Genomic DNA, 72,089 nt, shown 5'->3' with positions numbered 1-72,089 from the left:
AGGGATCAATAAATGTTTGTTGACTATAAAGCAGTTAGAGCAATATCTGATGTGTATATTAAATATCCCATTCAGTCAAGATTATCTAGGGTGATATATTCAAGAAATACAATGCTAATGCATTTATGTGGTGATGGAGATCAGAGTTTAATGATATTGATCATCAAATAGCCTGGATAAAGAGTATGTTCCCACAAGAAAGAGATTTCTGAGACTGCTTTTATGTTATCCTTTACATTTCTATTTTTTGACTTTTTTTTTTTTGGCTTTTGACTTTTGGGTCTCACTGTCACCCAGACTGGAGTGTGGTGGTGTGATCATGGCTCATTTTGGCTTCAAACTCTTGGGCTCAAGAGATCCTGCCATTTCAGTCTTTCCAGTCACTGGGATTACTGGTGTGTGCCACAAAACTTGGCTCTGTTTGATTTTTTTTTTGGTGGACCATTATTTTACCAAAGTATCTGAAATATTGTAAATGATATTTATTGAAATATCAGAAAATATTTTTGGCATACTTTGGGGAAAAAAGCAAACACAAAACCAAAGCAATTTACCTATTTACCTTCTCATTAACTTATGAAATCAAATATTTTAAGCCTTATTTTCCCCAAACTGTATGATTCTCTCAATAGTTGCAGAAAAATCTTTTGATAAACTCCAACACATTTTCATGTTAAAAACCCTCAATAAATTATGTATCCAAGGAACATACTTCAAAATAATAAAAGCCATTTATTTCAGTCCCACAGCCAACATCATACCAAATAGGTAAAAGCTGGAAGCATTCCCTTTAAGAACTGGAATAAGACAAGATTCTGACACTACTCTTATTCAACATAGTACTGGAAGTCCTAGCCAGATAAATCAGGCAAGAGAGAGAAATAAAAAGCATTCAGATAGGAAAAGAGGAAGTCAAATTATGCTATGATTCTATGACTAGAAAACCCCAAAGACTCTTCCAAAAGGCTTCTAGACCTGATAAAACAACTTCAGTAAAGTTTGAAGATACAAAATCAATGTACAACAATCAATAGCATTTCTATACATCAATAACATTCAAGCTGAGAGCCAAATCAAGAATGTAATTCCCTTTAAAACACACACACACACACACACACACACACACACACACACACACACACACACACACACAATCTAGGAATACTTCTAACCAAGGAAGTGAAAGATCTCCACAAAAAGAACTACAAAGCACTGCTGAAAGAAATCATAGATGACACAAACAAATGGAAAAACCTTCCATGCTCATGGATTGGAAGAATCGACAACATAATTAAAATGTTTAAATTTTACCACCTACACCAATCTACAGATTCAACACTATTCCTAATAAATTACCAATGTCATTTTACACAGAACTAGAAAAAACGATTCTAAAATTATATGAAACCAAAAAAAGAGCCCAAATAGCTATAACAATCCTAAGCAAAAAGAACAAAGCTGGAGGCATCACATTACTGGACTTCAAACTATACTACAAGTCTACAGTAATCAAAATAGCAAGGTACTGTACAAAAATAGGCACTTAGACCAATGGAACAGAATAAAGAATCCAGAAATAAAGCAGCATACCTACAACCAACTGATCTTGAACAAAGTCGACAAAAATAAGTAATGCAGAAAGGACTCCCTATTCCATAAATGGTGCTAGGAAAACTGGCTAACTATATTCAGAAGGATGAAACTTAACCCTTACCAAGCACCATATGCAAAAATTAATTCAAGAAAGATTAAAGACTTAAATGTAAAGCCTCAAACTATAAAAATCCTGGGAGAAAACTCAGAAATACCCTTCTGGACATTGGCCTTGGCAAAGAACTTATGACCAAGTCCTCAAAAGCAATTGCAACACATAAAAAATTGTCAAATGGAACCTAATTAAACCAAAGAGCTTCTGCACAGCAAAAGGACCCATCAACAGAATAAACAGACAACTTACAGAATGGGAGAAAATATTTGCAAACTATGCATCTGACAAAGGAGTAATATCCAGAATCTATAAGGAACCTAAACAAATCAACAAAAGAAAAACAAATAACCCCATTAAAGAACAGGCAAAGAACATGAACAGACAATTCTTAAAAGAAGACATAAAAGCAGCTAACAAATGTATAAAAAAATGCTCAAACACTAATCATTAGAGAAATGCCACTCAAAACCACAATGAGATACCATCTTGCACCAGTCAGAATGGCTATTACTAAAAGGTAAAAAAATGACAGATATTGATGAGGCTGCAGAGAAAATGAACACTTACATACTGCTGGTAGAAATGTAAATTAGTTCAGCCACTATGGAAAGTAGTTTGGGAATTTCTCAAAGACCTGAAAATAGAATTATCATTCAACCCAGCAATTCCATCACTGGGTATGTGACCCCCGCCCCCAGATATATTGTTCTACCCAAAATATACATGCACTCGCATGTTCATTGCAGCACTATTCACAATTGCAAAGACATGGAATCAAGCTAGGTGCCCATTAATGGTGGATTGGATAAATAAAATGTGGTACATATACATCATGGAATGCTACACAGCCATAAAAGAGAACAAAATAATGTCCTTTGAAGCAACATGGGTGCAGCTGGAGGCCATTATCCTTAGCAAATTAATGCAGAAATAGAAAACCAAATATCACAGCTTCTCACTCGATTTAAAGTTTAAGGAGCTAAATTTTGGGTACATACGGACATAAAGATGGAAACAAAGAACACTAGGGATTTCAAAAGGAAGGAGAGGAGGAGAGGAGCAAGGACTGAAAAACTTCCTATCATGTACTATATTCACTGTCTGGGTGACAGGATTAATATAAGCCCAAACCTCAGCATCACACAATATACCCTTGTAATAAACCTGCCCATATACCCCCCTGAATCTAAACTAAAAATAGAAATTAAAAAAACCCCTTTTTCATAGTAATCATAAAATATACACTTAGGCAATTTATGAAAATAACATAGTTTTACATTTGTTCTTTTCACCCCAGCTTTATGAAGATATAATTAATAAAAATTGAATACACTTACTGTGTACATGATGTTTTGACATATGTATATATTGTGAAATGATTACCACAAACCAGCTAATTAATCTATCCATCAGCTGAGATATTTTTTCTTGTTTTGTGGTGGGAATATTTAAAATCTACACTCTTAACAAATTTCAAATATTAAATACTGTATTGTTAACTATATTCACCATGCTGCATATTAAATCCCCAGAACTTGTTTGCCTTAAAGCTGAAAGCTTGTATCTGCTGACCAACATCTCCCTATTTTTCCCTCCCCTAGTTTTTGGAAACCACCATTCTAATTCTATTCTGTTTCTGTGAATTCAACTTTTTAAGATTTCATGAATAAGTGAGTTCATATGCTATTTGTCTTTCTCTGATTCATTTATTTTACTAAGCATAATGCCCACAAGGTTGATCCATGTTATTGCAGCACAGAATTTCCTTCTTTTTGATGGATGCTTGGTTTGTTTCCAAGTGTTGGTTAATGTGAATGATGCTACATTGAACATAAGAGTGCATATATCTCTTTGACATACTAATTTCATTTCTTTTGGGTATATACCCAGAAGTGGGATTGCTGGATAAGATGGTAGCTCTAGTTTTGATTTTTGAGGAACCTCCATACTGTTTTCTAAAATGGCTGTTCCAATTTACATTCCCACCAGTAGTGCATAAGGATTCCCTTTCTTTCTGAATCCTTCCCAATGCTTGTTATCTCTTGTCTTGATAATAGCCATCCTAACATATGTTAGCTGATCTCACTGTGGTTTTAATTTTCATTTCCGTCATGAATAGTGCTGTTGAGCATTATTTCACATATCTGTTGGCCATATGTATGTCTTCTATTGAGAAATGTCTGCTCAGGTCTTTGGCCATTTAAAAATCAATTTATTGTATTATTTTTGCTATAGAGTTGTTTGAATTCCTTGTGGTTTTTTGGATATTAACTCCTTATCAGATTTGTGAGTTATGTAAGATAATGGTTCCATTTTATTCTTTTGCGTATAGAGACTAAGTTTTCCCAGCACAATTTATTGAATAAACTATCCTTTCTCCTGTGTATTCTTGACACATTTGTCAAATATTAGTTAGTTGACCATATATGTGTAGATTTATTTCTGGGGTCTTGATTCTGTTCCATTAGTCTATATGTCTACTTTTATGCCAGTATCATACTGTTTTGATTCCTATGGTTCTGTAATATGGTTTCAAGTCAGGAAATGTGATGCCTCAGCTTTTATGTTGTTCAAGTTGTTTTGGCTATTTTTTTTTTTTTTTTTTTGTGGTTCCATACATATTTTAGAATTGTTTCTCTAATGCTGTGAAAAATGTCATTAGAGTTTTGATAAGAATTGCATTGAATCTGTCAATTACTTTGGGTATTATGGACATTTTAGTAGTATTAATTCTTCTATTCCATGAGCATGAAATATTTTAAACATTTATTTGTATTTTCTTCAATATATTTCATCAATATTATAGTTTTAAGTGTAAAGATTAATCAACTCCAGGGTTAAATTTATTTCTAAATATTTTATTCATTTTGTTTTTGTTTTTTGTTTTTATTTTTTTTGAGAGGGAGTCTTGCTCTGTTACCCAGGCTGGAGTGCTGTGGCCAGATCTCAGCTCACTGCAAGCTCAGCCTCCCAGGTTTACGCCATTCTCCTGCCTCAGCCTCTCGAGTAGCTGGGACTACATGCGCCCGCCACCTCGCCCGGCTAGTTTTTTGTATTTTTTTAGTAGAGACAGGGTTTCACCGTGTTAGCCAGGATGGTCTCGATCTCCTGACTTCGTGATCCGCCCGTCTTGGCCTCCCAAAGTGCTGGGACTACAGGCTTGAGCCACCGCACCCGGCCAATATTTTATTCATTTTGATGCTATTGTAAACGGCATTTGTTTTTCCCGATAATTCAGTGTTACTGTACAGAAACACAACTAAATTGTTTATTTTTTCAATTGACAAATAAAAATTGTATTTCTTTACAGTGTACAATCATGATGTTTTGATATATGAATACATTGTGGAATGGCTAAGTTAAGCTATTTAATATATTTATTACCTCCTTTTTTGTGATGGGAACATATAAAATATAATAGTTTGGCAATTTTTAAGAATACAATATATTGTTATTAAGTATAGCCATCATGATGTGCAATAGATCACTTGAATTTATTCCTCCTAATTGAAATTTTGTAACCTTTGACCAAGATCTGTCTGTATTCCCCACCCCCTGGCCTCTGGTAAGCACCATCTTACTCCGTTTCTGTGAGTTTAACTATTTTAGATTCCATTTGTTTTTCTGTGTCTCACTTACTTCACTTAATGTCCTCCAGGAAATACATGTTATAATAAATGGCAAGCTTTCCTTCTTTTTAAAAATTACTGAATTGTATTCTATAGTGTATATAAACCACATCTTCTTTATTCATTTTTTTGATGGACACTTAGGTTGATTCCATATTTTTGCTATTGTGAATATGAATAATGCTGCAATGAACATGGGAATGAGATATCTTTTCAAATAAGGCTTCCTTTGGATATATATCCAGAACTGGGATTCCTGGATTGTATGATAGTTCTGTTTTTAATTTTTTGAGAAACCTCCATACTATTTTCCATACAGGCTGTATTAATTTATATTTCCAACAATAGAGTGCAAGGGTTTTCTTTCTCTGCATCCTCTCCAACATTGTTATCTTTTATTTGTTTTGATAATAGCCATTCTAACATGTGTGAGGTGATCTCATTGTGGTTTTAATTTGCATTTTTCTAATGATTAGTGATGTTGAGCATTTTTTATATACCTGGCCATGTCTTTGAGAAATGTCTATTCAATCATTTGTCCAATTTTTCATTAGGCTGTTAGTTTTCTTACTACTGAGTTGTTTGAGTTCCTTATTTATTTTGCATATTAAACACATCAGATGTATGGTTTGCAAATATTTTCTGCAAATATTTCTTTGGGTGGTCTATTCACTCTGTTGATTGTTTCCTTTTCTGTGCAGAAATTTTTTGGTTTGATGTAATTCTATTTGTCCATCTTTACTTTTGTTGCCTGTGCTTTTAGGATTACCTAAAAAAAAACCATTGCTCAGGCCAGTGTCATGGAGGTTTTCCCCTGCGTTTTCTTCTTGTAGTTTTAAAGTTTATAGCATTATGTATAAGCTTTTAATTAATTTGGAGTTGAGTTTTGTAGATGGTGTGAGATGAGAGTCTAATTTCATTCTTCTGCAGGTGGACATCCAGTTTTCTAAACACCATTCATTAAAGAGACTGTTCTGTTTTCATTATGTGTTTTTGGCACTTTTGTTGAAAATCAGTTGGCTGTAAACACTTGGATTTATTTCTAGGTTCCTTATTCTATTGTATTGGTCTATGTGTCTCTTTTTATGCCAATACCATACTACTTTTATTACTGTAGCTTTGTAGTATATTTTGAAATTAAGTACTATAATGCCTCCAGCTTTGTTCTTCTTGCTCAAGATTGCTTGGTCTGTTTAGAGTCTTTTGTGGTTCCATATAAATTTTAAGATTGTTTCTCTATTTCTATGAAAAATATCATTGGTATTTTGACAAGAACTGTATTGAATTTTTTGATTATTTTGGGTAGCATGAATATTTTAGCAGTTTTAGTTCTTCCAATCCATGAACAAGGAATTTTTCCATTTATTTTGTTCAATTTCTTTAACCAATGTCTTATAGATTTCAGTATATGTATCTTTCACCTTTTTGGTTTAATTTATGCCTGAGCATTTTCATGTTTTGAAAATAGGATTGTTTTATTGATTCTTTTAAAAATAGTTTGTTGTTAGTGTAGCACTACTTTTTTTTTTTTTTAATATACATTAAGTTCTAGGATACATGTACAGAACGTGCAGGTTTGTTACATAGGCATAAATGTGCCTTGGTGGTTTGCAGCACCTATCAACCCGTCATCTACATTAGGTATTTCTCCTAATGTTAGCCCTCTCCTAGCCCCCCAATCCCCAATAGGCCCCACTGTGTGATGTTCCCCTCTCTGTGTCTGTGTGTTCTCATTGTTCAACTCCCACTTATAAGTGAGAACATGTGGTGTTTGGTTTTTTGTTCCTGTGTTAGTTTACTGAGAATAATGGTTTCCAGTTTCATCCATGTCCCTGCAAAGGACATGAACTCATCATTTTTTATGGGTGCATAGTATTCCATGGTGCTTATGTGCCACATTTTCTTTTTCCAGCCTGTCATTGTTGGGCATTTGGGTTGGTTCCAAGTCTTTGCTATTGTGAACAGTGTTGCAATAAACATACGTGAACATGTGTCTTTATAGTAGCAAGATTTATAATTCTTTGGGTAAATATCCAGTAATGGGATAGCATGATTTATAATCCTTTAGGTATATACCCAGTAATGGGATTGCTGGGTCAAATGGTATTTCTGGTTCTAGATCCTTGAGGAATTGCCACACTGTTTTCTACAATGGTTGAACTAATTTACACTCCCACCAACAGTATAAAAGCATTCCTATTTCTCCACATCTTCTCCAGCATCTGTTGTTTCCTGACTTTTTAATGATCACCATTCTAACTGGCGTGAGATGGTAACTCATTGTGGTTTTGATTTGCATTTCTCTAATGACCAGTGATAATGAACTTTTTTTTCATATGTTTGTTAGGCACATAAATGTCTTCTTTTGAGAAGTGTCTGTTTATATCCTTGGCCACTTTTTGATGGAGTTGTTTGTTTTTTTTCTTGTAAATTTGTTTAAGTTACTTGTAGATTCTGGATATTAGCCCTTTGTCAGTTGGATAGATTGCAAAAATGTTCTTCCATTCTGTAGGTTACCTGTTCATTCTGATGATAGTTTCTTTTGCTGTGCAGAAGTTCTTTAGTTTAATTAGATCCCATTTGTTGATTTTGACTTTTGTTGCCATTGCTTTTGGTGTTTTAGTCTTGAAGTCTTTGCCCATGCCTATGTCCTGAATGGTATTGCCCAGGTTTTCTTGTAGGATTTTTATGGTTTTAGGTCTCACGTTTAAGTCTTTAATCCATCTTGAGATAATTTTTGTATAAGGTGTAAGGAAGGGGTCCAGTTTCTGTTTTCTGCATATGGCTAGCCAGTTTTCCCAACACCATTTATTAAACAGGGAATCTTTTCCCCATTGCTTGTTTTTGTCAGGTTTGTCAAAATCAGATGGGTGCAGATGTGTGGTGTTATTTCTGAGGTCTCTGTTCTGTTCCATTGCTCTATATATTTGTTTTGGTGCCAGTACCATGCTGTTTTGGTTACTGTAGCCTTGTAGTATAGTTTGAAGGCAGGTAGCATGACGCCTCCAGCTTTGTTCTTTTTGCCTAGAATTGTCTTAGCTATACGGGTTCTTTTTTGGTTCCACATGAAATTTAAAGTAGTTTTTCTAATTCTGCGAAGAACGTTAATGGTAGCTTGATTGGGATAGCATTGAATCTATAAATTACTTTGGGCAGTATGGCCATTTTCATGATATTGATTCTTCCTATCCATGAGCATGGACTATTTTTCCATTTGTTTGTGTCCTCTCTTATTTCCTTGAGCAGTGGTTTGTAGTTCTCCTTGAAAAGGTCCTTCACATTCCTTGTAAATTGTACTCATAGGTATTTTATTTTCTTTGAAGCAATTGTGAATGGGAGTTCACTCATGATTTGGCTCTTTGTCTATTATTGGTGTATAGGAATGCTTGTGAGTTTTGCACATTGATTTTGTATGCTGAGACTTTGTTGAAGTTGCTTATCAGCTTAAGGAGATTTTGGCCTGAGACGATGGGGGGTTTGCTAAATATATAATCATGTCATCTGCAAACAGAGATAATTTGACTTCCCTTCTTCCTATTTGAATACCCTTTATTTCTTTCTCTTGCCTGATCATCCTGGCCAGAACTTCCAATACTACGTTTAATAGGAGTGGTGAGAGAGGGCATCTTTGTCTTGTCCTGGTTTTCAAAGAAAGTGCTTCCAGCTTTTGCCTATTCAGTATGATGTTGGCTGTGGTTTTGTAAAGGGCAAAACAGGCTCCCTTTCCTCAAGCCTCTTTTCATTAAAGCCTGTAAAAATTACAGAAAAAATATTCAGAATGGGTTAAGCAATTTGACAGTCAGGAAATTCAGTTGAAAAGTGAGGTTTAAAACCTTCCTCAGAAAGTTAAAGTTCTAAATTGTATTGAGAAAATAGAATAAAGATTCACAGAATATTTACATTAGAATGAATTAATTAAGTACAGAACATTTTAAAGGCAACTAAAAAGATCAAGCATGCATATTAAGTAACAGATACCTACAGAAAAAAGCCAAAGTCTGTCTTTGTCTTGCATTTTAAAATTGATATATCATAGTTATACATAGGCCAAAATTCTTAAAGAAAAATTGGTAAAAATTACTTATTCCTATCAAAGACTCACTATTTCCCATATTTAAAAAGCTTATAGTTATGGACTTATAGTTCGATCGAACCTCAATGAGGTTCAATGAGTTAAGAAAATCCATATGAAAGACCAGAGATCAGCTAATTTTCCCCCCAAGAGCCAGATAGAAAATATTTTACGTTTTGCAGGCCAAGAAGCAAAATTTAAATATTACAAAAGTACTTAGGCAACAAGACAGAAAAATTCCCATGTAGTGTTCTATTGGCTAAAATTAAAAAAAAAAAAAAAACCCTGACAATAGTAAATGCTAGAAAAAATGCAGAGCAAAGGGGACTCTTATTTATTACTGATGGAAATGCAAAATGTTACAATCACTTTGAAGAACCACTTGGCAGTTTCTTATAAAGCTTATAATAAACTCACCATATGATCCAACCACCATCATTCTTCAAAGAACTAGAAAAAAAAATCCTAAAATTCATATGGAACCAAAAAAGAGCCCACATAGCCAAAGCAAGACTAAGCAAAAAGAACAAATCTAGAGGCATCACATTACCTGATTTCAAACTATACTATAAGGCCATAGTCACCAAAACAGCATGGTATGGGTATAAAAATAGGCACATAGACCAATGTAACATAATACAGAACCAAGAAATAAACCCAAATATTTACAGCCAACTGATCTTTGACAAAGCAAACAGAAACATAAAGTGGGGAGAGGACACACTGTTCAACTGATGGTGCTGGGATAATTGGCAAGCCACATGTAGGATAACGAACCTGGATCCTCATCTCTCACTTTATACAGAAGTCACCACGAGATGGATCAAAGACTTAAATCTAAGACTTGAAACTGTAAAAATTCTAGAAGATAACATCGGTAAAAACCTTCTAGACATTGGCTTAGGCAAAGATTTCTGACCAAGAACCCAAAAGCAAATGCAACAAAATCCAAGATAAATAGGTGGGGTTTAATGAAACTAAAGAGCCTTTGCACAGCAAAAGGAACAGTCAGCATAGTAGATAACCCACAGACTGGGAGAACATTTTTCACAATCTATACATCTGACAAAGGACTAATAATCCAGTATCTACAAGGAACTCAGACAAATTAGCAAGAAAAAAAAAAATCAAACAATCCCATCAATTAGTGGACTGAGGACATGAACAGACAATTCTCAAAAGAAGATATACAGATGGCCAGCAAACATGTGAATAAATGCTCAACATCACAAATGATCAGAGAAATGCAAATCAAAACTGCCATGAGATACCAACCTTACTCCTGCAAGAATGACCGTTATAAAAAAATTAAAAAAAATAAATGTTGGCATGGATGTGGTGAAAGGGAACACTTTTACACTGCTGGTGGGAATGTAAACTAGTACAACCATTATGGAAAACAGTGTGGAGATTCCTTAAATAACTAAAAGTGGAACTACCATTTGATCCAGCAATCACCTGACTAGGTATCTACTCAGAGGAAAAGAAGTCATTATACAAAAATATACTTGCACATGAATGTTTATAGCAGTGCAATTTGCAATTGCAAAAATGTGGAACCAGCCCAAAAGCCCATCAATCAATGAGTAGATAAAGAAACTGTGGTATATATGTACAATGGAATACTACTCAACCATAAAAAGGAATGAATTAATGGCATTCACAACAAACTGGATGGGATTGGAGACTATTATTCTAAATGAAGTAACTCAGGAATGGAAAACCAAATATTGTATGTTCTTGCTCATAAGAGGGAGCTAAGCAATGAGGATGCAAAGGCATAAGAATGATACAATGGACTTTGGGGACTGGGTGGGGGAAAGGGTAAGAAGGAAATGAGGGATGAAAGACTACAAATTGGGTTCAGTGTATACTGCTTAGGTTGTGGGTGCACCAAAATCTCACAAATCAGCACTAAAGAACTTATATAACCAAATACCACCTGTTACCTAAAAACCTATGGAGATAAAAAATTAAAAAAAAATCAGCTACAAACCTCTTTTGCTACACTCATTGTTTAGTATATGACACATTTTTGCATGATTCTGTTATATAGGTTTTAACAGTATGTAATTATGACATTGGGTAATACTTATCATTCACTCATTTATTTAAAAATACTTATTTAGAGCCCATTCTCTCAATACAGGTCAGTACTATGAAGGACAGGTACAGAGTGAAATCAGGCCTAGTCCTTACAGACATGTGGATATGCCAAGCAGTCAACTTTCCTCCAAAAGAGTGATGTTTCCTTTGTCTCCAACAAGAGCAAAACTATAATATCCTTCCCTTCAAGTCTACAAAGGAAATTTTATTGCAATGCATATAGCATAAATTGAGTGAATTAATTTATTATAATTAATAATTGATTACAATAAATATATTTCTGTATCAGAGGTTTGCACATTGTGAGTTAATAGATTTTGTTCCTGTCATTTGGAAGAGCACATGAAGTGGAAATACATGAAGGATGGGCAGATGTGTGAAGGCTTCAAATGAATGTATGTAGTTGTTAGAAAAACAAATGTTTCTGTTAAACACAAGTTGAAAGATGGGGGAGCAGAGGAAGTATAAGAAAAATTATGGATTTATAATGAGGAGAGTTGATGTTATGGATAAAGTTGGCAGAACACTGCCTTCTTACATCATTAGCAAATTTTCTACTTTGTCACCTCTATCTCAAAATTGACGGTCTGATAGCTAGTTTATTTTATATTTGTCCCCAGGTTGTGCTCTACCTTCTTTTTCCATTTTCCTTCTGCTGAATATTCTGATTTTAAATGATGAAACGATTTAATCCTTTAATTACCTACCCAATACATCTAATTTTCTCATTCTAGGTAAGTTGTCTTCCCATTGAAGGGTGAGTGGCTCTCAATATTAGGAGACAATATAGAAATTTCTGAAGATTTTAACTTTTCCATTTGATAAGCTAGAAATAATTACTTCAGTCAAATACCTCAAAAGGAAGAAATCCCATTAAGATCGGTAGGAAAGAGTCAGATATTATTTTTGAATTATTTTATTTATAAAGGATCAGTGAATGTGTGGTTGAGAGGGTCAGTTATAGGATATGAGATATTAACTCATTTGATCTTACTGGCAATCCATAAAACGAGTTAATTTGCAAATAAAAGATTGGCCTTTAAATCACATTTATAATAACAAGAAGGTAAACTGCAGTCTATATTACTCATATATATATTTTTCAAAATAACACATAAAATGATAGGACTTGATTTTTATTCTGAGTAAATGAGTCAGTCTATTAACATTTATTTATTGCCCACTTTTTAGATGCCTGCGGATATTTCTAGATAAATACAAAGGAATATAAGGACATGGTTCTCACTACCATGCAAATTGCAGACAATCTGAGGATTAGGATTCACGCTTGAAATGATATCCATCAAACCATACTGGTGTAGTACAAAAGCAAATATGTAGACAGGGTGGGTAGTAAAGAATGCTAACAATTTTGGAGAAGGTTAAATCAACATGTAATTTTAGAACAGGAGATCTTCTGACCTGTATGTGAAGAATGTGGAGGATAAAAATAATTACTTTTGTTCTCTTCCTGATGATACAAAAAGACAAGAAGCCTCCTCATTGCCCCTTTTATATCCCTGTTCCTCAAAGTGTAGATAAAAGGGTTAAGCATAGGAGTCACCAAACTGTAGAACAGGGACATGAATTTGTTTTTGTCCTGGGAGTTGGCAGAGGGCTATACATACATTCTAATTACTGGCCCATAGAGGAGAGATACAACAGTATCATGAGAACCACATGTGTTGAAGGCCTCCTTCTTTTCCCCTGAGGACTGAATCCTCAGCACAGTAGCTACAATGAATTCACAGTAAACAAAGATAATTGATTAGAGAACCAGGGACTAAAATATCCTCACAATGGAGAGCATAGATACATTGAATGTGGTCTCAACACACAATATCTTGATCATTGCTGTGTGAGACAACCTCACACAGAAAGTCGTCTACCTTGTTGTTACCGCCTAGTGGCAGCTGGACGGCAAGGGATGACTGAAGTAGAGTTGGCCAAACTGCTTAGCCATGCCATGGCCACTAGGAGGACACAGAGTTGCTGATGCATGATAGCGGGGTACCTCAAGTGTTTGCAGATGGCAATGTAAGGATCCAAAGACATCACAGCTAAAATGATGCATTTGGTGCTCCCCAAAAATATCCCCTGGGTACTACAATAATTGAGATGTTGTCCAGCAGTGTGCAGAGATAAGCAACAAGCCCCGTTATGAAGAGAAGCATTTCCAGCTGGGGTGGTCAAAGAAACCCCAGATAATGAAGATCTTTGGAGTAATTGCATTGCCCAGATTCCTAACTGTCATTGCTCTTGTAGGTGTATTTGAAGGAAAGGAAAGGCTTACTTTAGTACTGAATTTTTCTGATAGTCCACTTATTCAGTTAAGCAAAATAAACTGAGTTATGAAGGGGTTTTCTCTGCGATGTAACTTCACTGGTGATTTGACACTTGTAAGCATGAAAAATTATGTCTAAAGGCCAAAATGTTACCTTTCTAGTGCCTCTAAAAGGAAGACCAACAAATCTCTATATCTCACCCAAGAAACGCAATATAGTATACTCTTACAGAATAATGATTAAGTAATGAGAAACATAATTAATCTTATATTAGAAAAATGAATCAAATGGAGAAATGAATAATTTTAAAGAATGCCCAAGAACTACCCATGCTAACTAACACATGTGTTCATTTCTTTCCTCCAAAATCTGCTGACCCTTGTCATATTCTGTTTCAATTTACGAGTTCATTTAAGTGAGTTCAGAACTCATTGAGCTCTATGTGGATTAGTCTGATTTGCATAGAAACAACATAATATTATTCCTTACCTCTTCTTCCCAAATCCTGGAATGACGATTGCCAACATAAAACTTTTGTCATAAAAGGAAGTACACAGCTGAAAGGAAATGGTTCCTTGTAACATGTTCAGTACTTACAAAACAAGACAATTCATTGCACAGCCAAGTGATACAAGGTCATCAAAGTATCAGCAGTTACACAGTATGATGTGTGTTAGTGCTTTTCACACTGTGAGTTGTAATCTATCGTACAGTTATATGCTATTTTATTGATTTGTTTTACTTATTTTCATCATTCTTTTTATATATGTGTTTGTATGACCTGGATTCTGATGTGCAATATATTCCTTACTACAGGTAATGGTAAAAAATTTGAACAATACTGGCATAGTAGAAAAGAAACAAGATATGACATTAGAAAATCTAGATTTAGTACACTTCCCAATTGTTAATACATGTACATTTTAGGTCTTGTTTAAATATTCAGAACCTCCCTTACCTGTCTTGCTCTGTTGTGGAGATTAGTTAGCACCATATGTGTGACCACGCTTTATAAAGTCCCATACTCAAGGTTGGGTTTGTTATTTTCATGAAATACAGCACTCTGTTTGATTTTAAGTCTATATCTTCTAGTTAATTTTTCTTCACTTTGTATCCAAATATTAACCATGTCCTTATATTCCCATAAGTCTCAGAAGGGTTATTTTTTCTACCATTTTATTTCCCTATATTACTCAGATCACTTGTCTTGAATCTGATGATAATGATTTCTAGATGTTAATACCAGTACACATATGTTTTTAATCAGTGGAAATGCCCACAAATGCAAACAGTACCATAGATTATTTTTCAAACACATGTTTCAATATTTTAAATTATAATGATTAGTATTAGTATTAATAGGTGTCAATTTATTTATACTTTTTTAAACTGGTCCTTGCAGAGCAAGGCTACCCTATAGGCAGTGTGCCCAGAGTAGCCTTTTTTAAAATAGTTTTTTTAGTGTGCAAGTTTTCGTAAGGAGATCACAACATACATGTAGTTGTATAAAAAGATGAAATCAATCAAGTTAAATAGATTATTTCTACTCATAGACAGCAGTTACCTAAATCAATGTTGATATTTTCTAGTGGTACCCTCTTTTCTTACAAAATGAACATTAATCTTTTTCTTCCATCAAAATTCAACGTTAATTGGGGATAAAGATCGAATGTTCTTTCTGTATTCAGTGGCCTTATGTCATATCATAGGTCTTTAATAGTTATTTATCTATTTGATTGAAAGGATCCCAAATCGTTTTATTGTTTATTTATTTATGCTTTAACTTTTTATTAAAATGCTTAGGATACGGATTGATTTTCTTTTGTAAATGACTGTTTCACTTTTTCTGAAATAGGACATATATGCGCTCTAATAAAACAGAATGAAACATCTTAATTCATGAGAATTCTGTACAAGGCGCTGATCTTGTGTTTGGAGATGATCTCCTCACAGCAGCTTCTTTCAGCTATCTTATTACAGGAATAGTGTTCCATGGGGCAAGAAATACATTGGTTCTAACTGATTTTCAATCCCCTTTCTCCAGTGGAATAAACCACTTTCACAAAGAGCTGCCCTACGTAGAACCCACAGTTTTCTAGCTTACAACAAAGTGACTAGGGACAAATGGGGGGAAAAATCCAAAACTAAAAATAAAACCAACATGGAAGCAATCATACTTCTCATGTCTCTGAATAGAGATGTATGGGGAACCTTTAACCAAAGGAAATTTAAAAAAAAATGCAAGTTAACTATCTAGTTCATTCGCTGTTAGCTAAATTTATTCACTTAAGGCTTTAACCTCCTTCCAAACAATTTTGTCTTAATCCAGCTATGGTTGCTAATAAACGAAAAGAATGCACTTCCCAGAAATATACTTTATTGAGCCTCTGCATTCAGTACCTGACAGTGAAAAAGTATGCTTTTCCAACAAGTCAGTACTGAAGACCGAGAACTCCAACTACGTAACTGTACCCTCTCACTCCAGTAATATGTTATCCACATTTTCCCCACCCTCACATTAGAATAAAGATATCTTCCCAACTTTTCATATCCTATCTCCTGTCTTTTCCTAGGAGATCCTATGTTTGGATCTTTTCCTACTGGGGTAGAATTTAGGGTAAGATAGTAAAAATCCAATTTCACATGTGGCACTAAGAAAATGGAATGCTATAAAATCAGTCCTCATCACCATGGTAGGGATGCTGTTGCTTTTATACTGAGTCTTTACTGCCAATAAGGGATGCTGCCTCCAAAGGAACAGCTCTATAGAAAATTTTTGAGTTAAGTGTTTCCCCCAGCTTATTTCTGTATGGAGAAAGGCAATTTCATATATAAAAAACTCCACACAAACACACCTGGAAAAGCTACAGATGTTAACCTTTACTTTAAACACCAGCAACATAGATATCTAAGGAGATAAGATGTGAGACAAAGAGCTCAGGAAAAATCCGATAGAGACCAAATTCTCCAAATGGAAATTTTAAAGCCCACTGAGTAAATTTTTCCCGCATTCAAACAAGTGCTACAATACATTTAAGTCCTCAACTCACAGAATTAAGAGCCCTTAAGCTGTAACTTTGTCCTGTCTTCCTATTCAGAAAAATTTTCTGCTAGAATCTGTGCAAAAGTAACTGACACACCTGCAGTATGTGACAACATGAGAGATGTTCTCAACTCTTTTGTGAGGTGAAAGTCACTTTTTAGAACTGAAAATGAAAAAGGAAGGTGCTATAGAGGGAAATGAAATTTCACCAAAGTATAAAAGCAAATACTGGCTGAAGTCTATAACTTTATAAATAAGAATAATAACAATAACTTATACTATAATTATCTGCTTAACAGTGAACAGTCTGCTACACATTCCTTGATGAGGAATGACCCTAGCTTACCACAGTGGAAACCTGCCACAACTACAAGACCAGGTTCTGCCCCTTTTCTAGTTCTCTGTTCAGAAGGTAATGCCACCTTCTCCAAGGCAGTTAAAGAGACAGGTGAGCTCAGGGGAGCTTCTCTCACCAACCTGCTAACTCAGCAGGAGTGAGTTCACCCAAATGAGCTCTGGCCTCCAATGTGTGTATCTGCTTATAATTTCATGAAGTATCTAAACGTCATTCATTAGTTAAAAAAAGAATAGAAAACTCTGGACTAAGTAAATTTTGGACTCAGAAAGTTAGAAGGGGTATCAATTATATTAACAACACTTTCTTTAAAAATAGAATCATTTTCTTTTGAAATCAACCAGAGTGATGAGATGTGTTTTTCTTTTCAGGTGCGCCATGATGGTGCACAGCTTCACTCAGCAAACCCTGCCAGCTTCCAAGCCCCAGGATACTGACCTGCACCAGCATGTGGGGCAGCATTACCTCCCCAACAGTGTGGAGAAGAGAACATTTCACCACTGGGTGATGAGAGAGTTGACAGAGATTCTTGGCTTCTCAACGCCAGACATGATTGGAGATGATTGGAGACCTTTCCTCGTTCTATTAGAAAAGTCCATGAAGAAGCTGTGAATAGGATCAGTCCAGAGAAGAAAAACTCTTATTTTCACTGTCCAAACATCAGCCAATATATTGGGAGAGCCAGCAGAATCCCTCGCCCTAGCCTTGCCTCTTGAGCACGCTGCACACGAACACTTCCACGGGGTGAGCGTTCAGCTCCTAAAGGGCCACGTTCCTCTTTCCTGTGGTCTATCCAGAAAGCCCAAATATCTCAAAGAGTTTTTCTTCACTGATTGCATTGTTCTGTCTATTTTGTTACCCAGGATAAGGATTGGCACATTGGATATTATTTCATCAGTCATTAAAGCATTAAGCTCAACTTTGGATTCCCTGAGGCCAGAATGATCTACAGAGTTCACCAGAAAAACAATCCCATTAATTCCTGGGAGATAATTTTTTCAAACCTGACATGGTTGCTTGTGTCCACCAAGATCAAAAGTTGTAAAAGTCATTCCAGCAATTATTAGCTTTTCTGATGTCAGATGTAGTGTTGGAACATGTTGACCCGATCTGTCATCTTTGAGCATGCGAAGAAGAGTGGTTTTGCCTGCATTGTCCAAACCCAAGAATACAAGTTTTCCAAATTTCTTGTGGAGTCCAGGAACTGGAGAACACTGCTGAAGCCATTGTAGATCCACTCAAAGATGAAAGACATTATTCGTGCTTACTATGTCCTGAAGGGCTCCTCTTGCAACAGTGGGTGGCCTGGGCCCTCCCTCAGAGCACACCCCAAATATTTTCAGATATGAAAACCTACTTACTCTTTAGAGGTAAGGAAGGTACTTCTAAAAAATGTATTGTATTTTATTTAAGTTCTGGGATACATGTGCAGGATGTGCAGGTTTGTTACATAAGTTAAACGTGTGCCATGGTGGTTTGCTGCACCTATTAACTCATCACCTATGTATTAAGTCCAGCATGAGTTAGCTATTTTTCCTGCTGTTCTGCCCCCTCTCCACCCCTGGACAGGCCCCATTGTGTGATGTTTTCCTCCCGGTATCAGTGTTTTCTCATTGCTCAGCTCATCACTGCATGAGTGAAAACATGCAGTGCTTGGTTTTCTGTTCCTGCATAATGGCTTCCAGCTCCATCCATGTCTCTGCAAAGGACACGACTTTGTTCTAAAGGTACTTGAAAAAAAGTACTTTATAGGGTTGTCACTTACTGTATAAAGCTGTGAAACTTTGTTCCCCATACAGATAATACAGTTGAAATTTCTTGGTAAGGGTCATTATAGTAATTCCTTAGTGGGTATGCTTCCCTCTAACTTCCTTGCCATAATAAAATGAAATGATAAATTTTGGCACCTGTTATTTATAATGGACTCAGGACTAAGAGACTCCAAGGAAACTGAATCTGCCTCAACAATTTTATAAATTTCCTTGGATCACAAAGGGGAAATTAAGATTATTATTTTGGGTGCCAAGATCCAATTTTCTTTTATTTATAGTTTTCTCAAGATATTATTTCTTTAGATTTCTGCTACAATAGAGCCATCATAATCCTAGTTCTACATACAGACAAAAGAAGTCTTCAGTAGTTTCTTCCACAATATCCCAACACAGTATGGACTTTTTACCTACCATTGACTAAAGTTCCTCATTTTATTTAAACCATAAAAACATTGTGTCAAGAAGATATTAACATACATCAATGTTATTTAAACATGATTAAAAATCATGGAATCTAGAACTTTGAAAATATGGGTCCAGAATACTTTTGGCCATGGGCTTGTTTTTAAAGTAATTGCTTTTTTCACCCATGCGTCACAATTAGCAGCAGATCTAACAATCTGGAATCCTTCTAGCCAAGTTCACACTGATCATCTCAGGCTTGTTCTTCGTTCCCACTTTTGTTTTCATCATTTGCTGCGTTCTATAACTATATTCAGCTTCTGGTCCTTTATTTTTTAAAACAATATTTAATTTACAATAAAGATTGTATATATTCAAGGTGTACAGTGTGATTTGATGTATGTATACCCTTTGTTTTTATTTCTTTTCTCTGTAAATCCACTACCACCCAATTCATTATTGAAGCTAATGAATACATTTGACTTATTCTCTGTAACCCTCAGCTTTATGTAGGGATGCAGTATATATATTTACCTGTTATAGCTTTAATTTTAAAACATTATCCTTTTTGATTGTATTAGTTTCCTGTGTCATCATACCCGGTATGGAAATGAAAAGCGAATAATAAATTCTTACTACACAGTTAATCCAGTTAATGAATCAAATGGAAATAGAGAAGCACAACTAAAAATGAAAAGCAATCAATGAAGAGGGGTATTTACATTATTATTCATTATTTTACATTAGATAATTGGTGCATATATTAAACAATGCTGGAGTATGAAGTAACCATCTTGACCTCTAATACTGCTCCTCAGGACCACTTTTGAGTGGTCACTATTGGGAAGGGAATGGGTATGTTTTGTAAATGGTTGAGAAATTAAAAACAAATATTTAGCAATCAGAATTTTAAACCCTGATACATTGTATTATTATCAACCAAATATTCTGTGCCTTCTCTGTGGGATAGTTGAGAGACACACTCTATTGTTGGAAAAGGAAATCTTTGTTATCTCGTCCATCACTACATTATAATTGATGTAGAGCATGATATCTGCCTTTTCTATTTTCTATTTTTTTTTTTTTTGCAACTAACCAGTTTCCTCTCTGCCACTGCATGGTGTATGTGGTAGAATTGTTTGCTTTTTAGTTTACAGTTCACCAGATAACTGGAGCATGTATACCCAGAACTGAGACAAGAGTATGTGTCACTCAGAGACCCTCTATTCTATAACTTGATGAGGCTTCAGGGCTGTGTCTTTTGGGCCTGTCTCTTTTGTGTCATTCATATACACACACACACACACACACACACATATACACACACACATATATATGTATATACGTTTGTTTTTATATATATATGAATGAGTTCATATATATATGAATGTCATATATATATGAATGTCATATATATATATGAATGAGAATGTGTAGGAATCTTTATGAAGCTAAAGGGGTGGGCTGTGGATGAGACTATCAGATGTTCCACTATAACTGTCTTTCCTTCTAAGCATCGATAGAAATTTTATCTAGGTATATGGTGGTTCAGAAAAAAAAGATGACTTTCTAGCCTTCCATGAAGCCAGGCTTGAGCAAGTGCCTAAGATTTGGCCAATGGGACATACATGGAAGTGTATAATGGGGCAGCATTCTGAAACCTTCCTTTAGCAATTGTTGGCATGTTAACTTTGCCATTCCTTTTTGGTCTCTTCCACTTTGCAGCAAAGTTGTTGGCTTGGACAATACAATGAGAGTCACTATCTCATGAGCCATCAAATGCCTGGATTCCAGAGAGTCATATGCAGCAGAATCAACTTGGCAGCCATGGATCTTTGCCTCTGGATTGATTTTAAGTGAGAGAGAAAGATAAATTTCTGTTTTGTTAAAGGCACTGTTACTTTAGGTTTTCCATCACTTACGGTTAGACCTAGTTCTACCTAATACACCACCCTACCACACAAAAAATGTCACATTGAGTAAGAATACAGGGAGGTGTAGAAAACTGGAATTAAAAAATTACTATGATCTCTTAGGCAAAGACCTAAGGAACTTCATCTGCTTTGGGGAAGTCTGAAATTAGGGCTCCACGGAGAATAAGTAACTGAAATATAAGAAAATATTCTATCTATACTGAGCAAAGCATGAATGTAGAATTAAAAAATATGTCTCTATAACCTATGAATTAAAAACACTTGTAGAGCTTGAAGGGCTTACATTGGTCACATCTGGGACAATTTGAGTACCAAAATAAAGTAAAATAGTGGGCTGGGCGCAGTGGCTCACACCTATAATCCCAGCACTTTGGGAGGCCGAGGTGGGTGAATCACCTGAGGTTAGGAGTTTGAGACCCCTGGCCAACATGGTGAAACTCCGTCTCTACTAAAAATACAAAAATTAGCTGGGCATGGTGGCAGGCACCTGTAATCCCAGCTACTCAGGAGGCTGAGGCAGGAGAATCGCTTGAACCCGGGAGGCAGAAGTTGCAGTGAGCTGAGATCTCCCACTGCACTCCAGTCTGGGTGACAGAGCAAGCCTCAAGCTGGAAACCACCATTTTCAGCAAACTAACACAAGAACAGAAAACCAAACACCGCATGTTCTCACTCATAAGTGGGACTTAAAGAATGAGAACACATGAAACAGGGAGAGGAACATCACAACTGGGGCCTGTCAGGAATGGGGGGCTGGGGGAGGGATAGCATTAGGAGAAATACCTAATGTAGGTGACGGGTCAATGGGTGCAGCAAACCACCATGGTACATGTATACCTATGTAACAAACCTTCATGTCCCGCACATGTACCCCAGAACTTAAACTATAATAATAAGAAAAGGTAAAATAATGATATAAAATAGAAATTTATGAGTATATACTGATAAAAATATTAAAAAGTGAATAAATGAAGGGGGAAAAGGGAAAACTCTTATGGTACATCAACTAATAAGGCATACTAGGTTTGGAGAATTATTAATAGATGTTAAAATTGGTGGGTAAAAGTTTAAGATATTTACATAATTATGCTGTCTCCCACAAATTACTTATTAATTTCTAAGGAAAAAGCATAATGAGATCTCGGGGACACCATGTTAGTCAAGTGACTAAAGTTAACAGCATCGATTTTAAGACAAATTATCCTTATACACTTTTCTGAAATGTTGCATCATGATTGGCTCCTGAATGGGAGAAAATATAAAGAACATTTCGGAGATAATTAACAAGATCTGAATATGAACTATTGATTACATAATAGTTATTCTATGACTGTAAAATGTTCCAGTTTTGATGATTGTACTGGCTATGTATGTAAGTTAATGTCCTTAGCAACTACACACTAAAGTGTATGTAGTAATAAAAAGTTTGGAAAAAATTTCATAGATATGAAAACTGTATTTATATATTATATATGTATAAAAGACAAATGTAAATGAATGGTGACTCTGGAAAAGGGTATTTAAAGTTCTGTATTATACTTGTGACTTTAAAAATTATATTAAAATACATTATAAATGTAAAATATAGTAAACTACATTAAATAAAAAGATGACAATAAAAAGAACCCTAGTGGTTAAGATACTTCCTGCCAGATTAAGGCCTTAGCACATGCTGTTTTTTCTACTCTGAAGAATTTACTACTTCACTTATAGATCTGAGCCTAAATGACACTTTCCTAGAAGAGCTTTCCTTGACCCTTTCCTGGTTTAAACTAATCACTCATCCATTTTATTCATGAAACCTTGTCATTTTTACTTTATGGTACTTAGTACAACTTGTAATTACATGTTTAGTATTATTATTTGTTTTCTTTTTCCCACTAGACTATAAAGGTTGTGAGGGGAGGAATTGTGTCTGTCTTATTCACCAATGAATACCTGGCAAATAGCAAAATCTGTATGTATAGATGTATGTATAGTAAGCAATTGAAAAACATTAGGCAAGAATATAAACTGACATTTAGATACAGATTCGTACTGAATTATTGGCAGTAGTAGTTACAATAATCAAAACAAGGAGTGTAAATGTTCAACAATAGAAAAGTGGTTAAATGGATTTTAATATACTTCCATGGTGAAATTAAATTTGCAGCTATTTCAATTATGTTTTAAATACCAGAAAACACGGGAGTATTTTCTGATATAATGCACATGAAAAAAACCCAAACTCCATTGGTAGTGAGTTGGGAGAAGTGCATAAAGGTAGATTGGGTAATAACAGAGATCCAAGTAAAAGGTGGGTCCCTTTGTGTTCTTTCCTTTTTTTGTGTTTTATCAAGATATGATCGATATAGGAAAATGATTCCCATTAGCATTTCTATAATTAGCTCTATAATTAAGAGGACATTCCACATGCCTGAGGTAGAAGTTGGGACAAATACGGAATTTGACAAAAGGGAAAATGGAGAAATGATATCCAGGGTAATAAAGAAATGAATTGAAATAAAGTTTGAAATAAAACTCAATAGATATTTCTTCAGTCTCTTCTTTTTCCACTTATTTGAAATGTCATTTAAATATTATTATATTATATATTAGATATAATTATACAACATATAATTATATTATCTAATTATATAATTATATAACATAAAATTATTATCATAATTATATAACATAATTATAGTTATACTATATTTAAATAATCATAATAAATATACAATTATATTATATTATATATATTTATATATCAATTACATAATTATAGTTTATGTATAATTATATAACATATAATTATATTATCATAATTATGGTTATATAATATATAATTATAGTATCATAATTATAAGTATATAATATATAATTATCTAATATATAATTATATTATATATAATATAATTATATCTAATATATAATTATAATATAATTATATCTAATATATAATTATATGTGATATAGAACTACATATAATATATAATTATATTACATCACCAGCCTCATCTTGCATGTTTTTGTATTGTTTAACTGTACTAAATTGCTTGTAATGATGAAATGCTTTGTTTTGTAAACCTTTCTCTGTTGCCCAAAATGTTGCCTCATCTGTGTCCTTACATTACTAACGGTAAACAATCATTCAAATGTCTCAGTTTAAGGATCATTGCCTTCTGGAACTAGCACATTTCTTCAGCAGAGGAACTGTGATATTTCTTCTCTGGACTACTGCTGTCTTGTGAACAATAAACGTTTATTGAATGACTACCACAAATAAAGAGTAAGCTAATTCAGTTCAATATGAGAAAAAATGATTCCCATTAACATTTCTATAATTAGCTGTATAATTTAGAAAAGATTCCACATACCTGAGGTAGAACTTGGGACAAATAAGGAATTTAACAAAAGGGGAAGAAAGGAGAAATGCTATCCAGAGGAATAAACGGATGAATTGAAAATAGAATTTGAAATAAAACTCAACTGACATTTAAGGTTTCCAGATTGAGATGCACACACTTAGTAGGTTTAAAACCAGCTAGAATGGTTGGGTGCAGTGGCTCATGCCTGTAATCCCAGCAATTTGGGAGGCCAAGATGGGTGGATCACCTGAGGTCAGGAGTTCGAGACCAGCCTGGCCAACACGATGAAACCCCGTTTCTACTAAAAATACAAAAAATTAGCTGGGCGTGGTGGTGGGCATCTGTAATCCCAGCTACTAGGAAGGCTAAAGCAGGAGAATCGCTTGAACCCAGGAGGTGGAGGTTGCAGTGAGCCGAGATCGTGCCATTGCACTCCAGCCTTGGCAACAAGAGTGAAATTCATTCTCAAACAAAACAAAAACAAACCCAGCTAGATTGAAGCCAAATTACATACCTAAAACAGTTCTGAAAAGGTGCATATGATGAATTTTATCAAGAGATCAGAGGGTTCAAAGTGTTTGAAGACTTTGATTCTGATGGAATAATTTTTGGCTTGGAATAACTGGTAATTTAATTATAAAGATATTAAAATCCCTAACTAAAGGCATAGACAGGATGGTTGTAGAATAATAGTATACAAGAGGGAAAGCAATCCATCAAAGTCTCCTGACTACTCTGAAGTTGATAGGAAATTGGCATGACTTGCCTCAAGGAACAGAGTACATTGGAGGAACTTCTGAAAAGAAAGGAGTTTCTAACTTTGAAGACATGTCATATGGGTTCAGCATTGCTTCCTAAACAGAAGAAGACTTTTCCTTCTTTCTTTTTTTTTTTCCTGAGACAGATTCCCACTCTGTCGCCCAGGCTGGAGTGCAGTGGTGCGATCTGGGCTCACTGCAACTTCTGACTCGTGGGTTCAAGTGATTCTCTTGCCCCGTCTCCTGAGTATCTGGGATTACAGGCACGCACCACCATGACTTGCTAATTTTTTTGTATTTTTAGTAGAGACGGGGTTTTGCCATGTTGGCCAGGCTGGTCTCGAACTCCTGACCTCAGGTGATCTGCCCACCTTGGCCCCCACCAAGTACTGGGATTACAGGCATGAACCACCACGCCCGGCCAACAGAGGAAGGATTTTCTTCTTCTTTTTTTTAAAAATTATTATTATACTGTAAGTTCTAGGGTACATGTGCATAACGTGCAGGTTTGTTACATATGTATACTTGTGCCATGTTGGTGTGCTGCACCCATCAACTCGTCAGCACCCATCAACTCGTCATCTACATCAGGTATAACTCCCAATGCAATCCCTCCCCCCTCCCCCTGACCCATGATAGGCCCCGGTGTGTGATGTTCTCCTAGAGGAAGGATTTTCTAACTGTTGATAGAATTCAGTGAAATCACCAGAGCCTGGAAAATAGGAAAATGAGTTCAAAGGTCATTACCATCCTTGAAGATAAGGAAAGACTAAGAAGATTCTCATCACAATGGAGTACTTCTTATTTCTTACAGAAAAAGATTCTTGGCATCACCCTTTTGAAGGCCTCCTTCATATCTTTATTTCTAAGGCTGTAGATGAGGGGGTTCAACATGGGTGTGATGATTCCGTAGAAGAGGGAAACCATCTTTCCCCAGTCCTTAGAGGTGGATGAAGGAGGTTGTAGGTACATATAAATGGCTGTTCCATAAAAGAGAGACACCACAACCATGTGGGACCCACATGTCCCAAATGCTTTTCGCCGTCCTTCTGCTGACCTGATTTTTAATACTGCTTGAGCTATGAAGCCATAGGAGATGAGGATCAATGTCACTGGAATTAGAAGAATTAGTACGCTAAAGAAGAAGAGCTCAGCCTCAATAGGCTTTGTGTCAGCACATGACAACTTGAGAAGTACAGGCACCTCACAGAAAAAGTGGTCCACTTCCTGGTGACCACAGCGTGGCATGTTAAGAGTCAAGGAAGACTGCAGCACTGAGTTGCTGAAACCAGTGAACCATGAGAAGGCTGCCATCCTTAGGCAGAACCAATAATTCATGATGACTACATAGTGGAGGGGTCTGCAAACAGCCACATATCTGTCAAAGGACATAACAGCCAGAAGGAGACACTCAGTAGCACCTAGGGCCAGGAAGATGATGAGTTGGGCCACACAGCCAGCATAGCTGATGGTCTTTTTGTTGTAACCAATATTTACCAACATATGAGGGACTGTAGTTGTGGTATAGCAGAGATCTAAGATGGAGAGATTAGTGAGAAAGAAATACATGGGCGTATGAAGTTTGGGATCCAGAATGCACACCATCATGATGGACACATTGCCAAATATGGTGATTGTGTATGATATTAACAGGACCACAAAAAGGGGCATTTGTAGCCAAGCCCTATCTGAGAAGCCAAGTAGTGTAAACTCTTTTGGGGAGCTCTCATTTGCCCAATTCATGATGACTCTCTTATTTCGCACTCCTAAAAAAATGTAAGATAGGAAAGCAATCAATGTATGTTTATTGAATACTCTTATTGGAACGGAATTAAATTTAATAAATAGCTCATCATCAAACACAATTTACAGTCAATTGAATAAAGCCCGTTTGAAATACAATATGATTACGTTTAAGCTTAAAAGTAGTTTCTGTGTTTTCAGTAGTGTTTAAATTACTTCAAAGGAAATCATTACATTTAAATAACATAAAGTATGTAACATATGCATAACACATGGAAAATTGTGAGTTCCCAATGCATTTTATGTTCTCTCCTCTTCTTACTTCCTAACCTACCTTAATAAACAGTTTAGAAAGAAATACTACTTTTACTCCAATTATTTTAAATTTGGACTGAAAATGCTAATATAGAGGTTATAAGTGTTGAATCTAAATCTGCAATTGATCTAAAGAAATTTTGCTTCTTTCAGTAACATCTCGATGTGATGTTTTTGAGTTGTGTCTTTCTCCTAAATGCCATGCATGTAGGTCCATTTCCATAAAGAACTACCATGGGTATTAGTAATAAAATTATGGTTACTTGTGATATACAGTAATGACCATAGGTGTCATCTCCCCATCTGCAAATACCTTAATTAAAATAGTAAAACTGATAACATAAATGTTGCTTTGCTTAAAATGTGCCAGAAACTGCAACCCCTCACAGTCATGGTTTACGTTTTATTACTTCTGTGATTCAGTAAGAATAAATAATTTGCACACTCATTAATAGCGAGGTGAAGACTAACACCTAGGATTTAAAGACCATTCTTTCTTTTATACCATATTTCCCCCTAAATACACAGTACAAAAAGAATGACTGCATACAGCACAAGAGTGGTCACAAATTAAAATAGAAACAAACCAAAAGTCATATGTTCAAGTTGATTTTCTTCAGTCTGTAAAAGTCATCAGTTATTTAGTTATATAACCTAAGTGCACTTAACTTCTTCAGTCTACTTTGCATGTTTAAATGAAATGTCATTGAGATAATTTACACCATTTGAATTTGCAAGCATAAAAATTGATAGACTGAAGAGTGAAGAGAAAATAAATATTGACACAACTTACCAGAATGAGACACCTTTTCCAGAGTAAAAACAATGATGTATAAAATGTAATTTGATAATGGAATGTCTAAATGAAAATGAACAGAGATGACTTTAATATTTTTAATTTATTCCATTATATATGTTTTTTAAGCTATAGATATACGTTATTTCTTGGCAAATAACAGTAATTGGTTGAAAAATAAAAGAGAATATGACATTAGGCTTTTTTGAATGTTGAAGTAAATTTACAAAATGATAACTATGTAAGGTAATACATACGTTAAATAACTTGATTTAGCCACTTTATAATGTACACATATATCAAAACATCATGTTGTACACTATAAATATATACAATTTTTACTCATTAATAAACTTTTTTATGTGAGAAAAAGACTACACAGAAAGATAAAACATAAATGGCAAGACAGAAAAATACATAATGTTTATGGAAAAAATGGTTATTATTTTAAAATATAAAGAATAATTACATAATAATAAGAAAAAGATCAAAAGTCCAATAGAAAAAAAATGAGCAATGGACATAACTAAGCAGTTTGGGGAAGAAAACAACATAAAATGATGGTAAAAATATAAAAGATTATAACTTTTCATTATTGAAGAAACACAAATAGAAACAAGAAGAAAGCATCACATTGTCTTTCCATTTAGTAGCATTAAAAAAAAATCACTGTTAAAAGTTAGCTGTTAGGTACAGTGCCTCTGGAGCTAGAATCTGCCAGGTTTTTTTTACTGGATTGTGTGATCCTGGGCAAATGGATGAACATCCTTGTGCTACTTTAAAAAACAATCTCTGAATTGATAAAAAGAGAGTATTATGAAGCTCAAGTGAGACAATGTATACACATCTGAACTCAGGACCCTGCCCCAAACATACTAAGCATTTAATGAATGTGAGCTTGATATCAATAGTAGTATCATTAATATTAGTCACTAATTAGTCATTAATAGTAATACTGTATCATTATCTCAGCTTGTCTTGTACATGAGAAAACAAGTAACTTACTATTGGTGGTTCAAGTGATTGTTATAATTTCATAATATTATAATATCAAATGATTGAATCTATATATAACTTTTTCTTTGTTTCTAGCATGATATACTGAGTACATAGTTTTCCAGTAAATGGAAGTTAAATCAATATTGTAGGTGATATCTGGTTATCTAAAGGGCATGGAATAAAAGAGGACCCTGTTCAGTAGCTGTTATTTTCTACTCCTATTTTTTCACATCCTCTTCTCTTCACATTTTATATGGCACTGTTAATTTCTCTTATTTTCTTCATATTTTATATGGCACCAATTTCTCTTTTACATTATCAGAAATTGAACTTACCCCTTGACAAGAACATGTTGATTCCACTGTCATGTTAACTTTTTTCCTATTTTTATTTTCTACACGATTCAAAAGAAATCTTAAATCCCACTGACTCTTTTTATGTACGGAGATATAATGAGCAAACCTTCATTCAAAAGGCTGAAAGGATACGAAGGATTTTTGGAATCACTGAAAATACTTGATATTGATTTCAAGGTTCTCAGGAAACAAATTGGGCATTCTGATTATTTAACATGATGTCACTCAGAGGCAGGGATGTAGGTGAGATGTTCTTGAGAGATCCTTCCCACTCATGGTAATATAATTCACCGTAGTAGACGCCACTCACCTTTTTTCTAAATGTCCAAGAGATATTCACGCCTTTCTTTGTGTTGTGTTTCAAAGGAAGTCTGGTTCAAAGACAGATTAATAAATGCAGCTGACTTTTTGAATTTTCAATCCTTGTGACATTCTAAATCAACTACCTTTTGCCCACTGACCAAGAATTAGGTTAGCATGAAACCTGGACAGCAACAAGAACATGTGAGAAAAATACTTATGAGGAGGGGGAAATGTATTATAGATAGTGTGTCTTCAGTCATTGGGGCATTTTTGACTGACAGGGGTTCTCCTCAGCAGGTTCCTAATGGATTTCTACAATGAGAAGTTGACTTTATAGACATCAACAACATTGGAAGTGTCATGGAAAGAAAGTTATGCCTTTAAGTAAAGCCAACCAATATTTATTAAGGGAGTACCATTCACACAATTCCGTGTCCTCATTTTAGCCCTAGGGATTCTAGAGTCCCTCAAGTTTAATTGGTCATTAAGTCCAGAGAGTCAATAAGTCAACACTATTCCTAACTGGACTGGTTACATAATACTACCACATATGTGGTTCACAAATTCTGAAACCAGGGCGAAGATTAGAGTAATAAAAAATAAACAATGAAAAATAAATTTAAAGTTGCTTAACTAGGAGAGCACAAGTTTTAATGAACTTATAACCCCAAATTCCTTTTAAATTGTTGCAAAGTCAAATAGAGAGTCCTATGATGGCGTATAGGGAAAAATAATATTTCTAGTTTTCACTGATTTTTGTAATGAGTATTTGTAAACTAAACCCACCAGAGATCTGTAGGTTAAAAATTATGTCATACAAAGTCACTTAACGTATTAATATACACATTGAAATTTAAGGTTAGCATTAATTCACTGGGTCAGAACACATAGAAATTACATGAAATTGCAATGGGGGAATTGTTTTTGAAAGAAGAAGCTGAGGGCTGGGGTGGTGGCTCGCGCCTGTAATCCCAGCACTTTGGGAGGCTGAGGCAGGCGGATCACCTGAGGTCAGGAGTTCAAGACCAGCCTAGCCAACATGGTGAAACCCAGTCTCTACTAAAAATACAAAAAATTAGCTGGGCGTGGTGGCAGGTGCTTGTAATCCCAGCTACTCGGGAGGCTGAGGCAGATGGGAGAATCGCTTGAACCTGGGAGGTGGGGGTTGCAGTGAGACGAGATCAGCCATTGCACTCCAGCCTGGGCAACAAGAGCAAAACTTCGTCTCAAAGAAAAAAAAAAAAGCTGATTTGTGCGTTATTTACTTAATATGTGACTTAATATGTGCTCATCCTAAGATTTTAGTAAAATAAAGAAGGTGTAATTGAGTTGAGCATCAGCCTAGATATAATCTTCAGGAAACTCATGTGCTTGTATTTTAATGTATTTATTTTTCCTCATTTTTTCTTTTTGTGTATCATGATGTATTTCTATGAATTATAAAATCAACTATATAGAATATGATCATTTTCTAAATTAGAACGTTTTCTTAGCCAGTGATTTTTGTAACAATATGATATCTGTTATAGCTAATAATTTATATATAAGTTTAATATACGTATATACATACTTTCTATATGTAATACATATTCTTAATTGGTTTTCAAATACAACTTGTTGTGCTTGGATTATAATAGTAAAGCTATTTTATTTTATTTTATTTTTTGTGGTTTTACTTTTCAAAAAAATTTTACTTTAAGTTCTGGGATTCATGTGCAGAACGTGCAGTATTGTTACATAGGTATATGTATGTGCCATGGTGGTTTGCTGCACCTATCAACCGGTCATCTAGGTTTGAATCCCCTCATGCATTAGGTATTTGTCCTAATGCTCTCCTCCCTGTGCCCCCATCCCTCAATAGGCCCCAGTGTGTGATGTTCCCCTTCCTGTGTCCATGTGTTCGTATTTTCAACTCCCACTTATGAGTGAGAACATGTGGTGTTTGGTTTTCTGTTCCTGTGTTAGTTTGCTGAGAATGATGGTTTCCAGCTTCATCCATGTCCCTGCAAAGGACATGAACTCATTCTTTTCCATGGCTGCATAGTATTCCATGGTGTATATGTGCCACAGTTTCTTTATCCAGTCTATCATCGATGGGCATTTGGATTGGTTCCAAGTCTTTGCTATTATAAATGGTGCTGCAATAAACATACGTGTGCATGTGTCTTTATAACAGAATGATTTATAATCCTTTGGGTACATATCCAGTAATGGGATTACTGGGTCAAGTAGTATTTCTGGCTCTAGATCCTTGAGAAATCGCCACACTGTCTTCCACAGTGGCTGAACTAATTTACATTTCCACCAACAGTGTAAAAGTGTTCCTGTTTCTCCAGAGCATCACCAACATCTGTTGTTTCCTGACTTTTTTTTCCCATGAAATGATTTGAATGGACACTTAAAACTGTTTGTGAGCATACAAGATGATAAATAAAACATTTATTAAATGAATAAAAACTCAAAAGTGAAATATTATAAGCAAATATCAAATATCCCGTATCTCTAGAATTTTATTATTGAATATGCCTTAGCTATTACAAGTGGTCTTTATTCCTGGTGACTTAGGGATTCCCAAGAAATGTGCAATCACTCCTGGCAACTCAAAGTAGTAATAAGTTAACCTCAAGAGAACAATCTTGTTTAAAAAAATAAATTTTAAGTGTATTTTATAAATTATTATTATTTTTATTTTACTTTAAGTTCTGGGATATCTGTGCAGAACATGCAGGTTTGTTACATAGGTATACATGTGCCATAGTGGTTTGCTGCACCCATCAACCCATCATCTTTAAGCCCTGCATGCATTAGGTATTTGTCCTGATGCTCTCCCTCCCCTTGCCCCCGACCCCCTCACAGGCCCTGGTGTATAATGTTCCCCTCCCTGTGTCTGTGTGTTCTCATTGTTCAACTCCCACTTATGAGTGAGAACATATGGTGTTTGGTTTTCTGTTCCTGTGTTAGTTTGCTGAGGGTGATGGCATCCAGCTTTATCCATGTCCCTGCAAAGGACATGAACTCATTCTTTTTTATGGCTGCATAGTATTCCATGGTGTATAAGTGTATTGATAGCACATCCAGGGGTGCAGCATTCCTACATGTCTTCTCTATCCAGGCACACTGATCAATCAGGGTAATTTATTTATTCATTCTTTGCAAGGTTCTATGCCAGCCAGCCAGCACCAAGGAATTCAGAGATAAGCCGCAATACCTGCCTATGTCTCTGGCTGTAACATGAACATGGAAACAAGCCATTTAATCATTTACTCAATAAATCTTTATGTAATGGTGATAAGTGTCAGGCACTGTCATATGCACAGGATATATATTGATAATCAAAAGAATAAAGTCTCTGTTCGTTTTTTTGTTTTTTTTTTTTGAGATGGAGTTTCACTCTGTTGCCCAGGCTGGAGTGCTGTGGTGTGATCTCGGCTCACTGCAAGCTCCGCCTCCTGGGTTCACGCCATTCTCCTGCCTCAGCCTCCCAAGTAGCTGGGACTACAGACTTCCACCAACAGGCCCCGCTAATTTTTTGTATTTTTAGTAGAGGCGGGGTTTCACCATATTAGCCAGGATGGTCTCAATCTCCTGACCTCGTGATCTGCCTGCTTCAGCCTCCCAAGTGTTGGGATTACAGGCGTGAGCCACCACGCCCAGCCTAAAGTCTCTGTTCTAATGAAGCTTACCTACTAGTAAGGAGATAGAAAACTAATAATAAATAAATAGATATATAGTACAATGTCAGATAGTGATAAATGCTATGAAGAAAAACACAGGGTAAGAGAATAAAAATTAACTGAGGCTGTTACTTTAGACAGCATGGTCAGTCAGTTTCTCTGAGGGGGCAACATTTGACCTGAACAGAGTTAGGGGTTCTCATTCTCTTGGAAGATTCTATACTGAGATTTCGAGTTTGAATTTTTTTTTGAAATATTGCCATTTAATGCATCAATGATTTATCAGCCCGTCTTCATTATATAACATTATATTTTAACAAGAACACTAAACACTAAACTATTTAACGACCTTTGTCTTTACACAGGCACTACAAAGGAAACTGCAGACTGTAGTTTTTGAAGTTAGGAAATGCAGACTGATCCTTTCTTTCTGCATTCATCCATTTGCATTGCTATAAAGGAATACCTGAGACTGGGTAATTTACAAAGAAAAAAGGTTTATTTTGGCTCACAGTTGTTTCCTGACCTCTTAATATTCGCCATTCTAACTGGCGTGATATGGTATCTCACTGGGGTTTTGATGTGCATTTGTCTAATGACCTGTGATGAGCTTTTTTCAATGTTTGTTGGCCGCCTGTCTTCTTTTGAGAAGTGTCTGTTCATATCTTTTGCCCACTGTTTGATGGGATTGTTTTTCTCTTGTAAATTTGTTTAAGTTCCTTGTAGAGTCTGGATATTAGACTTTTGTCTGATGGGTAGATGGCAAAAATTTTCTCCCATTCTGTAGGTTACCTGTTCACTCTGATGATAGTTTCTTTTGCTGTGCAGAACCCCTTTAGTTTGATTAGATCCCATTTGCCAATTTTGGCTTTTGTTGACATTGCTTTTGGTGTTTTAGTCATGAAATCTTTGCCCATACCTATGTCCTGAATGCTATTGCCTAGATTTTCTTCTAGGGTTTTATAATCCTAGCTACTCAGGAGGTTGAGGCAAGAGACTTGTTTGAACCCGGTAGGTGGAGGTTGCAGTGAGCCAAGACCGCACCACTGCACTCCAGCCTGGGCAACAGAGGGAGACTCCATCTAAAAAAAAAAAAAAAGCTTGTTACTATTGTAGGAAGTAGGAAGGTTGAAGTCTTCATCTTTTTTTGAGTTAATATTAAATTCTCATTATTTACTGTGATATCTCTGGTAAAAAATAGTAGTAGTACACATGTGATTAAACAAATCCATATATGCGTTCAAGAATTTTAAAAAAATTTATATTTTGTCTGATCGGGCACTGTGGCTCACACATGTAATCCCAGCACTTTGGAAGGCCGAGGCGGGTGGATAACAAGGTCAGGAGTTTGAGACCAGCCTGGCCAACATGGTGAAACCTGGTCTCTACTAAAAATACAAAAATTAGCCAGGTATGATGGTGCATGCCTGTAATCCCAACTACTTGGGAGGCTGAGGCAGGATAATTACTTGAACCTGGGAGGCGGAGGTTGCAGTGAGCCCGAGATCGTGCCACTGCACTCCAGCTTGGGCGACAGAGCAAGACTCCGTCTCGAAAAAAAAAAATATGTATTTTGTCATCATTGGGATTAAATTTTGGCCTGGTGTTCACTTTCTATATATGTCTATGAACAATTTAATAATGAGGTGAAATAGCCTTAAGTCTGATATATGATGCACCCACATAAAAATGGAAATGGCATGCACAAAGACACTTTACTTTCAGAACTATATTGGAAAATTTATGGAATTTTAGGTAAAATTGCACCTAAAATTGTGTTATTAGTGACTGTAAGTAGCAATGCTAAATTTATTGTACTTGATGAATGAATGTATTTAGGCTAGTCATGGTTACTTTGGTTTAAATGTCTAAATAACATCTTTAGTTTTAAAAATGTGTTTGTAATTTGTACTATTGACGGGGATATTCTTGGACTGCAGTGGTTGTTGGCAATGTGTGATTTGTGTTTTCTTATTTTACAGAATTATCTAATGTGATATACTAATTTTTACAGGTAATATTTATATATTTCTAATAATTGTATATTTGACAACCTACTAAAATGATTTGCTTTGGAAAAAAACTGAAAAACAATACTCAAACATGGCTGCCTGTGAGAGGCTAACTTCAACTTGAAGAACACACATTGATTGAAAAAAATATTTCATGCAAGTAGAAACTAAAAGACAGCAGGGATAGCTCTGCTTATATTAGACAAACTTAAAGTCCAAAACTATGAAAAGAGACAAAGAAAGTCATTACATGATCAAAGGGTGAATTCATCAAAAGGACATAACAATTGTAAATATATATGCACCTAATACCAGATCATCTAAATGTATAAAGAAAGTTTTAGTAGACGTGAAAAGAATCAGACTGCAATACAATAATAGCAGGAGTTTTTCAATACTTCACTTTCAACGATGAACATATCATCTAGACAGATATCAATAAGGAAACACTGGACTTGAAATGTGCATTAGACCAAATGGACCTAACAGACATACATAGAACATTCCATCCAACAGCAGGAGAATACTCATTCTTCTCAAGTGCAAATGGGACATTATCCAGGATCAAATATTAGGGAACAAAATAAGACTCCATAGTTTTAAGAAGATTGAAATCATATCAAGTATCTTTTCTGACCACAAAGGTATGAAAGTAGAAATGAATAATAGGAGAAAATTTGAAATATTTACAAACATGGAAATTAAACAACATGCTCCTGAATAAACAATGGGTTAAAGAAAAAATCAAAATAGAAGTTAAAAAATATCTTAAGACAGATCAAAATGAAAACACAACATACCACAACTTACGGGGTGTAGCAAAAGAAGGTATTAGCAAGAGGAATGTTTATAGTAATAAATGCCTATATTAAAAAAGAAGAAAGATCCCAAACAAACAGCCTAATGTTACATTTCAAGAAACTAGAAAAAGAGAAGAGCAAACTAATCCCAAAGTTAGCAGAAGGAAGGATATAACAAAGATCAGAGCAGAAATAAATAAGAGACTAGAAAACAATAGAACACATTCACAAAATGAAGACTTGAATTTTTGAAAAGATAAAAACGATTGACAAAAATTTAGTAGACCAACTAAGAAAAAAAAAGAAGACTCTAATAAAGTCAGAAATGAAAGAGGAGACATTAAAATTGAAACTACAGAAGTACAAAAGATCATAAAAGAATACTATGAACAATTTTACACCAACAAATAGGGTAACCTAGAAGAAATGGTTAGATTTCTAGAAACATAACAAGAATGAATCACGAAAAAATAGAAAATCTGAACAGACTAATGAGTAAGGAGGTTGAATCAGTAATAAAAGTCTCCTACCAAAGTAAAGCCCAGAATATGATGGATCTTGTGTTCATGGTTTGGAATAATTAATATTATTAATATGTATATACTACCTAAAGTGATACACATAGTCAGTGCAATTTCTTTAAAAGTTCAATGACTTTTTTGTTTCACAGCAATAGAAAAAGCAATTTAAAAATTCGTATGGAATGACAAAAACCCCAAAGTAGCTGAAGCACTTTTGAGCAAAAAGAACAAAGCTGGAGGCATCACACTACCTGATTCAAAATATATTACAAAGTTATAGTATTCAAAACAGAAAGGTACTGGCATAACAACAGACATAAACTCATGCATTTGTGGTTAATTGAGTTTTGCCAAAGATGCCAAGAATAAACACATTATGGAGAAAGGGCAGTATCTTTAATGAATGATGCTGGGAAAATCAAATACCCAAATACAGAACAATGAAATTGAAACCTTATTTCACACCATATGCAAAAATCCACTAAAAATGGTTTAAAGATTTAATTGCGTGACCTGAAAATGTAAAACTACTAGAAGAAAATATAAGAAAAAATGTCCTTGAAATTAATCATGGCAATAATTTATTGGTGATGATCTCAATAGCACAGGAAACCAAAGCAGAAATAGACAAATGGGATTACCTCAAACCAAAAAGCTTCTGTATAACAAAGTAAACAACAGATTGAAGAGACAACCCATGGACTGGGAGAAAATATTTACAAACCATACATGGTTAATATTCAAAATATGTAAGAAATGCAAACAAATTTGTTAGCAAGAAAGCAAAGAACCCCATTTAAAACTGAGCAAAAGATTAACGGACATTTTTCAAAAGATGGCATAAAAGATTAACAGATGTATAAAAAAATTCCTCAACATCACTGATCATCAAGGAAATGCAAATTAGAACCACAATGAGATATCACTTCATACCTGTTAGAATGGCTACATCAGTAAAATAAGAGGTAATAAGTATTGGCAAGGATGTGGAGAAGGGAATCCTTATATACTAATGGTAGGAATGTAAATTAATACAGCCATTATTGAAATCAGGATGGAGATTCCTCAAAACAAAGATAGAATTACCATACGATCCAGCAACTATATTTCTGGGTACATAGCCAGAGAGACTGAAATTAGAATGTTAAAAATATATTGGTAGATTTTCCTTTAATTTGGTCTTAATGCCTCTCTTTGAAGAGTGGCTAGAACCTCTAGCCCTGCTCTGATGGGCTCCAGTGGAGGTGGTTGTGGTTGTGGATGTTTTCAGTGTTGTTTTCATGGAATAATTCTATATCCTGATGGAGAGCTAATGCCTAATTGTCCTATTTATGACCAGGTTTCCCCTCACTGGAAACTTGTTTTCACTGGCAGACACCCTTGTGGCTCTTGTCTGACTAGTGTGTCCAGTTCATTCCTACCAAGATCACCACTCTCTAAGAGAGCCTTGTCCACAAAAGAAGTTAGTTTCAGTTGTGTCAGTCAGGTGAGAGGCAACTAAACAAAACATGTAATAGAAGTAGTTTTATTACTTAAAGATCCAGAGAGAAGAGGGCAACTTTCCTCACAGGTCTAATGGGAGAAGGGGCAGGCCGCAGAGACATGCATGCTCAACCAGTGGGTGGGTAGCAAGAGAGAGTGAGTGACAGCCGAGAAAGCCAAAGCCTTTACTGGAGTACACAGCATTACTCAAGCAGGGAGTAACTGATTGGTGGGTTTAGAGCAAGCAGGCCCGAGTTCTTGGGAGTCATGTTGTATTGAGAGGTGTTCACTGCCGCAAATCTGCAGTCCATGTGGGGTGTGGGGATCAGTGGGGTAAGTCAAGCAGGTTGTATCCAGGTGTCCCATAGGGAGGTGGAAACCAAGAGGTCAAATACCTGGATTGACCACCTTGAGAAACTGGGAGAGGAGAACTCGAAATTGTATTGAGGGTGACTAAGCCCTGCTTCTGGTATGAGAAAGTTCAACTTATATTGAAAATAAACACTGAGGCAACATAAAATCGTAAGAATTCACTACAGTTATTTGCACTATCATGTTCATTGTAGCATTATTCACAATAGCTGAGATATGGAAGGACCTTGAATGTCCATCAATGATAAAGAGATTAAATATATAAAAGGGATATATTGCGATATATATATATATGTACCACAGTATCTACATAAAATGGAATACGATTCAGCCTTAAAGAAAAAGGGAAATTCTGTCTTTACAGCAACATTCATGAACCTGCAGGACATTATGCGAAGTGAAAGAAGCCAGGCACAGAAAGACAAATACCACATGATCTCACTCATATGTGGAATCTAAAATAGTTAAACTCATACAGGTGGAGAGTAGAATGATAGCTACCTGGGGGGCAGGGGATGGAGAAACGGGGGATTTTAAACAAGTAGATTTTATTTATTTTTATTTTTTTTATTTTTTGAGACAGAGTCTCGCTCTGTCGCCCAGGCTGGAGTGCAGTGGCATGACCTCCGCTCACTGCAAGCTCCACCTCCCGGGTTTACGCCATTCTCCTGCCTCAGCCTCCCGAGTAGCTGGGACTACAGGCGCCCGCCACCTTGCCCGGCTAGTTTTAAACAAGTAGATTTTAAATGTTCTCACTATAAGAAAAATAAGTGTGTGAGGTAATGACTGTGTTAGCTGGACTGAATCATTCTGTATTGTACATATATATATCAAAATATCACATTGTACCTAATCAATATATAGAATTGTTTGTCAATTAAAATAAAATAAAAGATAGGAGTAATATTCAAGATATTTTTAACCTGTTGCAGGAAAAATCTGGGAATTGAATTTAAAAGACAACTGGGAAGGCATAAATAATATAGGTCAGTCTCAAAGAGCACGCCATTAGTAAGGAACAGTTACACAGTTTAGTCTTTATGTATTTTAGGTTTTCTGTTGAGTGCTCTGAAATAACCCCTTTTTTCCAGTTGTCTTGTAAATTCGACCCTTAGCCCCATGGAAAACTGAAAAAAGAAATCAGATGGCTCAGTAAAACCCATTCCCTTTATTGTAAATATAACTCACAGCATCTTTTCCCATGTTTGTTGGTGATAAATTCACTGTCATCACAGTGAATCATGCTGAACATATGCTGAAGATATTTCTGTGAAAAGTTTTGTACTGAGAACATCACACCAGGACAACTCCTTGAAGGGCATTAATTGCAACTTTGAGATTTATAATCCCAAAGGCCCTAGTCAATGAAAGAGTATCCCATTATTCTTTTTGTTTCCGTAAAGATTGCATTTGCTCTGGGATAAAGGGTCCATCCCCTGATGCCTTGAATGCCCTAAAGTATTCCCACATTCTGCTAAAAAGCAGATCTTTTGGACAAACTCAGGCTGTCTTTTCTGTAGCAATGACAATCACAGTTATTTCCAGACTCTGTTGTCCATAGTTAGATTTAAAACATTGGCAAAAATGTTATAAGAAGGCAATTAGGTTGATGTTTTTAGGTTGTACGGCAACCAGAGCGCCCCTTTGTCAGTTTATACATGATGAGGTCATAGGTCAGGAAGAGAGTGACAGGGAACAGAGACAAGCACAGGAGGGTCAGTACTGAAAGAAGTTGGTGCACTTCTTAAGGGGTAGACAGCTTCCATATTTCAAAATCGCAGGAAGTGTAGATTTTAAATGTTCTTACTACAAAAAAATGATGGGTGTGAAGTGATAGATACATTAACTAGTTTAATATAATCATTCTATAATGTATATACATATCAAAACATTACAATGTACTCCATAAATATATACAATTATACCTAGTCAATGAAAAATTAAAATAAGAAAACAAACCAGATATAGTATAAAGGAATGAATAAGACACGAATTGGGAAAATGTCTCTTAGTAGTAATTGAGGAAAGAAGAGACACTCAGGCATCCATTTTCCCTACAGTATTTCATTTAAAAGAAGAGAGAAGGTATTTTATTCTACAGCTCATAGAAGCTACATTTGATAGGGTCTTCGTTTCCCTCTTTTCCACCAAGAAGAAAATCAAAGCTACAAACTTGTCTCTACATGAGTTTTTTTTTTGTCCCTTATTTCCTATCCCTTTTATCAACTCTGGAAGAAGGCTGAAAGATGGTTTATACAACAGAAAAATATCAGATTTCACCTTTTAATTACTGTAGTAAGGAACTCAGGCAGCTGCGTTAGGAAAGAAAATTATGCCTGCATTAGCAAAAATATCAGCATTAGAGTTCAAGTATCTTACAGAATATTACCTTTAATCCTAAGGAAATTAAAAAAAAAATTCTTGCAATTTTTTCATGATTTCTCAAAAGGTAATAATCATTCCATTACCAATAATATGGAAAAGTGTACAGATATCTTTGTACCTGTCTGGAGCATTTGCACAGACTTAGCCCAAGTTCAACGTTCCTAGTTCTCCAGCTGTAACTCAACTAATTGCGCAAACCTTTACATCTTTTTCAAGAGTGAAGATTAGAATATTTGAGTCGCTAAAAGTTTTTCAGAACACTGAAGGTGAGTCAGGTATAAATAAATTTGTCTTTTGTCATATTTTATCAGAGAGTATGAGAGGAAGAGTTGGCTGTGGCAGGAGGGGAGCAGAAGGGGGATGGCAATGCTATTTAGGAATATTGAAGAAAACCCAGAAATACAAATCATAAATTGCGACTCAGAATGTAAAGTATAGTTTAGTTATTGGCCTAAAGCATATAAAATGTTTTAGAAACCATGTTTAAGTCTTCTTATCCCCCATTTACTTTTGGAAGCATTCTATCACTGATATCTCTACTCTATTTTGCTTTATTAATCAGCTTTGCTTATATTGTGAACTTTTATAAGTTGGTGTGTGTGTGCATATGTCTGTTTAAACCTTCATTTGCATGTTATTTTATTTGTCTAGAAATAAACTGCTAGCATAAATAAATGAATATCGTTTAATTCTTTCTATAATCATATCCAATTATTTCTTTTCAGTTAATATTAATATTTTAAAGTGACTACCTAATTGATTTTTAATATGGTAAATTTCTATCTATAAGTAAGATTATTATGACTGCAGTTATTCCTTTCTCTGTAACTGCAAAACGGGAAATAGTCTGAAAATGCAAAAAAACCAATTTAACTTTTTAAAATAAAAAATTATTTTCTTAAATATTATCTTTCTGATTATGGAATATCTTAGTCTTGATTTATCCAAATGTTAACTCAGGGATGTATATAAAATAACTCAGTAACTTGAAAAGCTATTGCTGGTATCCACAGCTGGAAAAATATCTCAATGAAGCATATAAAGGAAACTGCATAAAAATTCTACTGCCATAATGGTGCACACTATCTGGAATTGGGATACTTTTTTCTCCAATATGTTTGCAAGTGAGTGGTTGACAATGCATGGACAGACTTTGAGTTTATGTGATTCTTTCTTTAGGTACAGGAAAAATAAGAATGATGATGGAAAAAAATGCAAGTTTTGAAGACTTCTTTATTCTACTTGGATTTTCTAACTGGCCTCATCTGGAAGTAGTTCTCTTTGTGGTTATCTTGATCTTCTACTTGATAACACTGATAGGAAACCTGTTCATCATCATCCTATCATACCTGGACTCCCATCTCCACACTCCCATGTACTTCTTCCTTTCAAACCTCTCATTTCTGGATCTCTGCTACACCACCAGCTCTATCCCTCAGTTGCTGGACAATCTCTGGGGCCCGGAAAAGACCATCTCTTATGCTGGCTGTATGGTTCAACTTTACTTTGTTCTTGCACTGGGAACCGCAGAGTGTGTCCTACTGGTGGTGATGTCCTATGACCGTTATGCAGCTGTGTGTAGACCTTTGCATTACACTGTCCTCATGCACCCTCGTTTCTGCCGCTTGTTGGCTGTGGCTTCTTGGGTAAGTGGTTTTACTACCTCAGCACTTCATTCCTCCTTTACTTTCTGGATACCCCTATGTGGACATCACCTAGTGGATCACTTCTTCTGTGAAGTTCCAGCACTTCTGCGATTATCATGTGTTGATACCCATGCAAATGAGCTGACCCTCATGGTCATGAGCTCCATTTTTGTTCTTATACCTCTCATCCTCATTCTCACTTCCTATGGTGCCATTGCCTGGGCTGTAGTGAGCATGCAATCAACCACCGGGCTTCAGAAAGTGTTTGGAACATGTGGAGCCCATCTTATGGTTGTATCTCTCTTTTTCATTCCAGTCATGTGCATATATCTCCAGCCACCATCAGAAAATTCTCCTGATCAAGGCAAGTTCATTGCCCTCTTTTATACTGTTGTCACACCTAGTCTTAACCCTCTAATCTACACTCTCAGAAACAAGGATGTAAGAGGGGCAGTGAAGAGGCTAATGGGGTAGGAGTGGGGAATATGACAGGGAAATCATGTTGGCTGTTGTTGTTTTTCTTAGGGTCTTGTCCATGTTGAAAGGTGGTTTCCCTGCTTCTTTGTGATTTGTTTTTCGTCTAACATTTTACAAAACATGGAATAGTTCAGTCCCCCATTTGTTGCTCTTTTTAATATTTAGTACTGAAATATTATGTTGAGATAAAGTTTTTGATTAGTACCGCTCTGGTCTTTTACAATTCTATATTTATTTCCATGAAAATTGTGTACTGTGGTTTCAACATAAATAAATGTGTGTGTGAATAATTATAAGGAGATTATTTTAAAAATATTGGAAATATTTCTGACAATGTGCTAAATTATGAACTGACCATTGATATGTACAGGAAGAGAAGGGCAGTATTGCAAAGACGTACGCTAAAGAAGTTTTTGGTTATTGAATAAACCTTAAATGAAGCTAAAAATAGTCACAGAAAAGAAAAATGGTAAACATAAAGAATAACACTGTTTATTATATGGTAAAGGACGTATCATAATTTTTTGGTTGAAGTTCACTTTTTAAAGACACTAAGTTACTTAAATGTTAGACCTAAAACCGTAAAAACCCTAGAAGAAAACCTAGGTAATACCATTGAGGACATAGGCATGGGCAAGGACTTCATGTCTAAAACACCAAAAGCAATGGCAACAAAAGCCAAAATTGACAAATGGAATCTAAGTAAACTAAACAGCTTCTGCACAGCAAAAGAAACTACCATCAGAGTGAACAGGTAACCTACAGAATGGGAGAAAATTTTTGCAATCTACTCATTTGACAAAGGGCTAATATCCAGAACCTACAAAGAACTCAAACAAATTTACAAGAAAAAAACAACCCCATCAAAAAGTGGGCAAAGGATATGAACAGACACTTCTCAAAAGAAGACATTCATACAGCCAACAAACACATGAAAAAATGCTCATCATCACTTGCCATCAGAGAAATGCAAATCAAAACCACAATGAGATACCATCTCACACCAGTTACAATAGCAATCATTAAAAAATCAGGAAACAACAGGTGCTGGAGAGGATGTGGAGAAATAGGAACACTTTTACACTGTTGGTGGGACTGTAAACTAGTTCAATCATTGTGGAAAACAGTGTGGCGATTCCTCAAGGATCTAGAACTAGAAATACCATATGACCCAGCCATCCCATTACTGAGTATATACCCAAAGGATTATAAATCATACTGCTATAAAGACACTTGCATACGTATGTTTATTGCAGCACTATTCACAATAGCAAAGACTTGGAATCAACCCAAATGTCCATCAGTGACAGACTGGATTAAGAAAATGTGGCACATATACACCATGGAATACTATGCAACCATAAAAAAGGATGAGTTCGTGTCCTTTGTAGGGACATGGATGCAGCTGGAAACCATCATTCTCAGCAAACTATTGCAAGAACAGAAAACCAAACACTGCATGTTCTCACTCATAGATGGGAATTGAACAATGAGATCAGTTGGACACAGGAAGGGGAACATCACACACCGGGGCCTATTGTGGGGAGTGGGGAGGAGGTAGGGATAGCATTAGGAGATATACCTAATGTAAATGACAAGTTAATGGGTGCAGCACACCAACATGGCACATGTATACATATGTAAAAAACCTGCACCTGTGCACATGTACCCTAGAACTTAAAGTATATATAAAGAAAAGACACTAAGTTATATAATTTACCCTGTAGGTCTACATACTTGTCACAGTGAACAGTAAACTAATATCTTTTTAAAATGGCTCATTCATTCTTCTGTCCATTTATTCATTAACTTATTCTTCATTAGCTAAATCTGTTTGAATGTGTACTCTCTCCCAGTTTGTGAAATTCTTGGTAACATGTATAAATATAACATTCTTTGTCTGAACAAAATGCACTTTCTGCTGGGAAAAATGGCAACTTAAGATAAAAGTTGAAGTGTCTGTACCTGGCTTAATTTGTCACTGGGGTTAATGCTAATAAATTAAGATAGCTTTTAAAAATCAGAAACAATATACTCTGATTACTCTTTAGATTGTATACATCTTTCACTTTTTAAAAATCAAAAACAAAACAAGAAGTTTGGCAATAAACTCTGAAAATAAATACCAATCCATAGCTCCTGGAGGAAGACAATGCTATTAAATGAAACAAAACAGAATATGTGCTTAATTTGCTTTAGTTGGCTTAGTCAATGACATATTGAAGACAGCTTAAAACTCTTAACATCCTTGTTCTTTGCTGAATAGCATTATTTAAAAAATTATTTACTTTGATTTTATTTTTTCCAGCTTTACTGAGGCACAAATAAAATTACATATATTTAATGTGCACAATGTGATTATATATAAATCAAACCGAATTGTGAAATTATTACCACAATCAAATGGACACATCCATCATCTCACATAGCTACTGTGTGTAGGGGGAGCAGGGAGGGTCAGGACACTTAAGATCTAATCTCTAAGCAAATTTCAAGTATACAGTACAGTTTCATTAACTATAGTCACCATAATCTACATTAGATCTCCAGAATGTATTCATCTTATAACAGAAAGTTTGTACCACTTGACTGTCCCTCCACTCCCCACCCTCCAGCCCATGGCAACCACCATTCTATTCTCTGTTTCTGTGGGTTCAGTTTTTAAATTTTTTTTGATATAGGGTCTCACTCTGTCTCACAGGCTGGAGTGCAGTGGTGTGATCTTGGCTCACTGCAACCTCTGCCTCCCGGCTTCAAGCAACTCTCCTGCCTCAGCCTCCCCAGTAGCTGAGACTACAGGCACCCGCCACCACACCCAGCTAATTTTGTATTTTTAGTAGAAACAAGTTCTCATCATGCTGACCAGGCTGGTCTTGAACCCCTGGCCTGAAAAGATCCACCTGCCTTGGCCTCCCAAAGTGCTGGGCTTACAGGCGTGAACCACGGTTCCTAGCTGAGTTCAAATTTTTTAGATTCCACATGTAAGTGTTATCATACTTTTTTTTGTCTTTCTGTGTGTGGTTTATTTCACTTATCACAATATCCTCCAGTTCATCCATGTTATAACAAATGGCAGGATTTTCTTTTTATTGGCTGAATAATATTTCTCTCTCTCTCTCTCTCTCTCTCTCTCTGTGTGTGTGTGTGTGAGAGAGATCAGATTTTCTTTATCCATTCTTCCATCAATGGATGCTTAGATTGTTTCTTCATGTTGGCTATCATGTATAATGCTGCAATGAACACGGGGGCATAGATACTTCTTCGAGATACTTACTTCATTTTTCTTGGATAAATACCCAGTGGGATTGTTGGGATCACATCACATCTCACACAGACTTCACAAAATGTGAGAACGTAGATTCCTCCTGCCTCCATGGAAATCTTGCCATTTTGTAATATGTCATGTGTCACTCCAGCTTCTCATGATCTACAAGACTCTTTTCTTTTCAAATTTATTGAAGTATAATTTATGTACAATGAAATCTACACATTTTAAGTATATAGTTCAATGAATTTTTTCATATTTTCTTTTCATTGTATTTTTGTTAGACATCAAATATTGGATTTAATAAGCGATCAGAAAAAGTGTATAATTATAATCCTTTATAACAGTACTATACAACTTATAAAGCACATTAATATACTTTGTTTCATTAGAATTTTGGTCATCATAGAAACTCTAAAGCTTTGTTGACTATTAGCCTCTTGAAACAAAGGAAAAATAAGATATAAACATTGTTGTTCCTACGTTAAAGGTTAGGAAATTGAGTCTCAGAGAGATTAAGTAATCTTGTCTAAACGCACACACTAATAAATGGCAAATTTGAGTCTCAAAGACAGGTCTCTCAATATCAGATTGAAAGACTAGTTCAGTGAGTTTGACAAATGTATAATTGTGTAAATACCACCACAATCAAGATTATAGGACATTTCTATTACTCCCCAAAGAACTTGTTTTGTCTTGTAGTCAACTCTCCCCTTTTAGTCATAGGCTGAGGCAGCATTAATTTTCTCTAAATGTACTTGGTTTTTCCATTTTTAGAATTTCAAATAATTGCAATCCTGCAGTATGTAATCTTTGGGTATGTCTTGTTTCATTTAGTGTGATGTTTTTGACATTTATTATGTTGCTACATGTATCAGTTACTTTTTCCTTTTTATTGCTTGTTAGAGCTCCATTATATGAATATGCTACAATTTATCCATTTATCTGTGATGGGCTTTGGGAGTATTTAAAATTTTTGGCTATTATGAATAATGCTGCTATGAAAATTTGTACGCAAGTGTTTGTGTGGATGCATGTTTTCACTTAATTTGGGTAAATACCTTTTATTTGTACCTCTCCAGGAGGACCACATGCTTAGTGTATATTATCTTTATGAACTACTGCAAAAATGTTTTCAAAGTGGCTGTTCTATTTTCACTTCAAACAGCAGTGTATGAGAGTTCCAGCTGAACTCACATTCTTTCTAATACTTGGTGTTGTCAGTTTTTATACTTTTTACCTCTTAATTTAGGTTACCTGTGGCTATAATTTGCATTGAGGGATGTCGACGTTGACCATCATTTTGTGTGCTTTTCACATGCTTCTTATACGTTATTTTGTGTAGTTTCTGTTCAGATATTTTACTCACTTTAAAAATTGCATCATTTGTCTTCTTATTGTTGAATTTGAAGTTCTTCGTATATTCTGAACTCAAGTCCTTGGTCAAACAAATCTCTAGGGTACATGTGCACAATGTGCAGGTTTGTTACGTAGGTATACATGGGCCATGTTGGTTTGCTGCACCCATCAACTCGTCATTTACATTAGGTATTTCTCCTAATGCTATCCCTCCCACATCCACCCCTGCCCTCACAGGCCCCAGTGTGTGATGTTCCCAACCCTGTGTCCAAGTGTTCTCATTGTTCAATTCCCACCTATGAGTGAGAACATGCGGTGTTTGTTTTTCTGTCCTTGCGATAGTTTGCTGAGAATGATGGTTTCCAGCTTCATCCATGTCCCTGCAAAGGACATGAACTCATCCTTTTCTATGGCTGCATAGTATTCCATGGTGTATATGTGAATTTTCTAGACCTCAACTCCGACTGAGCTTCCTATCTATAATGCTTTAATAGTTTGTGATCTACTCTAATTCACATTCCTCCCATACAAAGCACTCGAATTAAAAGAAGCTCAGCAGAGATCATTTACTATAATTTATTCCTTTTGATTCCTCAGATGTGACTTTCACTGTGTTTTATTTATCTGAGTGTGTATTGCAGAGAAAAAAGTTGAGAGTTACTGCCTTAGAAATACTTTGCTGTAATTAAATCATGTTATGCCATCTGTATTTTCACAAGTTACTAACATCACACCTAAAAATGTTAACATTTGCTGGTACCCAGTAGATTGGCAGGGGCTAAAAACTCTCCTACAAGTCTAGTTACCAAAACATGAAAAATATTGGAGCTTGGTACAATCTCCTACAGACCAGGATATCAGACATTTCCTGAATTTTGATAACTGATTGAATTCTGCTAGTCCCCACAAGTTGTAGGATCACTGGTTAAATTCTTCTCCAATAAGACAGAGAAATTTAAGCATATGATTATATGACTATTTAATCATATTTATCTTAAATAACATGTAATATATTTTAAAGTAAACTGGAGTGATATATACCAAGCTCATGGTAATTGTCTCTGGATTTAGTGTTGTGTCAGAGAGTGACAGTTAAAGGGGATATGAACTTTATCTGTGACACTTTATGTGCTCAAAATGCTGAAAAAAAAAATGGCAAAATTTATGGTTGATGATTCTGAATGATGGGAATATAGATGTTTATTTTTAATATTTTAGATATCTAAAATAAAGGATGAAAAAATAATGTAGAATGCCTTGTTAAAATATCAGTTCAAGTTAAAATTCACTCTAATGGTAATAGCAGCTAGCATGTATTGAATGACTATGCACTAGGCATAGAGGATAATGTTTACATATTTTTCATATTGAGTTTTTGCAGCAATCAACACTACTGAAGCCAAGACCATTTCAGTTGCTTCACATAAGTGGACAGGAAAATACCTGATCATGCTCTTAAAATTACTGACTTTAAAACATAATTGTATTGTAAATGTGACTTGATTTTCATACCGAGACTTTGTTTGGTACACATGGTATCACCTAGATGCAATGTAACAATTGAAAAATCTTCATTAATTTATAAACTCATGATGTGCTTTTTTTTTTTTTAAACACGGGATGGAGATAGCTATCACAGCTAATTTAACTTTTTAATATATTTCAGCAAAGCTTTTAACAAGACATCAAAAGAAATTTTTGATAACAATATTTTGGAAATATTAAATAATTTTGTTAAAAGTTTTCTGAGTTTGGTAGTGACCTTCTGAGTATAGTTTGAATGGTCTTCAAAGGTAATTTTTAACACCTTTGCAGGGCTGAACTTGGCCTTGAATTTTAGAGATGTTAGACACAATTAAAGAATTCAAATTAATAAAACAAATATGTATAATGTAGTCTTTATATTTCCTTTTTAAAAATGTTTCATGCCTTTTCCCATTCCCAAATTAGACTACCTGACAAGCTACATCTCAAATTTGGCCCCTACCATACTGAAGAATTGGGGAAGAAGTTTCAGGTAACTCAAGATAACCCATTCCTTTCCCTGTAAATACAGCTCAAAGCGTTTTTCTCAGTGATAGTTGGACTATAGATTCCTTGTCATCTTAGTACAACAATGTGGCATCATGCCAAGAGTATCACTGAGAAACTGTTCTAACCAGGACAACTCCTTGAAGGGCATTAATTGCCGCTTTGGGATTTACCCTCCCAGTAGCCCCAGTCAAGGAAAACAAGTCACATTCTTTTGTTTCCAAAAAGGGCCCATTGGACTCTGAGATAAAGGCCCATCCCTTGATACACTGAAAGCTCTCATAAGTTTATCTTTTGGGTAAAACTAAATTTTTTAGTAGACTCAGAGCTTTCTCTTCTATAGTAATGATAGTCATAGTTACATTCAGACTGTTTTCCTAAATGATGTAGTAGATGAGGGAAGTGTAGGCATTTATGTTGGTGATTTCAAGCTGATAACAATCAGAGATCAGATCAGTCTGTGCATGATGAGGGAAACAGTTGGGAAGACAATATACAAGGAATGTGGACAGACACAGGAAGGACAGAGTGAAAGGCATTGTTTGAGTACTGCTTAAGTACTAGGTAAGAGTATAAAGAAATATTATAAGAATAAAAAATCTTGGCCAGTGACATGGGGAGGGGGAAAAGATGTCATTTTCTCCCTCCATTATACCTGATTTCCAAAACTAGAGAGGATCATTTATTCCTAGTCCATGAAAGCAACTTTTAACTTTTAACTTTTGTGGGTACACATTAGGCATATGTATTCATGGGGTACATGAGAATTTTTTTTTGATAATTTCTTCCTTTTTATTTTTTGTAGAGACAGGGTTTCACTTCATTGCCCAGGCTAGTCTCGAACTTCTGGGCTCCAGAGATCCACCCTCCTTGGTCTCCCAAAGTGTTGGGATTACAGGCGTGAGCCACAGTGCCGGACCCAGGTATTTTTGACACAGGCATACAATGTGTAATAATCACAGCAGACTAAATGGAGTATACATCACCTCAAGCATTTATCCTTTCTTTGTGTTAAGGATAACTTAAATTTTTGATAAGGCTTTTAATTTTTGATAAGGCTTTTATTTTCTGCCCCACCAGTAAGAAGAAAATTAACCCAGAAAAATTCCTACCTTTTCCTTACTTGCATCTGGTAATTTTTTTTCTTTTTTATCTCATATCTCATTCTAACCTCCCTATGTAAGACTGCTGAAGGATGGGTCATGCAATTGGCAAAGATATCTCACAGCTGCCTCTTGTTTTAGTTAATGTACTAAATTATCGAGGCAACTATAAGAAAAAAGAAAATTATATCTGCATGAGAGGAAGTAACTATAACATTTGTGTTCATATTTATCATGATGTATTATCTCCTATTCTAGAGAAATTTTTGAAAATCTCTTGGAAAATTTTCATCTTCCCTCTAGGGCTATGACCTTTAAGTGAAGTAATCTTCACGATTTACTCTTTGACTATTGCTATTTTTTGATTCAGCTGTAGTTTTTAAAATTTTCTTTTAAAACAATGTGCAGACTGATTTTCCTGGATGGTTTCTAAGTAGTTGAAAGTAATCTAGATGAGTGTAACAACTGGCTAATGATTATTTACATTACCAAGTCTATTAATAGGGTCTGAAGTCAATCTTTTAATCTTGGGACCAAACTGAATGTTCCAAACTTTTCTGCTGAAACTCAACCAATTCGCTACTCTTGACATCTTTTTCAGGAGTTGCATTTATAAAACAGGAGCGATTAAGAGACCCCCAAAAGAGGCAATCACAGGTGGCTCCACAACGATTTCTTTCTTCCTGTGCCATAGCCAATTGGGAGGTATAAGAAAAATAACTGACTGTGGGAGTAATGAAATAGAGGGCATGTAGCAAAGCTGGAAGAAGCGAAGAATTCAGAGAAAAAGGGATAAATAGTGGGTTACTATGCCTGACACAATAACTATATAACAAAAGTAAGTATTATTTTTTTTTGTGAAAGACTGAAAACTCACTGGAGAAAAAGCATCACCTAGGAGTCATAACTATTTGTAAGATATTATTTTATTTTTAACAAAAAAAGTAACGTGAGATTCACTGGGCACAGTGTATTAAATGATGAACAGCCACTTAATGATTCACTAAATATTCAGAGCTCTCTAAATTGGAGAATAAATATGTACTAATTATAGCTCATGCTCAGAATTTATATACTATCTAAATTATTGTCCTAGAGAAAAATACATCATGTAGAAAGCTGCTTCAGGCCGTGTGGTTCAGCTTTGTGACCCCTGTGACAGACACACCTGCAACTCTAAGACCTTCACTCAGGCTCTTCTCCATTTTCCTGCCCCTCCCTCCCACCTTTCCTTCCTTCTCTGTTTTCTCACTGAATTTTTATCTTCCTTTCCCTAAAGTTTGAATCTTTTCAAATTCAGTTATAGTCACACATCCTTTAGAAAGTATTCTATCACTGTTCTCCCCAGAGTTTTAGCTGAGTTCATACAATGAATACCCATACATTGATGAGCAAGTGTCTGTGTCTTCTCTATTCGCATTCAATTTTTCAGTTTAGAAATACATTTTGAGTCCAAGTAAACAAATCAGAAGATCAGGTTCTTATCTAATTGAAGCTAAACATTTTTTGTTTAGGTGAACATTTTGAAATAACTACTAAATTCAATATTTTCAACATATCTTTCCATCCCTGTGTAAGATTATTGGGGTTACAATGATTACGTTTTCCACAATCACACTTAAGAAAATAACCTGAAAATGCTGAAAAGAAAACTAAAGTTCCTTGTTTATTAACAAAGAAAGATTTTGTGTTTTATGGAAATTATCTTCCTTAGCTAGTATAGGAATTTCTTTCAATTACCGTTTACCTAGATGTCACCCTAAAATGAATGAGAAGAACTTGATAGTTATTTTTCTATAATAAGGCAAACATCTGAATAAAATATAAAATTAAAAAATTATTTTGTATTTTTTTATTATGTAAAATTTCAAACTTAGAGAAGAGTTGCAAAAAAGTAGTATAAAAGACTAACATTTACCCTTTAACCAGATTGAGTATTAGTTTACATTTCCCCCCAAAGCTTTGTTATATCATCTATCTATCTATCTATCTATCTATCTATCTATCTATCTATCATCTCTTTTTCTGGACTAGTTGAGAGTAAGTTGGAGATAACACGTTCCTTTACACCAAATACTTTATTCAGTGTTTTTTTTTTTGTCTAAGAAAAAGGATGTTACTTTACATAAGTCCAGCACAGTACCCAAATCAAGTCCAAACTGAGATTTCTTAAATCGTCTCAATAATTTTGTTAATAGCTAGTTTTTGAAAAAATGCAGGATTGTACACTGAGAAATCACGTCTCTCTAGTCTCCTTTCATCTGGACCAGTTCCTCACCCTTTGTTTTTCTACTTAAGCTTGATAGTTCTGAATTGTATAGGCAAGTTATTTCTCTCAATTTGAGTTTTTCTCATGTGTCTTCATTATTAGAATTAGTCTGCATTATTAGAATGTTTAACACAAATATCACTGAAGGAGACATCATGTCCTGTTCAGAGCATCATCACAGCAGGCTCATGATGTTGGTTGTGCAAATACAGGCGATCTTAAGATCAATAAAACCACTTGGTTATGGTGGTGTCTGCCAGGTTTTTCTACTATAAACTTCACTGTTTTTCAGTTTGAAATTAACAAGAAATTCGTGAGGAGATATTTTAGACTATTTTAGATTTGTACATATCCTGCTCCCCATCAAATTTTTATCCACTAGTTTTTGCAATCATTTATGTTTTTCTTAAGACCATCACCCCTTCTATATTTGTTAATTAGGGATCTACTGTACGGAATAGCTTTATCTTCACCATTCATGTATTTATTCTTTTAGTTTTTATATCAGTATGAGCTTTATAATTCTTCTTTTGTTAAATTCATTACTACTAATGGTTAAATTGTCCTACAATTAAATGATGGCAAGCCCTTCAAACTGGCTTTTATTTTTTATTCAAGTGTGCTGATGTTTTTGGATCACTTGATTACTCTTTTTTGAGTTTACCTGACTTTTTTTTTCTCTCTCGGGTAATAGGAAATGAATGATGATGGAAAAGTCAATGCTAGCTCTGAGGGGTACTTTATTTTAGTTGGATTTTCTAACTGGCCTCATCTAGAAGTAGTTCTCTTCGTGGTTGTCTTGATCTTCTACTTGATGACACTGATAGGAAATCTGTTCATCATCATCCTGTCATACCTGGACTCCCATCTCCACACTCCCATGTACTTTTTCCTTTTAAACCTCTCATTTCTGGATCTCTGCTACACCACCAGCTCTATCCCTCAGTTGCTGGTTAATCTCTGGGGCCCGGAAAAAACCATCTCTTATGCTGGTTGCATGATTCAACTTTACTTTGTTCTTGCACTGGGAACCACAGAGTGTGTCCTACTGGTGGTGATGTCCTATGACCGTTACGCAGCTGTGTGTAGACCTTTGCATTACACTGTCCTCATGCATCCTCGTTTCTGCCACCTGCTGGCTGTGGCTTCTTGGGTAAGCGGTTTTACCAACTCAGCACTTCATTCCTCCTTCACCTTCTGGATACCCCTGTGTGGACACCACCAAGTAGATCACTTTTTCTGTGAAGTTCCAGCACTTCTGCGATTATCGTGTGTTGATACCCATGTCAATGAGCTGACCCTCATGATCACAAGCTCCGTTTTTGTTCTCATACCTCTCATCCTCATTCTCACTTCTTATGGTGCCATCGTCCAGGCTGTACTGAGGATGCAATCAACCACTGGGCTTCAGAGAGTGTTTGGAACATGTGGAGCCCACCTTATGGTTGTATCTCTCTTTTTCATTCCGGCCATGTGCATATATCTCCAGCCACCATCAGAAAATTCTCAAGATCAAGGCAAGTTCATTGCTCTCTTTTATACTGTTGTCACACCTAGTCTTAACCCTCTAATCTACACCCTCAGAAACAAAGATGTAAGAGGGGCAGTGAAGAGACTAATGGGGTGGGAGTGAGCCTGTGTACATGTCATATTCACAATATAATGGAGTCTCCCCTCACAATGATTCATCCTTCTATTTATTTATCAACGATTCTTTTATTCAGTCACTCTGTTAGCACTTGCTGAGCATGTACTCTAACAAGGTCCTGGAGTTCCTGGTGACAGGTATGAATAAAACACAGTCAGCCTAAATACCTTTCACTTGTGGAGAAAACAGCTATGTAAAATCAAGATAAAACATCTATAGCGATGTTTTTTCATGGCACAAACCTAATGAATCCAAGACAGACTTTTCTTGATTGAAAATAAGGCATGAAATTTGTTGTAAATCTTGATAAAAGTGAAGTTATAATTCCTATGAAAAGATGATACTCTCAATTAAAAAATCTCTACAATATGTCTTTTAATTTCTTGCTTTTTGGGCAGAATACTTTTGTCTTCTATCTTTAGTTTAGTTAAATACACAGCAAAATACTTCAAATCCTTTTCTCCAACATTGCTTTTTCTTTGTTGGATAGTAAATTTTGAGAGGAATTTTGGTCCATATTCTTTCATAGCCAATATCAATAGTAGGACGATAAGTTTTATGAATTGTAGCAAGAGAGTCTTTGAAGCAGTGTAGCAGAAGTCAGCATCTGAGATCCCTCTTTTTTGCAAGGCAGTGAGAAGTATACAGGAAGTAAAAGGAGCTGGTAAAGCAGAGCTATGTAGCTTATAAAGAAACGGTCATCATAGGTTTGGTACACTTAGGTGAGGTAAATGCTTGGAGCAACTGCATAACCTAAGGAACTATGGAGAACATTTGAGGCAAATAGAGCGCTAGGCTCTGAAAATGTCTTGAAGCAAATGGGCGTATGAATGAATTATGTGAAAATGTATTGGAAAAATTTTATGATACAAGCTGTCATATGGAAAAATGATAGTTTACTTTTACTTTAAAGCTTGATCTAATTTGAATATTTATGGTTAATAAGTATATTATGTATGCCAATATATGTGTTTCAAATGAATAAATATATTTCATAGAAGTTGTTATTTTGTTCTATATATTATTGTCAACCATCTTCATCTGAAATAATAGTGCTATACCTAGAGCAATTTAAACTGACAGTCATAGTCAATTGAAGTGGAAAAATGACTAAAGGAGAATTCACTATAAAGTAACATACTTGCAATCCCTGAGTTTTCTCTATAACTCAAATGTCAGCTGTAGCTTTTGAGGCCTGTGAAATTTAGATATGATTGATTCACACACGGTTTCCTAAATTATAAAAATAAAAACGCATCTCGGAACTTCCCTCCAATTTCTAGTGTGACTTGCAATTGCATTGATTCTGCTGACTTTATCTTCCTTCTGCATCTGTGACTCTTCCTTTATTTCTAAAGAGGCATGAAAAATATGAGGCATGTGCCCTTGTCCTTAAGCTTACCCAAGAAATGAAGAACCAAGAATCGTGTATGTAAAATAACTTTTAGCAAACAATTGGGACCACATAGGGTAAAACATCACATTAAAACACATTTTTAAAAACTTAAAGAACATAGCTTAGCCCTTTGAACTCTACTATGGAAATTTCTTTTTTTTTTTTTTTTTTCACTGTGCCTGGCACATTATTGCTTTACAGACATCTTCTCACCCCTGGGTGGTCTAAGTTATGAATGCACCCATTATACATACAAAGAAAAAAGGCTCGGAAGTTCCATAGGTTGGCCAAGGACATAGTTGAAGGCGAGTATCTGTGCCTCCAATTATTACATTATTCCAGTTTCCAGAAATCAGTATAGAAAAGGGGGTCCTTGCTTGACAGCTCAGATTCCTCTGGTTGAGGAGGCTTTTTGTTGAAGTGTGAGGCAGGGAGCTCCAGTGGGTACCCCCAGGAGGAACTAGCCCAGGCAGCCTGGCTAGGGCCTCTGTCCCAGTCCTCAGCCGTCTACTCCTGACTCGGCATCATCACTTTGGATACTGGCGTTGGAGCTGCTGGAAGGCTCATCCAGGGAGGCAGCCTCGGCAGATGTAACCGCTGCCCTCAGCTTTTGCTGCTTCTGATACTTGACCCTGCGGTTCTGGAACCAGACTCTCACCTGGTTCTCTGTAAGTTTGAGCCGAGCTGCCAGCTGGGCTCTCTTCTTCCCCACCAGATTGTGCTGTTTTGCAAACACTTTCTCCAACTCTTGCAGCTGCTCCAAGTTAAACATAGTTCGGACTCTCTTTTGCTGTCTCTTAGTGTCCCTTAAGTCCTCCGTTGGGGCCCAGTCTGGGAAGGCCCAGAGTCCTGAGCAATGAGCCAGCTCCAACCCTGTGACGCCGAAGCCCCGCAGGCCGCAGACGGGAGCCATGCGCGGCCCTGGCACAGGGTAGAGACCCACGCTCAGGTAGGCGGGCAACCACGATGCCGGGCACGCCCAGGGCAGGCCCGGGGCGGCGCACAGGAAAGGAGCGGTCCAGAAGGCCGGGTGGGCGCAGGCGGAGCCCGACGGCTGGGAGGCCGCCGGCGTGCAGGGGTCGGGCCTCGCCAGGATGGCCTCGACAGAGAAGGGGGACTCGAAGCGTCTGGGAGCGCGGGCGTGTTCGGGCCGGTGGGGAACCTAGGCGCCGGAGGGCGGCCCGAGCGCGGAGACCGGACCCGAGCGCCCGAGGGAGCGGGCGGCGGGCTGCCTCGCGGCCTGGGGCTGGGCATGACGCGTCCCTTGCCGGGACGGGCGCAAGGAAGGGAGCTCGGGAGGAGTGAAAAGATTCTGCAAAAGGTCGGGAGCAAGACCGGTTGTCTGGGGGAAATTTTCTACTATGGAAATTTCTACTATGGAAATTTTATGATTTGGAACACTTCCTGTAGCATCCTAGTTTCTCACCTACTAAAATCACCCCCCATTTTTATTAAGGATAAGTCAAAAAATTGTACTTATTTATGATATACCGTATAATATTTTGACATATGCATAATTATGCAATTATTATTTAAGCTGATTAACAGATCATTGACTCACATACTTGCTTGTTTTGTGGTGAGAACATTTAGGACCTGTTATCTTAGCAATTTTCAAGTGTGCATTACAGTACTATTAACTATAGTCATCATATTGTAGACTAGATCTCTTGAATTTGTTCCTTCCAACTGAAACTTTGTACTCTTTGACCAACATCTCCCCATTTTCCCTACTTCTCTCTACTCCTAACCCCTGACAAATATCATTAGACTACTCTGTGCTTCTATGAATTCACTTTATGTTGATTTCACATGTGAGATCATGCAGTATTTATTTTTCTGTGCCCTTTTACTTAGCAAAATGTCTTCAGGTTTGCCATGTTGTTGAAAATATTAAGAGTTGCTTCTTGTTTTCAGGCAGAATAGTATTCTATTTTATATATACTACACTTTCTTTATTCACTCATTCATTGATTGATTTAATACCTTGGCTATTATGAATTTGCTGTCATAAAAATGGGTGTGCAGACAGCTCTTCAACATAATGATTTAATTCTTTTGGATATATACCTAGAACGTATACAAATGGATCATATGGTAGTTCTATTTTTATTTATTTTTAATTTATATATTTAATTTAATTTTATTTTTTGAGACAGAGTCTCACTCTGTCACCCAGGCTGGAGTGCAGTGGTGGAATCTTTGCTCACTGCAAATTCTGCCTCCCGGGCTCAAGTGACACTCTTGCCTCAGCCTTCCGAGTAGCTGGAACTACAGGTGTGTGCCACCTTGCCCGGCTGATTTTTGTATTTTTAGTAGAGATGGGGTTTCACCATGTTGGCCAGGCTGGTCTCAAACTCCTGACCTCAGGTAATCCGCCTGCCTCGGCCTCCCAAAGTGCTGGGATTACAGTTGTAAGCCACCCTGTTTGGTAATATTTTTAACTTATTTAGGAACCTTCACAGTGTTTTCCATCATGGCTGTCCTAATGTACATTTCCAAAAACAGTGTATAAGGATTCCCTTTTCTCCATATTCTTCTCAACATCTGTTATCTTTTGTCTTTTTTCATAATAGACATTCTAACTGGTGTCAGGTATGAGGTGATATCTACTGGTGTGGACCTGGACTTTAGGTCCACTGGAGCCTCGAGCAGTGGGGACCAACCTGACCTGGTGCTAGAGCAGAACTTACTGCCTTGGAGGCTGGTCTGGAGTCTGGGTTTGTGGGGCCCAGCTTATATGTACTGGTCTGGAGGCTAGGTCCTTGGGTACTGGCATGGGTCTTGGGGCTACAGAGTCTGACCTGGGGGGCCAACTGGCACTGGAAATTCCTATTTTGCCATTTTACTGATATCACTTCTCACTATCTAAATTTTCTTTTTTTTTTATTTTTAACTTTCTGTGCTCTTTTCTTCTTTTTCTCTTACAAAACATATACATTTTCTTTTATATGTATAGACTTTTTGTTTTCTTTTGGGAGGTTATAACATATCTAATGTTGAATCCTAGCCATATTAGCCTGTGCTATTTAATTTGTAATCTGAGAAATAGATCACTTACCAAAAATTCCACCAAAGATTGACACAGATATTATTGTTTTTATTGTTTTGTATTTTTCAAACCAGTTGAACAAACTTTATGCAGGTTTATCACAGATAGGACAACAGGAATGAGTTTTCTCACTTTATCAAACTGAAGGGAAAAAGACAGGTGGCTTGCATAACTTCTGGCAACTTGTATGTGAAAAAAACAGGGTAAGGGCAATACCTTTTTAGCTTTGGAGGACCACTCCTATGTCAACAACACTGAAGGCAAAGTAGAAGCCCTGAGATGCTCCCCTTGTCAGCCCTAAACCTTATGAAAACGTTTGTGAACTGGGATTTCCAAAGTACACATGAATTTGTGCTGCAAGCAACTTTACTGAAGAACTAACAGTGAAGCCAGCTTTTTCCCAGATAGGAATGAAGGTTAACTGCACTGAAGCATCAGCTTTTTTCACCCTGTAAATTTCTCCTCCCCATTCAGACAGATGTCTCCCAGTCTTTGTCTACTATATCTTACACTTATTGCTGTGTAGCATATTCTTACATACATGCTCAAATATCTTTCCTTATTTTAACTCTGCAGTACAGGATTATTGGCATAAATACGTCATCCAGGTAACCACAGAAAGAAGCTCCAAGCTCTGGCTTCCAGCTTAGGTACACTCCGTCTCTACTCTGCTATGTGGCTCAGGTTCATATCTTCTGTTTTACATACGTGAGGCTGGAAAGGTGATTAGTGATCATATATTGTGAAAACATTACATGATTTCAAACATAACTTTCAAATACAAGTGATTATATACCAAGTATCATCCAACAATCACAAAAAACTCACAGAAAAGTTACAAAAATTGTAGAAAGACTTAACACTGAGCTTCACCAGATTTGAACAATGTTAGCATTTCAACATGGGTGGTTTATCATTCTCACTTTATACTAATATTAATATGCATTTAAAGTTTTTTCTAAAATATTACAGAGTGTAATGCACATGTACCCTAGGTTGTCACAAGAATATTTCCAAAGAAAGTATCTAATCCAGGATCATAAGTTGGCAGTGTGATATCTCTTATTCCTCTTTAATTAGTAACTATTCCTCAGTCTATCTGTGTCTTTAATGCGCCTTATAGTTTTGAAGAGTACAGGCCATTTACTTTAACAAAATAATTATTTTTAACAAATAAGGGGGATTTATTGCTTATAAAACCAAAAAGTTCAGCAGCAGTGTGGGCTTCAGGCACAGTTTGATCAGTGCTCTGGACCAATATCTCTGCAGTTTCCTCAGCTGTGTCCTCTTCCATGTATTGGATTTGTCATCAAGTTGATTCCCCTCACAATCACGAAATATTGTCAGCAATAATCAGGCCTATATGCTTCCTTGTTCACATTCAAGAGGATGGATACCATCCTATAACCAATGAGCAAAAATGGCTCTTTATACAGAGCTTCATACTGAAGCATGAGTTGTCTGCACATTCCTGGCAACATGATTGGGACAAGGGGCAAAAATGCAATGATTGGCTGGGATTAATCAGGGGCCACTTCTGAAGCCAGGTTTTCAGTGAAAGGGCCATATATGCAAAGCCATCCCTCAAATGCACAAAGAGCAGATAAATCAAAGAAGGAGGCAGACAAATCTAGCTTGTTGGTTTGGGGTGATTTACCAAAGGAATTTACAGACATATATGTTGTCTTGGGTGGCCACAACATAGTTAGATTTCTGCACTGCAGTTCTCCAGATCTAGGGCTTTTGAGGAAAACATATTTGCTCTGAAAGAAAGGTGTAGGTACCTACAGGTGCCACGGACTATGCTTCCTACAACAGCGTCAAGGGTTGTTTTGCAGGAAACTTACAGTGATTTTATGTTCCTACATAAAGAGTAATATATCAACTTAACATCTGATAGGCATTCCTGGACTTGGGACTTGGGGTTATTCAGAAGTTACATGGAAGCTTAGCATTTAAAATAAAGTCACTCTTGTCCCTGCACTGGGAGTGGGGTTAATTTCATCCAAAGCACACGCTACACAATGTAGGAGAGATGGGATAACTATTGGGAGGCAACAATAATAGCATAGTCTCTATTGTCTGCATGAGAAAACTGACCACAACAGAACTAGTAAGTGATGAAGCTTGGATTCAGATTTGGGCTTTCTAACTTCATAGTGTGTTCTTAATCACTAGGCAATTTTTCCTACCTATAGATATCTGAACTCTTTAAAACAAGAAGGTGAGGATTCAGTATGTACATTTCTTGGCTCTTTGCAACTGGTCATGGGAAGGTCTTCATTTTTTTTTTTCCCTTGGTAAAATTTGTTTTTTTTGGTCTTGATTTTTTAATAATAGCCATTTTGAATGGCATATTATACCTCATTGTGGTTTTAATTTGCAATTGTCTTATGATTAGCATTTGTTCATATGTTTTTTGGCCATGTATGTGTCATCTTTTGAAAAAAAGAACATCTTAAAGTTCAGAATGGGGCCGGGTGTGGTGGCTCATGCCTGTAATCCCAGCACTTTGGGAGGCCGAGACGGGTGGATCACAAAGTCAGGAGTTCAAGACCATCCTGGCTAACACGGTGAAACCCTGTCTCTACTAAAAATAGAAAAAATTAGCTGGGCGTGGTGGGGGCCTGTAGTCCCAGCTACTTAGGAGGCTGAGGCAGGAGAATCACTTGAATCTGGGAGGCAGAGGTTGCAGCGAGCCGAGATTGCATCACTGCACTCCAGCCTGGGCGACAGAGCGAGACTCCATCTTAAACAAACAAACAAACAAAAAAATAAACACTTCAGAATGAATTACATTCATAGCTAGATTTAGAATATGGGTTCAGTCACTGGAAGATGTGTTCAAGTCTTTTAAATGGTGAGAATCTGATGCCAAAATAACCTTAAAACTATGTCAAAAGAGAAAATCCTCACTTAAGACAGCAATAAAATAAGGTTTGGATGAGCATTTCAATCTTGAGAAAAACCTAACCTGTTTGCAAAATAAGCCCAAGGATTGGATGACAAGTTTACCACTGGGCAAAAAGATATTTATATCTTTGGATTAAGTGCTAAGTGATAAGAAATCAAACCAAATATTTGAGTGAACAATTAATGAATATTCCCTACTATACTTGGAGAAGATAAAATGGATGCTGCGACTTAGAACTGGATCAAATCAGAATGAATACCAATCAACGTTCAGTCGAAGGGGATTGGAGGAAATTTGTTTATGCTTCTGAAAATGCTTTTTTTTTTTTTTTTCTTTTTTGAGATGGAGTTCTGCTTTGTTGCCCAGGCTGGACTGCAGTGGTGCCATCTCGACTACTGCAACCTCCATCTCCTGGTTTCAAGTGGTTCTCCTGCCTCAGCATCCTGAGTAGCTGGGATTACAGGCATGCACCACCACTTCTGGCTAATTTTTGTATTTTTAGTAGAGACAGTGTTTCATCATGTTGCCCAGGCTGGTCTTGAATTCCTGACCTCAAGTAATCTTCCCAATTTGGCCTCCCAAAGTGCTGGGATTACAGACATGAGCCACCATGCCTGGCCTCTTAAAAGACTCTTCATGGAGAGAGAAGTAAAACATAAATTAGGTTATATGAAAAACATTGAATCATGAACCCTTAAAAATCACACTGAACATATTCAGCATGAATTAAGCATTTTTCTAGTACAAAAATATAGCTTGAAAGTAAGGTTCAAAACATTTAGCCAAATGTTCAAGTAATTTCTACACTGTATTGAGAAAATGGAATAGTTTCATGGATTATTTGTACTAGAAAAAGTTAATTAGAAAGTTTTCAAATACACATTAAGTGATAGACAGAGAAAAAAAACCCCACAAAATTCTTAGAGAAAAAATGAAAAAAGTGTCCTGTTCTTATTAAAGACATGATTTCCCGCATTTAAAGAAGCTTGTAATAATCGATTTACAGTTAACTTGACTGAAGGAAGTCTCTTCGATTTAAGAAAATCTATATGAAAGTCCAGATGTGAGTATTTTTTCCTATAAAAAGCTACACAGTCAATATGAAGGCTTTGTAAACCGAGATACAAAATTAAAGTATTATGAAAATACTCATATAACAATATTGAAAATAAATTCTTACCAATTCCTTTGTCACTGAAACAAAAGCACTGAAAATAATAAATGCTAGAAAGAATGCAAAGTGAGGGAAACTCTCTTTGATTTGGTAGAAATGCAAAATGGTGCAACTAATTTGTCCATTTGGCAATTTTTATAAAGTTTAATAGAGTCTTGCCATATGACTTAACAATCTTGTTCCTAAGTATTTACCCCAGTGAATTAAATCTTACGTCCATGTAAAAATTTGTATGCAAATGTTTATATCAGTTTTATTCATAATTACTCAAAACTGTAAGCCACCCATGCCCTTCAACAGGGGAAAGACAATCTTGGGTATATCCACACAATGATCTATGATTGTGTGGAAATTGATTGATCAATGAATACTATTGACCAATGGGACGGAATGAGCTACTCATACATGCAACAACACGAATATACCTTAAGTGTATTTTAGTAAATGAATGAAGTCAGGCTTCAAAGTCTGAATATTGTATGATTTCATTCTTGAGACATCTGGTAAAAAAAACCTGTTGGGATGGAAACACACCAGTGGTATCCAGGGCTTCGTGTGGGGGAGATTAATTGATTACAAAGAATACACACAGAGGACATTTTAAATGATGGAGTTATCTTGTATGGTACTGCACTAGTAATACACAAGTCTATGATTTGTTAATCCCCAAGAAGTGTGTCACAAAATTGCACTCAAATACATGCAAATAAACAAGCAAAAATATCACCAAGATGCAGGAAGCTCCTGGAAAGGTATGCAGACAGTGACAAATCAATCCACTTTATATAAATGTGTAAACTAACAACCCTGAAAAGGGTAGAGAAGAAGTAAATACTGACCTTGGTTATTTTGAGAAATAATATTTTGATTAAAAAATGTCAGGCTAAAGAGAAAAGTGTCCTGTGCATAAATACAGTATTTATGGTAAAAAAAATGGTAATTTTTTTTTCTCATGTGGGTACAGCTAATTTTGTAATTGCTTCACACGCATACTAGTGTTGAACAGAAATGTTAAAAGATGAACAGTGGCATCCAGGTTTCTCACTGTTGGTATGAGAAGTTACAGATAAACAAGAAGGGAAGGCCAGAATGATCATGAGGGACTGTGTCACAGTCAGTTATCACTATGACCTCATATTTAAACACAAGCACAAATACACGTGGCCACACACACAGATGGACAAATATAGAAACAATCACAGATATGTGTGTGTTCAGGGCTTACTGTGTAGACACACATTGCCTCGCCCTTTCTGGTGAAATAGCCTAGAAACAACGTTACCCTCACAGCAATGTGCACATGTCACACTCAGATAATGTTTTCTAATGCCATTTTCCAGTGAAAAGAACCAGAGATCCTTAGGGAAATGTCTGATTCTAAGATATTTCTAAGGCTGGTGAAAAAATATATAAGATAAGCCTGGAGGAGAAGAACCAGTAATACCGGAAATCAAGGAGGGGCCCTAAAGAGAAAAGGATAACAAAAGGATGAAGACCTGTCCAAGGGACCCAGCAGCCAGCTTGAAAGAGCTCTCAATGGGGAAAGCTGGAGCACTTTCAACAACAAAATAAATAAAATATCACTGGATTATAACCTGAAGTATAAAAAGTAACTGTCCATACTGTTACAAATAAATGACTGAATAAATACATAAACGGAGAAGAAGAGAGAAATCTTCCTTACTAGTCTATTAATAGTCCCCACTTTCCAGGGTGGAGCTCATGACCTCCTTCACTAAGTGTAGGCTGGACTCAGTGACTGTATTCCAAGGAATAGAGTATGGAAAGGTAACAACTGTAAGTTTAAGTTTTATTTAGTGCAAACACTACCTTAAGCAAGTGATTAAACTCAGCACCATCAGTGATGCCATGTAGATATTATGTACCCTCGGCTCTGATGGGATAAAAAAGGGCACTTTACCTCTGTGGTCACCTCTTCAAAAATTCAAAGATCCAGTGCAACTGATGGCAGCTGCGGCCTGTGTGCAGTGGCTGCTGCCACGACGCTGGCTGCAGTGGGAGAGGTGCAGGTGGGGCTGTGCGTTGGATGGAACCCGCAAGAGCTGGGAACAAGGGGAAGCCCCCACCCCTTATGAATTGGCAGGCAGGAGCCTTGCGCTCCCCAGGCTCAGTTGCAGCTGCCCAGCTGTGGCTGTGGACCCAGGTATCCCTGTGCTCTTGAGATCGGGAGAGGGCAGAAGCCCCACCGTCCTTGGTGCAGCTGCAGCTGCTCAAGTTGTGGCTACAAACCTGGGCATCCCTGTGCTCTTGGGTGCCAGGAGCCCTGCCCTCCTGGGTGCAGTTTCAGGTGCCCAAGCTGTGGCTGTGGATCCGGGCATCTCCACACTTTTGGGGGCCCGGGAAAGGTCCCTTGCCCCCGTGCAGGTTCAGAGGTGCCTGCTCCTGCTGCCTGGCCTCTGCCTGCTCCCGGCACCAGCTCTGATCTTGGAGCAGAGTTGAGGTTGAACCCTGGTGCTTTTGCAACCTGGCCTGGTGTGTGCATGCTTGGGGCATTGCTGACACAGCAGCCTCCTGCTACCTCAGCCCCCCTCTGGACTTTGGGCACCAGTAAGCAAGGAAGGGAGGCTGGGGAGGTACTGAGGGAAGCTTGGCCCTGGCCTGCAGGTGCCCCTTGGCAGGAACAGCCTGGGTGCCATGAACAATGGCAGGAGGCAGACAGGCTTCTGGACAGAGAGGGATGGGTCTCTGGTGAGGCCCCACCTTCAACTCAGGGAAGGTTGAAGTCTGAGAGCCGGGCTGCTAGTCTCGCAGACTGGAGTGGGAATTTATGATGCTTTTTCGCGGCCTGCCCATGGTTGCCCAAGGGCCAATCAGCACCTACTTCCTCTCCTCTGACTCCCGGACTCAGCCAGATTAAAAAAGATGACAAGACAACCAGCTGCAGAGAGGAGCTACCTACCCAAGGTCTCCTCTCTGCTGAGGACTGAAAAGGCAATGGTACGACCAGCTGTGAAAGGAGCTATCCACCTCAGGGTCTCCTCTCTGCTGAGAGCTGAACACTGGTCAGGACACCCTGGCTGTGGAGAGGAGCTACCCACTACGTGTCTCCTCTGAGCTATTATATTGCTCAGAAAAGCTCCTCTTCACCTAACTCACCTTCCACTTTCCGCATACCTCATTCTTCCTGAGTGCAGGACAAGAACTTGGGGCCCACCGAATGGCGTGGCTGAAAGAGCCGTCACATGAATAGGGCTGAAACATGCCCTTTCCTCACTCACCACATTGCAGGCAACAAAAAGGAGTGAAGGGCTGCTGCCCTTTAGGGAGCCCAGACCTAAGAGCTCCCTGAGCCAGGGCGGTGACACCCTCTTTGGGCTCTGTGGTTCCTGGCATTGCTAAGCTTCTGGGCACCACTGCATTCCGCAGCATCAGCCAAGGAAGCTGCTTGCAGTACACCTGGTCCAGCTGCAGCCTTGCAGGGAGCTGGCGCCTGTGTTGGTGCCTGGAATTGCCTGCCCTGCCACAGCAAGCATGCCTGGCTGTGTGCAGTAGCTGGACCCCACACTTTCTTGCTCATACATGCCTCGCTGCTCCACTTGCCTTTGGCAGGTATGGGATCCAGGCTGGTAGTGTGAGCTGAGCACAGCCTGCCAGGCTGAGTGGGCCAGTGGACCTGAGGAAAACTTGGGCATAGGTGCCACTAGTGACAGAGGTTTTTGTTGGTGAAGCGATACCCCAAGGATCCCATAACATAATCATGAGAAAATATCAGACAAACCATGATTGAAGTGCATTTTACAACATACCTGAGCAGTACTCAAAATTATCAATATCATGAAAAACAAGAAAACAGATTCAGGAAACTGAAACATGACAACTAAATGCAATGGAGTGTTCTGGATTGAATTTTGCAACAAAAAAAGAACATTAAAGAAAATCCTGCTGAAATCCAAAGATAGTCTGGAGTTTTGGTGATAGTAACATACCAGTGTTAGTTTCCTGATTTTGAAAAATAAGCCAGAGAAATGTAACATTAAGGGAAAGTGAAACTGGGTGAGGGATATTTGAGAATTCTCCATGCCATCTTTGCAACTTTTCAGTAAGGCTAAAATTATGTCAAAAGAAAGCATGTATGAAAAATGTATTACCCAGATGGAAAGGAACAAGATGTCCAACTAGATGCAGCCAGGAAGCACCGCTTTCACTGAAAGAGACCAAATTATTGAGTAAATCAGCATAAATTGGACAGAACTTAGGAAAGAAAATGCTGAGTGTGAAGAGGCAAAGCTGAAACTAAGGCTGTAGAGACAGAAAGCTGGGAACTCTGCAGGTGGGATGGCTCCTGGAAAATTGGTGAATGAGGGAACTGCGGGACAGCTCACTCTTGTCATAGACCTCTGGGATCCTAGCTACAAGAGACTCCATGCCCCCTATAAATGTGTTACCTGGCAGGGGGATCTCCCTGGGGAAGGTTAACACCGCTTCCTCAACCCCTTCACACACAGACACTCACAGATCATGTAAATGGAAACTCGTCAGAGGATGAGGGAGAATGAAACTCTCTGAGTGTCTTGGTATCAGCAACAGCACAGGTTAGTAATAAGCATTGAGGCAGGGAAATCGATCTCATATCAGGAATAATTGAATGTGAATCACAGAGAAAATTGAGAGATGTATTGGGATCAAGTGGTACTTCGGTTTTCCCATTAGTCAAAATACATCCCAGAACCTTCTAAATCAGCTAGTGCAATGAACTATACTGAATTTTTGTTCATGACTTCATTACGCTACTAAAAGATAAAGTCTCTACTCCAGCTTCTAGGTTAATAGTAGCAAAGTATAATATGCCTATTTAAAATGGTCCTATTACCTAAAAAAGTTGATCTCATGGAAGTAGAGAGTAGAAGAGTGGTTACCAGAGGAGCTGGATAGGGTAGCGTGAAGAGGGGAGTGAGGAGAGTATGATCAATGGATACAAAGTTAGAGTTAGGATGAATAAGTTGTAGTGTTTCATTGCACCGTAGCGTGACTGTTGTTAACGATAATAAAATAGGCAGAACATCAAAATATCAAAATAGGCAGAAAAGAGGATTTTGAATGATCTCATCACAAAGAATCGATAAATATTCAAGGAGATCAATATGCTAATTACCCTAATTTGGTCTCTCCACATTGTATATGTGTATCAAAACATCACATCGTGTCTCATAGGTATGTACAATTATATGTGAAGTAAAAGGAAAACGGAACTAAATAAAGTAAAATAAAATGGTCCTGCAACATTTCAGCCAGAAAGAAAGGAAAGCATATTTTAGGCAGAAGGACAGTGGAAAAGAGAAGATAATATTTGATTTTTGATTTTCACAGTTAATGCAAAACAAAAGGGGTAGAACAAAAGTCTATGCCATTTTCACCAATAGAACCATTTTGGAATAGGATCACAAAAAAATCAGGTTATAAATTACTGCTAATAAGAGCTGACAATTGACTACAGCCAAATAATGAGTTCAAAAGCATTTTAGTATGTTCCATTTTCAGATTTTTTAAGATAGTAATTAAAACAAGGAATAATTCAGTAGCAACTTTATGTTAAAGGCATAGTTAAATGCATAGATAGAACTATTCAAAGGAGTTTCATAGACAATAGATCATGTGAAAATCCTTTATTATAAATATTTTAAAAGGAATGCATCTCAAACTTTTTTCCTTCAGCCGTAAAATCTTTGTTTCAGGCAAGATGTTTGTTAAAGTACTTGGTATACTGACTATCATTTAAATATTTAAAGACTTTTTTTTGGATAGTTCTCTCAAATAGAAAAGACAACCTAGTCATTTCTTGCCAATTATGAATTTTAAAATACAATCTTAATTATAATATGATATAATGTTCATACCAAGAATTGTGCTCATGCAAATTGAATGTATTAATCAGAAAATAATTTATGTTAACATATTCATTAGTTCATATAGAAAAGCCACACAATACCTTTACACTAACAAAGCTGTTGATGTACATAGATGACCAGTCAAAATTACATATTAATAGCCTTATAATGTGACCTGTCAGATGTGCCCATTTGCCTAACAGTCACTTAGTGAACTCAGATTCAGTCATTAGTTGCTACTTTTTCTAGCAAAATAGCTTCTACGGATTCAAGAAAGAAATGATTAGAGGATTTGCTGCATTTAAGAATTTGCAATCTGAGATAACGAATCCCCTGGGATGGAAGGAGGTGATGTCCCCACGGTGCAGTTAACTCTACTGTTTGCTCAGTGGGAGGATACTGGAATCATAGCAAGATAAGAAATTCCAGAAGCAAATTTTAAAGCAGTTTCTCTGCCAAAACATTTGAATCCTCCCTATTGCCCACTGAGCCCTGGCTTCTCACTATCCTAATGCAGACAACATATCCCATATATTAAAACAACCTTAAATTGGACACTTATCAGTGTTTCTCATAAATACTATGATTTTACTTTGAAGAGTTTTTCTGGGGAAAGGGGATTACGCACTCTAAGACTTAGAAGTGTCTGCAGAAACTACTGTTGTCCACTTTCCAATATTAATTCTTGTTAAAATGTATATTATATATTATACTAAGTATGGTATGCATAAACCCTTTATCTTAATATAACATGATGTTAAATGTTGGATCCCTTTAATGTCTCCAAAAATGAAATGCTAAAAATTCATTTAGATTTATCCTTTATAAATAAAATTTTTTGATAACAATTAATTCTCTTTTTGCAATTAATGACTTTTTTCTAAATTATACTTTAAGTTCTAGGGTACATGTGCACAACTCTTTTTTTTTTTTTTTTTGAGATGGGAGTCTCATTCTGTTGCCCAAGCTGGAGTGCAGTGGCACAATCTCCACTCACTTTAACCTGCACTTCCCAGGTTGAAACCATTCTTGTGCCTCAGCCTCCCAAGTAGCTGGGACCACAGGTGCATGCCACCACACCTGGCTAATTTTTGTATTTTTAGTAGAGACGGGGTTTTACCATGTTGGCCAGGCTGGTCTTGAACTCCTGACCTCAGGTGATCTGCTCACTTCGGCCTCCCAAAATGCTGAGATTATAGGCGTGGGCCACTGCTCCTGGCCAATTGATGTCTATTTCTTCTTGTAGATAATTAGTAACATCTTCCACGGAATTTGACTTCAGTTTTTCTGAAGTCCTTTTAACTTCTGTTTCAAAAACTACTTTCCTTGATATGAAAGTCGTTGAAATAATCTACACCTTCTGCTCAATCCTGCAGACTTAAAACATCAACACCACTGTCTTTGGCTCATCTCTTTCCCAGAGGACACACATTGAAAAATTTCCAAGTTAACCTCCTATGTTAATCTCTCACACTTTCCCCATCTTTTTCATTTTTACTTCTCTTATCCTACTAGAGAGCCTCATTATCTATTGCATAGATTGTTGCAGTACACTTAACTAATTTCCCGTGTTTTTCTACTCCAAATGGTTTTTTACTTTGCTAAATGTAGTCATAAAATAAAGGTCTTAAATAGTCTCAGGGTTTAAAATCCTTCAAGTTCTCATCTCCTATAGAAACACACATTCTTTAATATCAGCCTTGGTTCTGGTTCCTGGTTCTAGTTCAACATATATCCTCCTTTCAGTCTTCCATATTGCCCCATGTGATTTCAGATGGAAACATTGAATTCTTCATGATTTTGAATGTATAATTTTAAATTTCCATCATTTTTGCAAGTAGTTTGTTATAAGGTGGAAAAAGCATGAATTTTTGGCATTTGAAAGCTTTCAAATTCCAGTTCTGACATACACTATGCAAGCTCAATAATTAGTGAACCACATTTTCATTATCTATTAAATGTGGCTAATACATACCTTAAAGGATTATTGAAAGATTAAATAAGACCACACATAAAATGTGTTTAACACTTTTACTGACTCATGGCAGCTTTTTAATAGTTGTGAGTTCTCCTTTTTAACATAACTTTTTGATTATGATTATGATATTTCCTCAGCCAGTGATGTCTTACTATATACTCCTATTAAATATTACAATTTTTACTTGCCTTTTGAAAATATTTTTAATTTAATTCTTCTTTGAGTACTTTAATTAGTTTTCTTTTTTCATTCCAAAGGCACATTCCTTTTTTTTTTTGCTTTTATGTCTACATTATTATTTTTATTATTCTTTAAGTTCTAGGGTACATGTGCACAACGTTCAGGTTTGTTACATAGGTATATATGTGCCATGTTGGTTTGTTGCACCCATTAACTTGTCATTTACATTAGGTATTTCTCCTAATGTTATTCCTTCTCCTGCCCCCTACCCCACTACAGGCCCTGGTGTGTGATGTTCCCCGCCCTGTGTCCAAGTGTTCTCATTGTTCAATTCCCACCTGTGAGCAAGAACATGTGGTGTTTGGTTTTCTGCCTTTGTGACAGTTTGCTCAGAATGATGGTTTCCAGCTTCATCCATGTCCCTGCAAAGGACATGAACTCATCCCAAAGGCACATTCTTGAAGGTGCGTGTTAGCACTTCTTTTTTTTTTTTTTTTTTTTTTTTTTTTTTTTTTTATGAGACGGAGTCTCGCTCTGCCGCCCGGGCTGGAGTGCAGTGGCCGGATCTCAGTTCATTGCA

At 36.5% G+C, this 72,089-nt stretch overlaps 4 protein-coding genes and 2 pseudogenes across 4 annotated transcripts; 2 read left to right on the top strand and 4 right to left on the bottom strand.

Moving 5' to 3' along the window:
* Positions 1–12,902: 12,902 nt before the first annotated feature.
* On the bottom strand, positions 12,903–13,769 carry LOC141410248 (olfactory receptor 2G3-like; annotated as a pseudogene).
* A 4,075-nt stretch (positions 13,770–17,844) lies between these two features.
* Positions 17,845–18,453, bottom strand: LOC107129450 (small COPII coat GTPase SAR1A pseudogene; annotated as a pseudogene).
* Positions 18,454–26,115: 7,662 nt separating this feature from the next.
* Positions 26,116–27,221, bottom strand: OR2B3 (olfactory receptor family 2 subfamily B member 3). Its single transcript, XM_005553706.3, has one exon. The coding sequence runs from the start codon at positions 27,154–27,156 to the stop codon at positions 26,215–26,217; it is 942 nt and encodes a 313-aa protein (XP_005553763.3). The 5' UTR covers positions 27,157–27,221; the 3' UTR covers positions 26,116–26,214.
* A 15,146-nt stretch (positions 27,222–42,367) lies between these two features.
* On the top strand, positions 42,368–43,291 carry OR2J1 (olfactory receptor family 2 subfamily J member 1). The gene has a single exon (XM_015448930.3). The coding sequence runs from the start codon at positions 42,368–42,370 to the stop codon at positions 43,289–43,291; it is 924 nt and encodes a 307-aa protein (XP_015304416.3).
* A 10,727-nt stretch (positions 43,292–54,018) lies between these two features.
* On the top strand, positions 54,019–54,954 carry LOC102133545 (olfactory receptor 2J3). The gene has a single exon (XM_005553705.3). It carries the CDS (start codon positions 54,019–54,021, stop codon positions 54,952–54,954), a length of 936 nt encoding a protein of 311 aa, XP_005553762.1.
* Positions 54,955–56,824: 1,870 nt separating this feature from the next.
* Positions 56,825–57,619, bottom strand: LOC102133147 (homeobox protein notochord). The gene is given in 2 exon segments (XM_005553704.4): positions 56,825–57,502; positions 57,505–57,619. Coding segments are annotated over 2 exon segments (753 nt in total). The 3' UTR covers positions 56,825–56,864.
* Between the last annotated feature and the right edge of the window lie 14,470 nt (positions 57,620–72,089).

This window comes from Macaca fascicularis, chromosome 4 (assembly GCF_037993035.2).
Source record: "Macaca fascicularis isolate 582-1 chromosome 4, T2T-MFA8v1.1".
Lineage (NCBI taxonomy): Eukaryota > Metazoa > Chordata > Mammalia > Primates > Cercopithecidae > Macaca > Macaca fascicularis.
The sequence above is the reverse complement of the archived record's forward strand: the minus strand, read 5'-3'. Positions and strand labels throughout refer to the sequence as shown.

Bases quoted from the DNA above. Each gene is read 5' to 3' on its own strand.
- OR2B3 (XM_005553706.3), bottom strand. From the start codon at position 27,156: ATGAATTGGGCAAATGAGAGCTCCCCAAAAGAGTTTACACTACTTGGC.
- LOC102133545 (XM_005553705.3), top strand. From the start codon at position 54,019: ATGAATGATGATGGAAAAGTCAATGCTAGCTCTGAGGGGTACTTTATT.
- OR2J1 (XM_015448930.3), top strand. From the start codon at position 42,368: ATGATGATGGAAAAAAATGCAAGTTTTGAAGACTTCTTTATTCTACTT.